A 72,089-nucleotide genomic window follows, 5' to 3' on the forward strand; every position below is an offset into this window, starting at 1 on the left:
TTACTCCTGAATCCACACAAACATGGAGATACAGCAGCTCCCATCCTACTACGCAAGCCTACCTTCCAAGAAGAATTTAGCTTCTGTCAAGGGAGGGAGTTAGATTACTGGGCAAATGTGCCCAGTAAAACTAGTTCAAAGAGCACTAGACTAGGAGTGAGGGTATCTGGGTTTTCACTATAACTCTGCTCCTAACAATCTATATCATTTAGGATAATTCAATTTATCTTCTCTGGCCTTCATGTTTTCCAAACTGTAAAAGGAAGGATTCAATTACATGGGGTCTAAAATCCTGGGACTTAAAGCCTGAAGGGCCTTAGAGAACAGCTAATCCAACTTCTCATTAAAAAGATGAGCAAATGAGAGACCTGAGTTACCCAGGTATTAAGTGTCAGAACAGGAATTCAATCCCTCACCTGCTACACTGAATCCAGTGATTTCCTAGGACACCTTAAAAGAGCTTACAAAGTACCTGACAAACTGATGTTCTCTTTCTCATAGGAGAAAGCTCTGTCTTTCCTAAGGACCTGAGACCCTTTTATATGCACAGATAAAGGAAGGACCTTGAAAGAGAGAGATCCAGGAGCTCACTACTTCTCCTTGGAGGTGGACCTCTGATGGATTATATGTTCCTTTTTGTTTCCTTCCATGTCACTGTCATTCCATAAGAGGTCACCTTTATGGATCAACCCACAAATATTTAATGAGCACCTACTATGGGCCAAGCACTGTGGTAGACACTGAAAATATAAGTATGAAGAGTGAAACAACCCCTAATTGCAATAAGCTTACATTCTAAGGAGAAAATAACATGCATATATAAAAATATATACAGTGTAAATATAAAGTTAATTAATACAAACATAGACAAAGGAGTTAAATATAAGGTAGTTTGAGGGGGAGTGTATTAGTGCTTGGGGGATCTGGAAAAGCTTCATGCAGAAGATGGTGCCTGAGCTAAGGCTTAAATCAGAATTTCTCAAAATGTAGTCTGAGGAGCCCTGGAGATACCTAAGACACTCCTGGGGGTCTACAAAGTCAAAACAATTTTCATTATAATACTAAGTCATTTTTTGCCAATAAAATATTTCCTCCCTTTTTCAATTACATATCTGTGTGAGGTCAAATTTTCTTCATATCCTTCAACCAAAACAACATATTGCAAAATATTGAATGAAAAAGCAGATGTGGCAACCCAGCTGCCTTCTATTAAGCCAGATATTAAAGAGATTTGCAAAAAAAAAAAGTAAAACACTATTCTCACTTTTTGTATTAGAAAATATATCTATTTTTCATTTTTAAATGTTATATAATGGCTTGCATTGACTTATTATTTTAGAGAAATTAATACATATTTCAAATTTCAGTTATGATTTCCAATATTAAATATTTAATTTTTAAATACCAGTAGGTAACCCACATAAAGAAAAGCTCTTTGGAGTCCTCAATAATATTTGCCAATAAAAGGGTCCTGAGACTCCAAAATTTGAGATCCACTGTCTTAAAAGAAGAGGTGGACATTCTGGCACAGAGGTAAGGAGAAATTCTGTTTCTCTGCATTCCAGACATGTAGGATAGCCAATGCAAAGGTACAGGAATGGGATATGGGCTGTCACGTGGCAGGAATAAATGGAAGGATGGTTTGGGGAAGAGTAATGTCCAATGACTCCAGAGGGACAGATTGGGGTCAGGTTTTGTAGGACTTTAAAAGCTAAATAGAGGCATTTATATTTGGTCCTAGAGGTGATAGGAAGCCATATGGTTGAGTAGGGGAGTCATATGGTCAGATTTTCACTTAAGGAGAATGACTTCAGGAGCAGTGATTACAATGGACCTCAGTAGTGATAAAGTCGAAGCAGGGAAACCAAAGCTGGAATATTTCAAAGGAGTGGAATGGCTTTTACATTGAGCCCCTTCTCCTATATAGGCAGAGTACCCCCTCCCTCAGACTGATGCAGTCTTGAAGTCCTTCCTTAGGCACCAAAGGGTACCACCATTCAGCTTCCTCTTCATCCAGATTCTGACCTGGGTCTTCCCCAAATAAGCCATCAACCTGGTGTCATTTTCCACCTGCTTGTGGGGTAGGATTCCTAGACTTTTTATGCTCCTATATTCTCCAACTTATTCCTCTATAGGAAACAGATGGTTGAAATTCACCATCTTTGCAGGACCCCTACTGTTCCCTGGGGCCATTTTGAAGACTGGTAGATTATCTAGTCTTTCCACCATTTTGCTAACCCAGCATAAAATTGAAAAAAACTCTTTACTTCCCTGAAAAAAGTAATAAAAGGGCTATTTCTTTATACATCGTCAGGTGGCAATTTTATTTCCACCACTCAACATAAGAAATGCAAAATCTCTTAATATGTACTTGTACAGCTCATATCTATGCCAGCCATGGCTCAGTCATTGTTTTTGTTGTTATTCAGTTATGTCTAACTCTTCATAAGCCCATTGGGGTTTTCTTGGCTAAACGATACTGGAGTGATTTACCACTTCCTTCTCTTGCTCATTTTACAGATGAGTAAACTGAGACAAACAGGGTTAAGTGACTTGTCCAGGGTCACACAGTTAGTAAGTGTCTAAGGCCAGATTTGAACTCAGGAAGATGAATCTTCCTCACTCCAGGCCCATCACTCTATCCACTGTACCACCTGGCTGCAAACTAGTATCATATGAATGACTCAATTATTCAGCCTTAAATGCCTTTATTCACTTATGAGGTGTCAATGGACCTACAAGTAAACAGGCAAAGGCACTCTTCATACCTAATCAAGATGATTTGATCTGAGTTCTAAATGTGGTGGCCACGGGAATGCTTACATATTTTCTTGTAGTTATCCTCAAGTCACAATGAAGGATTCATCCTTTAAATTTGTTAAATTAACTAAACTCCTTCTGAATGAGAATCATAGAATTTCGGCACTGGAAGGCATCTTGTTTAGTGCAAAGAGCAGTAGCCCTGGAGTCAGAGAAGAGAGGTTCAAGTTTTGTGCCTGATATTTACTATCTGTGTGACCTTGGATAAAACTGTTAACCTCCCTGGCCCTCAATTTTCTCATCTGTAAAATGAGGGAGGGCGTTAGATTGCAGCTAACCTCTGAGGTCCCTTCCTCCTCTAGATCTTTGATCTCAGATGCCATGTAATTGAACCTATACTTGAACAGGAATTCCTTCCATATTGTGCCTAATAAGTGCTCATATAGCCCTCACTAGAAGCAGAGAACCTCTGTGAGGCAGCCAACTCAACTTTTGAACAGCTCTACTATAATTGGGAGGTTGGGTGTTTTTCTTTCTTATGCTAAGTCTACATTTACATATATATATGTATGTATATATATATATATACATATGTATACAAATATATACATATACACACATAAATATATGTATATATAATATAAATATGTATGTATGCTATAGACAAGAGGATATAGATAGATATATATTACATATATATATATATTTATGTAATGGCTGTTGACTTTCATTCTCAAAGAGGAACAAAATGACATCACTATGCTAGAGTCAAGTTTCAGTATATCAACTGTGGCTGATCAGACCAATACAAGTTCGAAATGCTCTAACACAGGTTGGGCACAAATAGTTCATGTGAACATTTTGGGGGGGATTCTCTAAATTTGCACATCCTGCGTTTCCTTTGTGCTGTTTCAATTCTGCTTTGCTCGTAGAGCACTGCACCTTCACTGATGAGGACAGGCCATGCTGAATGGTCCTGTGCCAGTGTTTCCCATGTCACGCAATCAATTCCAAAGTTCTTAAGGGAGGTCTTAAGAGTGTCCTTATATCATTTCTTCTGACCACTACATGAACACTTGCCCTGTATGAGTTCTCCATAAAATAGTGTTTTTGGCAGATGTGCATTTTGCATTCGAACAACGTGGCCAGCCCATTGGAGTTGTGCTCTCTGAAGCAGAGTTTGAATGCTTGGCAGTTTAGTTCAAGAAAGTACCTCAGTGTCTGGTACCTTATCCTGCCAGATGATCTTCAGAAGTTTCCTAAGACAATTCAAATGGAAGTGATTCAGTTTCCTGGAATGGCACTGGTAGATTGTCCAAGTTTCACAGGCATACAACAATGAGGTCAGCACAATGGCTCTGTAGACCTTCAGTCTGGTACTCAGTACCTCCTCTCTCCCATACTTTCCTTCGGAGCCTCCCAAACATTGAGCTAGCTCTGGCAATGCATGCATCAACCTCATTATCAATGTGTACATCCCTGGAGAGTACACTACCAAGGTAAGCGAACTTATCCACAGCATTCACACCTTCTCTATTTGCTGTATATATACATAAATATGTTTGTGTGTGTGTATATGTATGTATATATGTACATATACATATATTATATATATATATATCATCAGTCACAAGAAACCTCAGGCTTTACCATAGTATGTGATTAATACATATTTGCTGAATTGAATAAACGGGAAAAAGAAATGTGGTTGCACTTGTATGACTTATATGATGTCATGCTGCTTCTTTGTAATGTCTGCTTCCTTTTCTAGATACTCATTATCCATCCCTTTAGTACTGCATCAAAAAAATTTGCCAGGAACCAAACTAGCCAATCCTGTTTACTTCCCTTTTGGAGGGGAAAATTGGACATCACCTCTCTTCAATCTTGTGATACTTCTGCCTTTTTCCATAGTTTGGAAATATCAATGACAATAGCTTAGGAATCATATTTATTAGTTCCTTTAGTATCCAAGGAGATAGCTCATGGATCCAGGTAATTTGAACTCATCAAAGACAGCTAGAAGCCTTCAGACTATCTCCTTAGTTATTGTGGGTATTGACTCACTATTAGCCATTTTATCCCTTGTCATTTTCTTTTTTTTCTTTTTCTTTTTTTGCTTTTTGGCAGGACAATTGGGGTTAAGTGACTTGCCCAAGGTCACACAGCTAATAAATGTGTCAAGGGTCTGAGGTCAGATTTGAACTCAGGTCCTCCTGACTCCAGGGCCTGTGCTCTACTTACTGCACCACCTAGCTGCCCCCATGTCATTTGCAATAGAAAAATCGTTCCTGTTAAAAAAAAAGCAAAAATAAAAATTGAGCATCTTTGTCTCTTCTCTGCCTCATTATTATTTTAGCAGCATTCTCATTCCCTCATCAATACTCCTCTTTTCCCAAAAATAACTTTTAAAATCCTTTTGGTTAGCCTTAAGTTTCCTCAAGTGAAAGGATTTCAACATACTCCATGACTTCTTCCTCCATAACTCCTCAGCTACTCACAGAGGGAGTCAGAACCTTGATCTTACTGTTACCAAGTGTTCCACTTTCTTATTTATAAACTCCTAAATATTTAATCTAACTACACTCTTTTATCGTTCTATCGCTCCCCTTCCTTACAAGCCATAACCCTGTTCTTGGTCCTCACGGTGACCTCCTCTCCACCCTCGGTGCCATTCCACACCATCACCCCTACAATGGCTCTACACTCTCTTGCCCTCCCCCATCCTGACCTTGTGGTGAATCAGTTCAACGCTAATCCGATTCTCACGGCCCTCTGTCTTATCACTGATTGTACCTCACTGAACCCAGCTCCTCAGCTTCCTTCACTCCTATTTACATGGTGCTCCATGGGATTGGAGAAAATCATAGAGCTGTACAGATTGAGACTGCTGCAGATTTATGCTGTGTATCTCAATGGGGTAGTCACTTCAGCAAGACAATCCTTTTACACTTTACTGATAAATTCACTAAACCACTCACTAGACCTGCTATTCCAAACCCTGTGATCCCTCCTCAAGCCTCCCACAGCATCCCCTCCCATCACCCTAAGATCTTCAGGCCTTTCTTCAAATTTTACAAAAAAAGTTTTAAAGGACATTCACTGAGCGCTCCCAATTCACACACACTTCTCAGATCGTTCAGACAATTCCCCCACTATCTCCTCCTTAACCCTTGTTTCACATGAAGAGGTGACTCTGCTTTTGCCAAGGCAAATCCTTCTAGATCCACTCTTGACCTTATCCCTTGCAACTTCTCCACTATATCGATTCTAATCTTTTTCTCATTCCCTAATCTTAAATCTCTGCCTCTCTACTGGGTCTATCCCTGCTGCCTAAAAACATACCCATGTTTTAAGGAAGGAAGGAAGGAAGGAAGGAAGGAAGGAAGGAAGGAAGGAAGGAAGGAAGGAAGGAAGGAAGGAAGACATACTCAGTTGTATATAGAAATCTATCTTACCTTATAAGGATGTAAAAAAGAGAAAGAGATAATAGAAGGGGGAGAAGGGACTGATAAAAAGAAAGGTCCATTGGGGAAGGTGGTGATCAGAAGGAAGGAAGGAAAAAAGGAAGGAAGGGAGGGAAGGAGGGATAAAGGAGGAGAGAAAGAGGGAGGGAAGGAGGACCATTAATTATTTTTAATTTATGAAGGAAAACAACCATTTCCATAACACAGTAGAATAACAAAAAGATGATTGCACACGAAACTGCAAACCTGTTATGTACAACTTGCTATTACTTTTAAATCGATAATATATTACATCAATTTCTTTTTTTTCTTTTTTTCTTCTCTCTTACCCTCCCACCCTAGAGATGGCCACCATTACACACAAATGTGTGTGTGCGTGCATGCGTGCGTGTGTGTGTGTGTGTATGTGTGTGTGTGTGTGTAAAATCACTCTCTATGGACTTCTATTTATCAGTTCTTTCTCTGGATGCAGATAGCATCTTACTTCATATGTCCGTTGTAATTAATTTGGGTATTTATAAAAATCAAGATGACTTAGTCGCTCGAAGTTGTTCTCCAAACAATATTCCTGGCACTGTATACAACGCTCTCTTGGTTCTGCTCATTTTGCTCTTCGTTATTTCATGCAAGCCTATCCGTGTTTCTTTAAGATCGTTGAGCTCATAATTTCTTACAATACAGTAGTCTTCTAATACATACCAAAACTTGTTCAGTCATTCCCCAATTGATGGGCATCCCAGTGATTTCCAGTTCTTCACTACCACAAAGAGAGCTGCTATAAATAAAAACCAAAAAAAATCTTTAGGAAGGGGAGGAATATGAGGTGAAGAAAGAACTCTCTTCTTAGAAGCTTTCTGAACTTGAGCTAAAAGTCTGGTGGATTTACTGAAGTGTCCTCTTCTTGATTTTCCCTTCTTGAATTTTGTACAGGGCATGTTTCTGCACAGGACCCCTCTACAGCTAACCCCAAGTCGGTTCTAATTATTTCACCAGAAACAAAGGACGCTATCGCTTCCCATAGAAAAAAGGACGAACCTGTTTCTGAAGCCACTTCTCCTTTGTCATCAAGAAAAGGTTTGACTCATATTACCATTATGTTACTTTCATCCATTGTTGACATGCAAACACAGTATTAAGTACCCATCTAACCATGACAAGGGGTTAGCTTTCTAGAGTTATTGAAAGATTTGTGGGAGAAACATAGAATGGGAGGAAAAAAGGAACAGAAAAACAAAACACCACTTAAAAGGGCAGCTTTAGCAATGCTTCTCTAACTAGTATATTTGTGTATACCTCTCATAGGATTGTTGTCCTTTAGTTGTTTAGATTTCTTTTTTTGGTTACGCAAGTCCTGGGTATGATCGCATTTTTGGATAAAAATCCATTTCCATGACAAAAGATGAAGAGGTTGATAAGCCTTGGATAGAATCCTCCTTCTGAACTTGGAGGAAGAAGCCATCTGGATGAGCAATGAACAACTCTGCTCATGTTCTAGGATCTTCAGGAAAGGAGCCGCACGTTGTTTCTCTTCTAGTCCCTCTAGTCTAAGTGATTTTTTTTCTTTCTCCTGCTCCCTTCCATTCTGCTTCTCTCCCAGCACAATGCTCACAATATTTCAATGAAAATCACATTTTCTAAAATATTTATAGCAGCTCTCTTTGTGGTGGCGAAGAACTGGAAATCGCTGGGATGCCCATCAATTGGGGAATGGCTGAACAAATTGTCGTATGTGATTATGATGGAAGACTACTGTCGAACTTTTGTTGGACCTCAGATGGGGTTTTCTTGGCAGAGACACTAGATAGTTTTGCCATTTCCTTCTTCAGCTCATTTTACAGATGAGGAAACTGAGACAAATGGGGTGAAGTGACTTGCTAAGTTATATAGCTGGTATGTGTCAGAAACAAGAGTTGAACTCAGGAAGATGAGTCTCCTGCTTCCAGGCCTGGCACTCTATCCACTGTACAACCCAGCTGCTCTCACACATGAAAGGTGCCTGACAAATGCTGACTGAATAGGTTAGTAATTAACAAAGCTAAGATTTCAACTCAGATCCTCTGAGTGGTCCAAGCTGGGGTTTTTTTGTTGCTATTATTTATTCTCAAATCTTGAATTCATTCAAGTTTGGTTCAAAAATGAATTCTTTTAAATCAAAAAAAAAATGCTGAACTCTTTGTCCAATAAAACAGCACCCTATAGGAAGGGAAAGAGTAAAAAGAGAAAAGAAGCCCAAGATTTTAAGAATTAACTTGCTCTTTTCAAAACACTGAAAAAATTAGATCAACAATTTTGTAAACTTGTTTTACCTCTGTCTTTGTTGTTTGCCGCTGTAGTTCAATTACTTTTCAGTCATATCTGACTCTTTGTGACCCTATTTTGCGTTTTCTAGGCAAACATATTCGAGTGGTTTGCCATTTCCTTCTCTCCGGCTCATTTTACAGATGAGGAAATTGAGGCAAACAGGGTTAAGTGACTTGCCCAGGGATGCACAGTAAGGGTCTGAGGCTGGATTTGAGTTCAAGAAGATGAGTATTCCTGACACCAGGCCCAGCACCCTATCCATTGTACCACTCTATCATTAACATTGTATTAAACGTTTTTGGACCTACAAAGGCTTTTGCATAGGCTGTGGAGAGTGAGCAAGAAAAACTACACTTGTGAATCTTCCAAGCCAACCAGGGAAACAGGTGCCACATAAAGAAGAAATATTCTAGAAGCAACTTTCTACAAACTACCTGGACAGAAGGAAGAATTAGATACTTGGATTGGCAACTAGATCCAAATCTGTAACATATACTTGGAGGTGGGCGAATTTCAGCTTTCTAAACCATTCTGGATCTTTCTTTGTCAAATGCAAAGCAGCTAGGAAGTTCTTGAAATCTCAATTGTAATTTCATTCTTTAAAATATGGAAGAAATAATAAAAGGAATTAAGAGTTGGCATAATAAGAACAAGTCATTGTGCATCTGTTCCTCATTTCAAGAAGGCACTATCAGCTGAAGTCAAAATGTTGGGAAGCAAGGGACTGGCCTGTCACAGAGTCTGTGATAGAGAAAGGAGAGAAATGCTGAGCAGAGATGAACACGCACCCCAGAATTAGGCAAAGTGGATCTCTAAGAGTTAGGAGAAAGAAACATTAAGTGGACTAAAATGTTATAGGGGGAGTTACCCTAGATGGGAAACTGAAGAATGAAATACGAAAGACAAATAGAAGTGATTCAAATGAGGATCTTCTCTTGTCACATGTTTTGTTTTGTTTTAGTTTTTAAATGAGTTATTAAACCTCAAAACTACCTACTACGATGGCATAAGCCTTCAATTTCTTCCACTGGATAGGCTGGAATCGGTGGATTATTTGACCTTGGAAGTTCTGAGCTGTGGAAGAGCTAAAGCCAATCAGATGTCCTCACCAAGTCTAACACCAACATGTCAAGCCCTCAGGAGCAGGGGGCCACCAGGTTGCCTAAGGAAAGACAATGTCACCTCGATCAAAAATGGAGCAGGCCAAATCTTCCATGCCAATCTGCAGTGGGGTCAGGCCACTGCCCTTCCAGCCTGGGTGAAATACGGAGTCCAATCTCCAACAAACAGAAAACTTTTAAAACTGTCATTTCCATCTGTTCATGATATAAATATACCACTAGAAGTCACTCTGAAACTCTAGGTAAGATGTATTCTATAGGCTAAGATGATGGCTTATGTAGATGAATATACCTGAGTTTTCATACCCGTTTCATTCAGCTCACTTGGGGGTAAGTATTGCGGCCTACTTGATACAGGAATCACATCCCTGACTCAAATTCAGTTTGTTTACATCTTGATAGATTAATAAAGATCTTGCTGATTGCTTCTGTGCATCACATAGCATGTATACGTAATAGAATTTTAAAGTAAGAAACAGCCTTGACTTTCTAGAATCATAGATTTTGAGCTTAGAGAGTCCTCCAGACCAGTAGTGTCAAACTCTGACAGAAAAAGGGGTCACTAAATCATACGTAAGGATCCCTACAGGCTGCATACTGACTTAGAAAACCAGATATAACATTATTGTCACTGTTCAACTGTTGCAGTAATATCTGACTCTTTGGGACCCCATTGGAGGTTTTCTTGGCAAAGATACTCCTGGTTTGCCATTTCCTTCTCCAGCTCATTTTACAGATGAGGAAACTGGATAAACAGGGTGAAGTGACTTGCCCAGAGTCCCACAGCCAGTGTCAGAAGACAAATTTGAACTCGCAAAGATGAGTCTTCCTGACTCCAGACCCAAGGCTCTATCCACTGCACCAGAATTATCTATATTCTGTTGCATTTTTATTTATTTTGTTAAATATTGCCGAATTACATTTTATTCGGTTCCTCAGCACTCCCATGTTTGACAGCTCTGCTCTATCCTACTCCAAGTACACAGAGGGTCAGAGAAATAAAGTCACTTTCTCAAAGTTATACAGCTAGGTAACAAGAGACCCAGGGCAGGAATCTGGGTCTTTTGGCTGTCTCAGTTCTACACTTCTTGCCCTATGATAATGATGGTGCTTTTGAGAATAAAGAAGTTGATTGATAAGATTTTCAGGAGAAGAAGAGAAGACAGCCCTCAGGTCTTCTATTTATCTTTCTCCAAGCCAATGTGTATAGATGGACTCAGGCAATGGACTGGTTTCTCCCTCTAGCCGCTGCCCTTCTCAGTGTTTGGTTGGAACAGAGAAGATGATCCAAAGCCAGGCAAAGAAAGCTGCTCCCCATTCTTTGTGGACTGTCTAATGGAAGATCCTTTCTTCCCAAACCATAGCATTATTTTAAGGGAGATAAGTATTCTGCCAACCTAGAGAAGGGTGATATTTAGGACATGTGCTCACTGGCATTGGCATTGATCACAGCCATGATGTTTTTTGATATCAGTGAGAGAGAGGAGATTCTCCATATGTGTAGGTACATCCGATCATGGCTTGGGCCCTCAGCCACAGAACTGGGACTGGAAAGAGTCCTACCAGAGCAGCTAGGTGGCACATTGAGTAGAGCATCGGCCTTGGAGTCAGGAGGACCTGAGTTCAAATGTGGCCTCAGACACTTGGCACACTTACTAGCTGTGTGACTTTGGACAAGTCATTTAACCACAATTGCCCTGCCTTCCCCCCTCAAAAAAAAAAAAGAAAGAGTCCTACCAAGGCCCATCCTAAATGCTGGGCCTGAATACTAGGTCATAGGATCAAAGAGCTAGATCAGAAAGGGATCTTAGAGGTTATCTACTCCAATCCCATCATTTTAGAGTCAAAGAAACTGAGACCTAGCAAGAGGAAGTGATTTGTCCAAGATCAAATAAGAAATAAAAGGCAAAGCCCTGATCTGAATTCAGAGTCTATAATTCCGTGTTCAATGCTCCAGTTTCAAGGCATGCAAGGCAGTTGTCGTCACTGGGAACACCAAGGCAAAATAGTCTTCAGTGATGCATGTGTGTGCATATACACTCACATATAATATGACACATAACTATATACCTATAACAAATGCAATACATATATGTTCATGTAAAGTGTGTTATACATTCAGTGTATGTAATATATACATGTAATATATAATACATGTACATATAATATACGTAAAATACAAATACTATATATGAATACACACATAACACAAGTAATATATACATATCCATGAAAAGTGTATATTATATGTTTAATGGGTGTAATATATGCATGCAATATATAATACAGACATATACACATAATATATGCAAAATACAAATGATATATAAAATAGTCACCTAATATATGTAACATATACATGTGTTATAACATGTAATATTACACTCTAACACATGCATATGTGGCATGCATACATGTAATATTTACAAGATATGTGTGTATGTATACTATAACATATGGAATATATGTACAGAATGTATAACGTATACCCATAATATATGTGCTATATACATACAATCAATAATAACACACATATAAATATATAATATATGTAATGGATACTTGAAGTATATGGGATACATGCATATATGCAAATGATATATGTAATGCATTCATATATACACATGTGTATTGTGTAACCAAACATTATTGCATTGGTATGCAAAGCTACTTTTTAAAAAAAATTATGTTTTGAGTTCTCAATTATATCCCTCTCTCCCCTCCCCCTGAGATGGTAAGCAATAAGATATGGGTTATACAGGTACAATTATATAAAACATTTTCATATTAGTCATTTTGCATAAGAAGGTTCAAATAAAAGAAAAAAAGAAAGAAAGTGAAAAATAACATGCTTCAGTCTGTAGTCAAACATATCATTTCTTTCTCTGGAGGTGGATAGTATGCTTCATCATTAGTTGTTTGGGATTATCTTGGATTATTGTACTGCTAAATCATTTGCAATTCTTCATTGAACAATATTGCTGCTACTGTATACAACTTTCTCCTGGTTCTGTTTGCTTCACTATGTATCTGTTCATCTAAGTCTTTCCAGGTTTTCCAGCACAATAATATTACATTACAATCATATACCACAACTTCTTTAGCCATTCCCCAACTGATGGGTATCTCTTCAATTTCCAATTCTTAGCCACCACAAAAAGAGCTGCTACAAATATTGTTGCATAAATAAGTTCTTTTCCCTTTTTTTAAGATGTCTTTGTGATATAGAACTAGCAGTGGTATTGCTGGATCAAGGGGTATGCATAGTTTTATAACCCTTTGGGCACAGTTCCAAATTGCTCTTCAGAATGGTTGGATCAGTTCACAACTCCACCAACAGTGTGTTAGTGTCCCAGTTTTCCCACATCCCCTCCAATATTCAACATTTTCATTTTTTTGTCATATTAGCCAATCTGATAGGCATGAGGTAGTACCTCAGAGTTGTTTTAATTTACATTTCTCTAGTCAATAGTGATTTAGAGCAGTTTTATGTAAGTATAGATAGTGTTGATTTCTTTGTCTGAAAACTGCCTGTTCATGTCCTTTGACCACTTATTAATTGGAGAATGACTTGTATTTTTATAAATTTGACTCAGTTCTCTTCATATTTGAGAAATGAGGACTTTATCAGAAAGACTTCGTACAAAATTTTTCCCCTGTTTTCTGCTTTGCTTACAATTTTTTGTTGCATTGGTTTTGTTTGGGCAAAAACTTTTTATTTTTATACAATCAAAATTATCGATTTTACATTTTGTAATGCTATCCATATCTTCTTTGGTCCTAAATTCTTCCCTTATCTACAAATCTGACAGATAAGCTTTTCTATGCACTCTTAATTTGTTTATGGTATCACCCTTTCGGTGTAAATTACATACCCATTTTGACCTTATCTTGGTATACAGTATGAAGTGGTCTATACCTAGATTCTGCCATACTGTTTTCCAGTTTTCCCAGCAGTTTTTATTCCAAAAGCTTGCATCTTTGGGCTTATCTTATACTAGATTACTACGGTAATTTACGGTAATGGAAATTGTACCTAATCTATTCCACTAATCCACCAACCTATTTCTTAGCCAGTACCACATTGTTCTTGTAATGATCAGTTTATTACACTGTTTGAGATCTGGTACAGCCAGACCGCCTTCTTTTGCATTTTTAATTGATTTCCTTGATATTCTTGAGCTTTTGTTCTTCCAGATGACTTTTGTTATTATTTTTTCTAGCTCTACAAAATTTTTTTTGAAAGTTTATTTTTATGGCATTGAATAAATAGATTAGTTTAGGTAGAACTGTCATTTTATTATATTGGCTAGGCCTACCCATGAGCAATTAATATTTTACCAGATCTAATTTTATTTGTGTGAAAAGTGTTTTATGTATCTGTGGAAACAAAACTCCTCCCATTGTTTCCCACATAAGGAAAGGAGAGAAGAGAAGAAAATTTTGAAAAACTGTTCCTACACATTTCATTTATTATATAAGAGAGTTAGAGAGTTAGAAACCACAAGCAGTCTGAGTGGGACGAATTTCCAAGACAGGAGAGTCTGAAAGGCCAAAAAGAACGAATCTGTAGGATTGGAGAGCGCTCGGTGTGCAGAGCTGCTCCAGACACCACCAAAGCGGAAGCAGTCAGCCAGGAAATCCACATGGGAGACAGGCTGGAAGAAAGCTGGGGGCCTGAAACCGGCGGAGATCACCAGGCCTCCCAATACAGCATAGAAGTCTGTGGAAGTGACGAGAGGCAGCGCAATGCCACTGGCCGTGAGACATCAACTCCTGACACTTGCAGCCCAAAGGTATGAAACTTGGGTTCTTGAACTTCCAGGAGACATAATGGTCAGATAAATGACTCCAATCCCTTCCCCCCTCACCCAGAGAATTCCTTGGGAAAAAAAAAAACGCTGGAACAGAAGAGATAGAAGTGGTGCTTCAGTGGCCAAATAGCAGAAATTCATTAGTCCCAGAGGGGCAGAGCCAGCAGAGATCAACACCAGGAGCCCAGATGTAATATTGCTCCCCCATGGGAAGTGCCAGACACCAGCTCAAACAACAAAGAGCTGAGACCATTGCTGAAGAGCAACAGTGCTGGAGAGCAACCCTAGGGAAAGAGACAACAGGGAGTCACACTCCTCCCCCACACCTCAGGAAACTGAAGGCTATAATTCACAAAACCAACAACCAGACTCACAATCCCCAGTATAAGAAAGCTGGGACAGAGAGTCCTGAGCCCCAAAAGCAGAAAGTTATTGTAAAGCCAGGAAAAGGCTAACCAACACGAAGAACACAAAAAAAAACCGAGGACCATTGATTCTTTTTATGGAGACAGGCATGATCAAAATACCAATTTGGAAGAGAATAGCAATGACACTATAGCCACATTTGATACTTCAAAAGGTAATGTGAACTCTCCAGCCCAAAAAGCATTAATGGAAGAGCTAAAGGAGGATTTTAAAAACCAAATTAGGGACGTAAAAGAAAAAATGGAAAAAAATCCACTGATGAAATCAAGTCCCTAAAGGATAAGGTTGGTGAAATGGCTACAGAGATTCAGAATCTAAATAGAGAAAATGACACCCTGAGATGTAAAATCAACCAACTGGAAAAGGAGACTCAAAAGCAAAATGAAGACACTAACTCATTAAAAATTAGAGTTGAGCAAGTGGAAGCTAATGACTCTATGAGGCATCAAGAAGTAGTAAAACAAAATGTAAATAACAAAAAAAGAAAAAAATGTGAAATATCTGATTGGGAGAACAACTGACCAGGAAAATAGATCCAGGAGTGACAATTTAAGAGTTATTGTTCTACCGGAAATCTACAATGAAAAAAAGAGCCTTGACAGTATCTTCGAAGAAATTATCAAAGACAACTGCCTGGAGGTCCTAGAACCACAGGGCAAAATAGTCATTGAAAGAATTCACCGATTACCCCCTGAAAGAGACCCCAAACTGAAAACACCAAGAAATATTATAGCCAAATTTCAGAATTACAAAGTCAAGGAGAAAATACTGCAAGCAGCCAAAAAGAAATAATTCAAATATTGTGGAACTACAGTCAGGATCACGTAGGATCCCTCAGCCTCTACCATTAAAGACAGGAGATATTGGAATATGACATTCCGAAGGGCAAAGGAGCTGGGACTACAACCAAGGATCAACTACCCAGCAAAATGAAGCATAATTTTTCAGGCAAGGAGATGGACATTCAATGAAATAAGTGAATTCCAGACCCTCCTGATGAAAAGGCCAGAACTCAATGGAAAATTTGATCTGCAAATACAAAACTCAAGAGAGACATATAAAGGTAAACAGGGGGAAAACCCCCACAAACCTTATTAATCAATAAGGGCAAATTATTTGCATCTTTATATAGGATTATATCTTCTTATGTATGTTTTATATATGTACATATATATATATATACATATATGTGTGTGTGTGTGTGTGTGTGTGTGTGTGTGAGTCTTGAGAATAGTACAGCTATTATGACAACTGAAAGGGATACACACAGATTGTGAATGCCTGTATAACATAACTGATATAAGGATAAAAAACATAATTAGGAGATGTAGAGGGAGGGCTATGAAAGAAGAGGTAAGGAGGTAGTAGAAAATGGTAAATTACACCAAATGAAGAGGTACAAAAACAAATTTCAGTAGAAGGAAAGAAGGGAGGGAGAAGAACAGTATTTGAGCTTTACTGTCATCTGATCTGGTTCAAGAAGGGAATAACATACCCTGATAAGTATAGAAATCTAACTTGTCCTACAGGAAGTAGGAGGAAAAAGGGGGAAAAAGGGAGGAGAGTGGTCAGAAGGGAGAGGAGAAGTAGCAAGTGGGAAATGGTAAGATAAGTGAAGGGAATAAAGAGGGAGGGTAAGCTGAGGAAAGCAGCAGTTTGTTGAGGAGGGGAAGGGGAAAGGGAGAAATAAAAGTATAAACAAGGGGAAATAGGATGGAGAAAAAGACACAGACAGAAATTATAACTGTGAATGTGAATGGGATGAACTCTCCCATAAAACAGAAGCAGATAGCAGAATGGATTAAAAACCATAATCCTACAATATGCTGTTCACAAGAAACACATTTGAAACAGAGGGATACACACAGAGTAAAGGCAAAAGGCTGGAATAAAATATATTGTGCCTCAGCTAAAGTAAAAAAAGCAGTTCTGGGAATACTAATCTCAGACACAGCAAAAGATAGATTTAATTAAAAGAGATAAGGAAGGACATTACATCCTTCTAAAAGGCACCATAAACAATGAAGCAATATCATTGCTTAACATATATGTGCCAAGTGGTATGGCATACATATTCTTAGAGGAGAAGTTAAGGGAGTTACAGGAAGTAATAGACAGCAAAACTATAAAATTGGGAGACCTCAACCTCCACCTTTCTGAACTTGATAAATCTAACCTCAAAATAAATAAGAAAGAAGTTAAGGAGGTAAACAGAATGTTAGAAAAGGCAGGTATGATAGACCTCTGGAGAAAACTGAATGGGGATAAAAAGGAATATACTTTCTTCTCAGCAGTACATGGCACATACTCAAAAACTGACCATATGCTAGGGCATAAAAACCTCACAATCCAGTGCAGAAAGGCAGAAGTAGTCAAAGCATACATTTCAGATCACGATGCAATAAGAATTATTTGTAACAAAGAACCATGGAAAAATGAGCTAGGAATTAATTGGAAACTAAGTGATCTAATTCTAAAGAATGAGTGGGCCAAAGAACAAATCAGAGAAACAATTAATAACTTTATTCAAGAGAATGACAATAATGAGACAACATACCAAAACTTATGGGATGCAGCAAAAGCAGTTCTTAGGGGAAGTTTTATATCTCTAAATGCTTACATGAATAAAATAGGGAAAAAGGAGATCAATGATCTGGGCATACAGCTGAAAAAGCTAGAAAAGGGCAAATTGAAAATCCTCAATTAAATACCAAATTGGAAATACTGAAAATTGAAGGAGAGATTAATAACCTTGAAACCAAGAAAACTATTGAATTAATAAATAAAACAAAGAGCTGGTTTTATGAAAAAACCAATAAAATTGGTAAACCTTTGGTCAATTTGACTAAAAAAAAGAAAGAAGAAAATCAAATTACCAGTATTGAAAATGAAAAGGGTGAATTCACCTTTAATGAAGAGGAAATGAAAACAATAATTAGGAATTATTTTGGCCAATTGTATGTCCATAAATTTGACAACCTCAGAGATATGGATGAATATCTACAAAAACATAAATTGCCCAGATTAACAGAAAAGGAAGTAAAATTTCTAAATAACCCCATCTCAGAAAAAGAAATTGAGCAAGCCATCAATGAAATCCCTAGGAAAAAATTTCCAGGGCCAGATGATTTCCATCAAATCTATCAAATCTATTCTATCAAACATTTAAAGAACAATTGATTCCTATACTTTGTAGACTATTTGGGAAAATAGGTGAAGAAGGAGTCCTACCAAATTCTTTTTATGACACAAACATGGCACTAAAACCCAAACCAGGTAGAGTCAAAACAGAGAAAGAAAATTATAGACCAATTTCCCTAATGAATATTGATGCAAAAATTTTAAATACAATATTAGCAAAAAGATTGCAGCAACTCGTTACGAGAATAATACACTATGACCAGGTAGGATTTATTCCAGGAATGCAAGGCTGGTTCAATATTAGGAAACTATTAGCATAATTGACCATATCAACAACAAAACTAGCAGAAAACATTTGATCATCTCAATAGATGCAGAAAAAGCCTTTGACAAAATACAACACCCATTCCTATTAAAAACACTAGAAAGCATAGGAATAAATGGAGCCTTCCCTAAAATTATAAATAGCCCCTACCTAAAACCATCAGCAAGCATTATTTGTTATAGGGATAAGCTAGATGCATTCCCAATAAGATCAGGGGTGAAACAAGGATGTCCATTATCACCCCTACTATTCAATTTGGTGCTAGAAACATTAGCTGTAGCAATAAGAGAAGAAAAAGAAATTGAAGGAGTTAGAATAGGCAAAGAAGAAGCTAAATTACCACTTTTTGTAGATGATATGATGATTTACTTAGAGAATCCTAGAGAATCAAGTAAAAAACTACTTGAAATAATAAACAACTTTAACAAAGTTGCAAGATATAAAATAAACCCACATAAATCCTCAGCATTCCTATACATTACTAACAAAGCCCAACAGCAAGAGATAGAAAGAGAGATTCCATTCAAAGTTACTGTAGACACTATAAAATATTTGGGAGTCTATCTGTCAAGACAAACCCAGGGCCTATATGAACATAACTACGAAACACTTTTCGCATGAATAAAGTCAGATCTAAATAAATGGAAAAATATCAGTTGCTCATAGATAGGCCGAGTTAATATAATAAAATGACAACTTTACCTAAATTAATCTATCTATTCGGTGCCATACCAATTGAACTACCAAAATATTATTTTACAGAGCTGGATAAAATAATAACAAAATTCATCTGGAAGAACAAGAGGTCTAGAATATCTAGGGTATTAATGAAAAGAAATGCTAGAGAAGTTGGCCTAGCCATACCACATATTCAACTGTACTATAGAGCAGCAGTCATCAAAACTACCTGGTACTGGCTAAGAAACAGAGTTGTGGATCAGTGGAATAGGTTAGGAACACAAGATGGAGAAGTTAATGACTATAGCAATCTACTCTTTGATAAACCCAAAGAGGCCAGTTTCTGGACTAATAATTCACTATTTCACAGAAACTGTTGGGAAAATTGGAAAATGGTAGGGCAGAAACTGGGCATAAACCAATATCTTACACCATATACCAAAATAAAGTCAAAATGGGTTCATGATTTAGGAATAAAGGCTGATACTATAAGTAATTTGGGAGAGCAAGAAATAGTTTGCCTATCAGATTTATGGAAAGGAAAAGAATTTATGACCCAACAAGAGATAGAGAGCATTACAAAATGCAAAATGTATAATTTTCATTATGTTAAATAATTGAAATGTTTTCGTACAAAAAAGCCAATGCAACAAAAATTAGGAGGGAAGCAGAAAATTGGAAGAAAATCTTTACAACTAGTGTCACTGATAAAGGCCTCATTTCTAAAATATACAGGGAACTGAGCCAAATATATAGGAATACAAGTCACTCCCCAATTGGGAAATGGTCAAAGGATATGACCAGGCAGTTTTCAGAGGAAGAAATTAAAGATATCTATAGGCATATGAAAAAATGCTCTAAATCACTACTGATTAGAGAAATGCAAATCAAGACATCTCTTAGATACCACATCTCTCCTGTCAGATTGGCTAAAATAACAAAACAGGAAAATGATAAATGCTAGAGAGGATGTGGGAAAATTGGAACATTTTACATTGATGGTAGAGTTGTGAACTGATCCAGCCATTTTGGAGAGCAATTTGGAACTATGCCCAAAGGGCTATAAAAATGTTCATACCCTTTGACCCAGCAATACCACTTCTAGAGTTGTATCCCAAAGAGATCACACAAGTGGGAAAGGGATCCGTATATACAAAAATATTTATAATGGCTCTTTTTGTAGTAGCAAAGAATTGGAAATCAAGGGGATGCCCATCCATTGGGGAGTGACTGAACAAGCTGTGGTATATGAAGGTAATGGAATACTATTGTGCGATAAAAAATGGGGATAATACAGACTTCATAATAACATGGAAAAAACTACACGATATAATGCTGAGTGAGCAGAGCAGAACTAGGAGAACATTATACACAACCACAGATACATGGATTCTGTGAGGACCAACCCTGAAAGACTTTGCTCATCTCAGCAACACAAGGTACAAAGACAGCTCCAAAGGACTCACAATGGAGAATGCTATCTACATCCAGAGAAATAACTATGAAGTATGAATGCAGATTGAGGCACACTTCATGCTAGCCTTCCCCCCCCTCCCTTTTTTTCTTTTTCTCTCTTTTGTTTTTGTTTGTGGGTTGTGTTTTTTTTTTGTTCTGTTTCTTCTTTCTCATGATTCATTTCATTGGTCATAATTCTTCTCCATAACTTGACTAGTGCGTAAATTAATTCAATGTGAAGTTATAAGTGGAAGTTATATGGGATTCCATGCCATCTGGGGGAGGGAGGGAAGAAAATCTGGAACTCAAAATTATGTAGAACGAAGTGTTGTAAACTAAAAATAAAAAAAAAATTTAAAAAAAGAAAAGTGTTTTATATTTGCGTTCATACGGTTCCCGGGTTTGGCTTGGCAGGCAGACTCCCAAGTATTGGCTACAGTTATTTTAAATGGAATTTCTTTTTCTATCTCTTGCTGCTGGACTTTGTTTGTAGGAAGACTACTTTTGAGAAACTTCTCTTCATTCATATAGACAGTGATTCTAGGTAAATCACAGCCTCTCCCTGCCCAAGGAAAGATCATAAAATGCAAAGTATACCACAAAGTATACCAAATGACACTCTTAACTGAGCTTACTTTGCTATGTAAGGACCACAGGATGTAGAGCTGAAAAACATTTTAGAAATTATCTGCTCTAACCTCCTCACTTTAGAGATGTGGAACTCTAAAGCAAGGGACTTGCCCAGGGTCACACAGTTGTAAGTAGCAGAGCTAGAATTTTAACCTCAATTTCTTGGCTCTAAAAGTTTTTTCTATTGCATTTTACTACTTTCACTCCCAGAACAAACTTCCCAATTATCCAAATACTCAAAACCACTAATGTCTGGTTAGAATATGGAGAGATTGAAAGATATTCCCTGCAGGCTGTTTTCTTTTATATCTATTTTTGTTTTTATTCTGAACTTGAAAAATGCCATCAACTATGAGCATTTTCATATGCAAAAAAGAAACTCTATGTTTCATTGTTCATGAACCTGTGAGTATCTATACATTACACAGGATAGTGTCTCATTTATCTGCATTTTCCTCTGAATAAGGATCTTTTTCTAAAAAACGTTTCCACCAATATCAGAGTCCTACAAGCTTTCCAAAAACGCAGGTTCTAGGAAAGTAGATGTCCAGCTTCTATACATGAGAGATTCAGAACCTGAAATCTCTCATGCCAAGTTGAAAGAAGTACTTAATACTTCTAATAATGCTAATTGATAATTAATTACAATAAATTAATATTAATAATAAATAGATATTTCAGGACTTTCTGAAACAAAGTATTTGAAGATAGGTTTAAATGAAGCTGGTTTACTGGTTCTTCCTCAAAGTGAAGCCCAGACAAGTTATGTCTCCTCCCCAGGTTTGAAAACTACAAGGCTTCCTCCTCCTACATACATGCTCTGATCTCTGGATTTCAATTCCTTCACCTATAAAAGGAAGGAGTTGGACTGGGTGGCCTCTCTTACTGTCCAATGGAGGAAGCTACACATGATACTTACCACAAAATAAATCCCTATATACTACAGAAAGCCAAAGTACTTAAAAAATGCTTATTGGCTTGAATTTCAATAAAAGCACATCCACTTACTAAAAGTAATGTTTTTAAAACCATGTCTCATCCCTCTTAATCTTCTTCTCCACCCCCTCCCCTGCTCCTCCAGAGAGCCTCTGGTCCTAGCTCTGGGTCAAGGTGATAACTCATTTCTTGGAAAGTCTGTAAAAACAAGATAGAGTCAAGTGTGGTCTAGGTGTGGTCCTACTGGGAGGAAGAACTTTTAAATAGAGGTTTCAAGGTCCCCTCCAGTCTTGGCATTCTTTGAATACCAACTTACCAACAAGAAGCACATAAAAAACTCTATTACTCCCATGGAATTCTTGTAGCTCAACTGGAGGCATGATTCACAGAAGTGGAACTATTCTAAGACAACGGATCTTCTTGGCTAACATCTCGCTAACTAAGGCTGGAGAGAGAGCCAAGTAATGCAGAAAGCCTCAAAGTCAGGAGCCTCACAGACAATTACACAGACTGCTGTGAAAAATCTAGATGTTAATCCTGGTAGCTTCAGGCAAATTGGTTTCCTCTTTTTTTTTCTTTCAAAAGATGTACACCTGATTTTCATTTTAGGCTTCTAGAAAGACAAAAACAAGAAAACCCCAAGGTGTTTGTTGGTGGTTCGTTGTAGCAGGAACAACTATGTGAGGAAGGAGGAATTATGGCAGATTAAGAATAACCAGACTTGCATTCTGGTCCCGGCTTTTCACTAGCTAACGAGTTACCCTTCTCTTCCCTGGCCTTCAATTTTTCTCAACTGCAAAATAAACTGCCTGGATAAAGAAGATGGTCTGTTCTAATAATCAGATACTATTAGAAAAAAAAACAGACTATTTTAGGGAGAAAGGACAATGCAGTGGAAAGAACGCTGACTCTGTAGTCAGGGGAGCTGGGTTCAAATATCCCACTAACCCATTTCATCTTCTATAAAATGGGGGAGTTGAACTAACAGCCTCCCTTCCAGTTCTAATTCTATGAGCCTATCCTGGCGGTATCTCCTACTTCTTTCTGAAGAGAAATTAGTGGTCTCCAGCTAAGATCACGAAGTCACTTCTAGGAAAAATACTGATAGGCTGCATTGGTCAGGGGTAGATCATCCTGATAATGAGAAGACTGAAAACCAGAGGGTTAGGGCAGAAGGGCACAGTTCATTGCATTATTCAATCCACTGGGGGAGTTTATACGAATAAGGTTTGATGTTCAGGGCCAGCCCATGTGGGGAAGATACGCTTTCCCAGGTTACCGAATAGAAAGTGCCACTAGTCATTGGTGAAATTGAAAATCAAAATTTGGGTAGTCATCAGAGTTCCTCAGCGTTTTATGACAGATCATTATTGCTGATGCCTCATAGCTGATTAGAGCCTCTGAAACCTGGGCTGCACAGACAGGAGGGTACACTGTAGCTGGGGACCGACACCACCAGTTCTTCTCGGTGGCTGTTTGGAGCATTGGGGGCTTTGGGATTTCTTGCATTGCATTTTGAAGATCAAAATCATCAGACTAAGGTGTATAAAGAGATAGCAATTTTGTTATTATTTTTAGGTAAGTGAAGTCTAAAGGTATTTTTCTCAATGGGGTAGTCACTTCAGCAAGACAATCCTTTTACACTTTACTGATAAATTCACTAAACAACTCACTAGACCTGCTATTCCAAACCTTGTGATCCCTCCTCAAGCCTCCCACAGTATCCCCTCCCATCACCCTAAGAGCTTAAGTCTTTCCTTAAAATTTTACAAAAAAAAATTTTTAAAGGACAATCACTGAGTGCTCCCAATTCACGCACACTTCTCAGATCGTTCAGACAATTCCCCCACTATCTCCTCCTTAACCCTTGCTTCACATGAAGATGTGACTCTGCTTTTGCCAAGGCAAATCCTTCTAGATCCACTCTTGACCTTATTCCTTGCAGCTTCTCCAACATATGGATTCCCATGTTTTTCTCATTCCTTAATCTTAGATCTCTGCCTCTGTACTGGGTCTATCCCTGCTGCCTAAAAACATATCCACGTTTTAAGGAAGGAAGGAAGGAAGGAAGGAAGGAAGGAAGGAAGGAAGGAAGGAAGGAAGGAAGGAAGACATACTCAGTTGTATATAGAAATCTATCTTACCTTATAAGGATGTGAAAAAAGGGACAGAGAAAATAGAAGGGGAAGAAGGGACTGATAAAAAGAAAGGTCCATTGGGGAAGGTGGTGAGCAGAAGGAAGGAAGGAAGGAAGGAAGGAAGGAAGGAAGGAAGGAAGGGAGGGAGGGAGGGAGGGATGAGGGAGAGAGAGAAGGAGGGAGGGAGGACCATTAATTATTTTTAATTTATGAAATAAAACAAACATTTCCATAACACAGTAGAATAATAAAAAGATGATTGCACATGAAACTGCAAACCTGTTATGTACAACTTGCTATTACTTTTAAATCGATAATATATTTATTATGTCAATTTCTTTTTTTTCATTTTTTCTTCTCTCCTCCCCCTTCCACCCTATAGACGGCTGCCATTACACACAAAGCTGTGTGTGTGTGTGTGTGTGCGTGTGTGTGTATGCGTGTGTGTGTGTGTGTGTAAAATCACTCTCTATGGACTTCTATTTATCAGTTCTTTCTCTGGATGCAGATAGCAACTTACTTCATATGTCCTTTCTAATTAATTTGGGTATTTAAAAAAGTCAAAATAACTTAGTCGCTCAAAGTTGTTCTCCAAACAATATTCCTGGCACTGTATACAATGCTCCCTTGGTTCTGCTCATTTTGCTCTTCGTTATTTCATGCAAGCCTATCCGTGTTTCTTTAAGATCGTTGAGCTCATCATTTCTTACAATACAGCAGTCTTCCATTGTAATGCATACCACAACTTGTTCAGCCATTCCCCAATTGATGGGCATCCCAGTAATTTCCAGTTCTTCACTACCACAAAGAGAGCTGCTATGAATAAAAACCAAAAAAAAAAATCTTTAGGAAGGGGAGGAATATGAGGTGAAGAAAAAACTCTCTTCTTCAAAGCATTCTGAACTTGAGCTAAAAGTCTGGTGGATTTACTGAAGTGTCCCCTTCTTGGTTTTCCCTTCTTGCATTTTGTACAGGGCATGTTTCTGCACAGGATCCCTCTACAGTTAACCCCAAGTCGGTTCTAATTACTTCACCAGAAACAAAAGATGCTATCCCTTCCCCTAGAATAAAGGAAGAACCTGTTTCTGAAGCCACTTCTCCTTTGTCATCAACAAAAGGTTTGACTCATATTACCATTATATTACTTTCATCCATTGTTGACATGCAAACACAGTATTAAGTACCCATCTGTCCATGACAAGGGGTTAGCTTTCTAGAGTTATTGAAAGATTTGTGGGAGAAACACAGAATGGGAGGAAAAAAGGAACAGAAAAACAAAACACCACTTAAAAGGGCAGCCTTAGCAATGCTTCTCTAACTAGTATATTCGTGTATACCTCTCATAGGATTGTTGTTGTTTAGATGTTTAGATATCTTTTTTGGTTAAACAAGACCTGGGTATGATAGCATTTTTGGATAAAAGTCCATTTCCATGACAAAGATGAAGAGGTTAATGAGTCTTGGATAGAATCCTCCTTCTGAACTTGGAGGAAGAAGCCATCTAGAGGAGCAATGAACAACTCTGATCATGTTCTAGAATCTTCTGGAAAGGAGCCGCATGTTGTTTCTCTTCTAGTCCCTCTAGTCTAAGTGACTTTTTTTCTTTCTCCTGCTCCCTTCCATTCTGCTTCTCTCCCAGCACAATGCTCACAATATTTCAATGAAAATCACATTTTCTAAAATATTTATAGGAGTGTTTTGTTGTAGCAGCAACAGCCATGTGAGGAAGGAGCAAGTATGGCAGATTAAGAATAACCAGACTGGGATTCTGGTCCCTGCTTTTCCACTAGCTAATGATCTACCCTTCTCTTCCCTGGCCCTCACTTTTTCTCATCTGCACAATGAACTGACTGGATAAAGAAGATGGTCTGTTCTAATAATCAGATACAATTAGAAAAAAAACAGACTATTTTTGGGAGAGAGGACAGTGCAGTAGAAGGAACATTGACTCTGTAGTCAGGGGAGCTGGGTTCAAATATCCCACTAACCCATTTCATCTTCTATAAAATGGGGGAGTTGAACTAACAGCCTCCCTTCCAGTTCTAATTCTATGAGCCTATCCTGGCAGTATCTCCTAGTTCTTTCTGAAGAGAAATTAGTGGTCTCGAGCTAAGATCATGAAGTCTCTTCTAGGAAAAATACTGATAGGCTGCATTGGTCAGGGGTAGATCATCCTGATAATGAGAAGACTGAAAACCAGAGGGTTAGGGCAGAAGGGCACAGTTCATTGCATTATTCAACCCCCTGGGGGAATTTATACAAATAAGGTTTGATGTTCAGGGCCAGTCCATGTGGGGAAGATGCCCTTTCCCAGTTTGCTGAACAGAAAGTGCCACTTGTCATTGGTGAAACTGAAACTCACAATTTGGGTAGTCATCAGAGTTCCTCAGCCTCTTATGACAGATCATTCTTGCTGATGCCTCATAGCTGATTAGAGCCTCTGAAACCTGGACAGCACAGATAGGAGGGTACACTGTAGCTGGGGACCGACACCACCAGTCCTTCTCGGTGGCTGTTTGGAGCACACATTGGGGGCTTTGGGATTTCTTGCATTGGATTTTGAAGATCAAAATCATCAGACAAAGATGTATAAAGAGACAGCACTTTTGTTACTATTTTTAGGTAAGTGAAGTCTAAATGTTTTTTATTCCCAACTTGATCCAGAGAATTTGATGTGACGTTACTACTAGGATATTAAACTTTGCCCTATAGTTTTATTGAAGGCCAATTACTACTTTAATGGAATGAGATGACATAAAAGGTAAATTTATGTTAATTGAACTGTCTTTTCTTTCCCTAAATCTTTGTCTTTAAGACTTTTATAATCAAGAGGCAATCCATACTGAATCAATTAGATTTAAATAGGCATAAGATATTTATGAATATCAGTCACAGCTGAATGGTGGGTACAGAGTTAAATGGACTTCTGTTGTAAAAAATTTAATTTAATCATTTCTATTACAATAAAAGCTCTGTGTCAACAAAGAGGGAAATATAGTATGGTAGAAAGACCCTTGGATATGGAATCGGCATATTTGGTTTCAAATCCTTCCTTTTCAACTTATTACTAAGACAACCTCAGAAAGTCAATTTCCCTCTCTAAATCACAATTAATTCATCTATAAAATGAAGGGATGAGACTAGTAACTTCTAAGCTCCTATGCTTCCAGCTCTTGTTCCTATGAAGAAAAAACTTGCATTACCTAAAAGGGGTGGAAGGAGAAGGGTTTGTTAGTGTGTGGTTTGTTTAGGTTTCCCCACAAACTCAAGGATTTTTGAAAGATGTTTGAAACCTTTCATAGCCAATGACACTTAGAAACGTCTGTCATGATGGCAATGGAAAAAAAGACCAAATTGACTGAACTGGTTTTTCTTTCATGGTATAAAGTTAGTGACTGCTTCTCATCCTCAGTTGTCTACACGAGGTCATCCATACTTGGTGTTCCCATTCTAAAGTGGAAGCTGAGGCTGAAATATGTCATAAGACTTACATGACCTCTGAGGTTTCTTTCAGCTCAAAATCTTTGATCCTATCATCATATGAAAAGCTGACAGCAAATTCATTGTCTGTCTGGCCCTCTTAATGTGCAATTAAGTTCGTTAAGCCTCTGTTTACTTTCTAAGATGGGGAATTCTCACTGGTGAGGCCCTCATATTAAATATGACTCGTTTTGGAAAGAAGATTTCCACAAAATTATTATTTGGTTATTATTGCTGTTACTGCTTATTAATATTTGCTATTATAATTATTAATCCATGCTAGCTTTAAGACACTGGATAGTCATTTAATCTCTCTAGGCCTCAGACAATTCTCTAAAACGTATTTACTAATTTAAATGTGTCTTTTGAGCTGCATTGGTAGATTTCATGCCAATGAAATTACAAATCCTTATCATAGCTAATCATAACCATATATTATGTTACCACAAATACTCAGTGTTTCTTTAATACTTCAGACTCTATTGTCCCAGTACAGATGACAACCCCTTCATGCTTTAGCAGGCAAACAGATGGTTTGGTCAAAATATCTTTATCACCTGACAAGCAGGCCTGTGGGAATAAATGTCTCATTCCAGACTTGTTGCTGAGTCATCTCAGTCATGTCCTCCTGACCCCATTTGGGACTTTCTTGACAAAGATACTAGAATGGTTTGCCTTTTCCTTTTCCAGTTCATTTTGCTGGTAAGAAACTGAGGCAAACCGGGTTAACTAATTTGCCCAGGTAGTAAGTGTCTGAGGCCGTATTTGAACTCATGAAGATGTGTTTCTTGGTTCCAAGCCCAGTGCTCTATCCTCTGTGCCACTAACTGCCCCCCACCCAAAGTTAGGGAGGCTGAGCTTCAGAGGACAAACAGTCTTTTACGAGGCTCAAACTCCAACTTTGGCAAGAACTACCAGATTTGGCTCCTAGGGGCACAACCTTTAAAGGACAGAGTGTTGCCTACAGGCCATGATGGGACTTTTGAGTAGAATATTAATGAGGAAAAATAATAACCCAGATTTATATAGTGCTTGGAACTTTACAAAATATTTTCCTCACTGTGACCCCACAAGGTAGATAGGGCAAGCATTATCTCTATTTTACGGATGAGGAAATTGACTCAGGGAGCTAAATTGATTTGGACATGGTTGTGACTTGTAACTATAAGAACTGGGAATTTACTACAGAAAAGGTGAGTGATTTCCAGAATACATAAATATTTTATAAATGAAGAAAATGAAGCCCATAAAGGAACAGTAATTTCCACAAGACCACAGGGACAGAGAAGATAAAGAGCTAGGTCTAGAATCTAGAACCTAGAAGACTTTTTATATCCCTCCTCACACCCAGATCTAAAAATAAGTCTCAAGAACCTGAGTCTTGTCCTCTTTCCACTAAGTCATGATACTCTTCTCTAGGTTAATTGAAGCTAGAGTTTGTCAAATAAAGCACTCTGGAGATGACATGGAATAAATACTGTTTCTAGGATTAAGGGACATGAATTCAAATCCTGTCTCTGACGCTTATGCCCAATGTAACCCTAGGCAAGTCACCTAATTTCTCTGGCACTTACTTTCCTCATCTGTAAAATGAGAGCATTGGTCTAGAGGGCCTCCGAGGTCCTTTGAAGCTCTTGACCTATGATCCTTGAGCGACAGCCTGTGAAGACAAGTCCCAATAAGACCACTGCATGGAAGAGTTGAAAGATAAGATAAAGAGGATTGAGAAAGGGGATGGAAAAAGGGGGGAAAGAGCACTTTGAGGTGGCTGTCCATCAGGTAGGAAAGGGCTAAAAATATATTGGAATGTAAAGATGAATTATTGACTAAGTAAGAGTTTATCAAAGAAGAATTCAAAGAAACATGGGAAGACTTACATGAACTGATTCAGAGTAAAATAAGTAGAACCGAAAAAGCAATACTGAAATGAATATAAGGAAGACACATACATCACTAAAAAAGGAATCTAATGGGGAGAAGGGGAAAGTCATTTCCAGAAATGATTGTGATGAAAAAACAAAACAAAATGTTACTAACTAAACTTTCTTAAAATCAGTTAAGAGTTGCCTACCTTTAAGTCTCTGGAAACTCTACTATTATCAAAGGCTTCTCAAACATCAACAGTGAAAAGCAGCATGCTACAGTAGGTAGAGACCTCGATTTAAAATCAAAGGAACAAGGTTCAAATCTTGCCTTTGCTACTTAATGCCTGTGTGAACATGCGCAAGTCACTTAAAACACTCTGGGTCTCATCTTTGTAAAATGACGAGGTAACTAAATATTGCAAATATCCCATCCAGCTCTATATCCTGTGGTTCTATAATTATATCTAGACTTCCTTTCAATACTCTAAGGAATCATTTATCTTAAAAAGGGAGTTCAGCCTAATAGACAGAGTTCTCAACCTGGGATGAGAAAATATTAGTTTTGAGTTCTCTTTCAGAATCACCTATTAGCTATCTGACTCTGGGAAAGTCACTCTGACTATATGTGAATGTTTCTCTTTGAGACTCAGTTTTCATATCTATAAAGTGGGAATAGATAATAAGATAGAATAATAACTACCTCAGAGTTGCTATGAAGGTCAAATGAAATAATGTGGGCAAAGTATTTTGTAAAACCTTAAATGCCTCCCTCCTTTTTAAAATCAGTTAGGGAGTCTAAGCGAAAAGAAACAACTTTTCTTCCTTCTCCAATTATCTGTGGTCCAATGGTCCAATCCTCATTGTTTCTTCTTCGAAGTTCAGTGAGCCACGCTATTTTCTGATTCCTGACTCCACAAAATCCTGCAAACTTGTTGTGAAATTAGATTTTTACCAGAAAATAAATGCTGATCTGAACTCAGGATGCTTCTTAGCAGAACCCCTTGGGAAGGAGACAAGCACTAAAGGAGGACACGGAAGGGAGTCCCAGAACTGACTTAGAAGCATGATGAGAGCTTGTGGACCCACTCCAGAGGCACTTGTGGGTGATCTTCCTAACCTCTGTTTCGTATAGGTTATGTTTCAACCCAAGATGTAAGTCACGCCTACCACAACGAGCATCCAGTAACATCTCCGAAAATGACTAACGGAACCAAAGACGAACATTTGGCAGCCCGAAGTTATTCTGAGACCCCAACACAGGCACCAGATAAATACGGTTTGGCATCTCCTTTATTATTGTTGCTCTTGAGCCCTTGTGACCAGGGAGATGTATTCACTGAATGCATGACTCTCTGCTGAGAATGTACACAGTAAGGAAGGCAAAAACAGCCTCTGCCTTTTCTAAGCTGACACTCATAGGGAGTGATAACCATCGGAAAGGTATCATTATTGAAAAAGAATTCTCCTGCTCAAAAACATTCTCCTTACTGCTTCTAGGATAAAATGCAAATTCTTTAGGCTGGCCCTCCACTAATGGTGCCAATGTACCATTCCAAGGTTATTTCAGATTCTCGTCTTCATGTATTCTATGATCTGGCCAAATGAAAAAGCCGTATTATGTAATAAAATGAGAAGTAGAATTGGAGCCAGAGAAAGTCTATGTTTGAGTAAGGATTCCTAACAAGTCAGTGAGTCTCAATTTCCTCATCTTGGAATTAAAATGGAATAATCATAGGTGCATTACTTATCTCACAGGAATTTTGTGAGGAAAGAGACTTGTTAATCTTGGTGATATATAGATGGGTTAATATAATAATATATATATTATATTATATATTACATATATAATATATATAGCAACAAAATAATAATAAATATGTAAATTATTACTGAACTTAACCACTAGCTGTTCCCAGTCTTGTCCTGGACTCCGTCTTCTGCTTCCACACATTTGTACCGGCCATTCTCCCATAACTCTCTTTGTCTTGGCTTGTTTAAATCTTTCTCTTCCCAAAAGGCTCAGCTAGAATGCCGTCATAAACATGAAGCTGTTCCTAATTCCCCACCCAGCCCTCCCAGACAATGGTATCCTTTCCCTCCTCAAATTTTCTTAAAACACTTCATTTAGATCTTTCCTTTGCCCTTGTTAGACTCTACCTCAGATCCTACTTTTCCATGGATGTGGCAATCTCCTCCTCAGTAACTATAATTTCCTCAAGGATAGGAATTCTGCCATGTTTTATCCCAATGTCCTCAGCTCTGACTACCTGGTCCTGCCATGTGTAGTGGCTTTATTGAATTAAATCCCATCTTGCTCTTAGTTAATAAGATTATTGCCCAATAATATTCAATTCCATATATTCTCATGGATATTTAAGAGAAAACATTGAGTCTGTATATGCTGTTACTTACATCTCATCTCTGCTACTTACAACTTGTATGACCTCAGGCAAGCCACTTAAACTCTCTGGGCCTCAGTTTCCTTCTCAAGAAAATGCTGGGCTTACTGGAGGAGGTTTACATATCTTCTAAGGTCTCTTCCAACTGTAAATCTATAATGCTTTGGCCTTCTCTCCTGGAAACTCGATTAACTTGTAAGACTTGTTCAATCCATATTCACCAAGAAATTGAGCAAGGAAACACAATGACAAAAATTGGAGGGACCGAATGGCCCTATAACAGATAGAGCAAGGAGACCTGGGTTTAATTCTCATCTTTGGCATTTAATGGATGTGTGACTTTGGACAAATGCTTAACTTCTAAGTACCTTAAGTGACACCTTAGGAATTATCTATAAAGTCATAGATGGAGTATAATCTGCCTTGGTATTGGGAGTTCCCCCACACTGATAAAATTACAAATGATTGAAAGGAAAAAAATATAAATCTAATACTAAAATAGTTGCCACAGTTGGTAACATCTTTATAACTTTAAATATTAACTTAGACTTCTCTGTGTTTTATTTCTGGTGGAAACAAATGATGATCACATAATCCCAGGACCAGGTAAAGGTCGCATAATCCACGCTCTCCCCGGACCAGGTACGTTGAAAACATTCATGGACAAAAATTGCATGTAACTCTCCTAATTTGCCAAAAGAGGTCCCCATATTTCTTCTTATGAGGGGGTTGCTTTAAATGGACACAGGGTTTACAACATGGTTCTTCCCTTCTTAAAAATGGTGCCTCTTTTCTGAGACATTAGAAAACGTCTATAGGTTACATGATAAATAAACATTCTTACCCTGATTCTTTAGCAAGTTTTGTGTGTTCAAATATTCTAAAATGTAGGCAAATCCTGGGAACATAAGTTACTGATCTGTATTAGTAGAACATGACTGCTTAGCTGGCATTCTCATTGATCACATCACAAGTCCCAACCCCACCCAACCCCAAATGGCTCAACTGTCATCATCTTTGGAACTGATAATTACTAACTGTGGTAAATTCTGACTTTGGCTTTAAAAAACTGTAGGGTCATTCTTAGAGCACTGGAAGGGAGAGTTCTAGCATTCCACCATTTGTTCTTCTATTCATTCCACTTTTTTGACCTCAAGACACTTAACACCTATGAAATGGCCTCATTTATAAAAGTGATAATATCTGTGTTGCTGTAAATGAGCGACTAAGTCATTTTGAATATTATAAATACCCAAATCAGCTACAAAATACCTATGAAGGAAGATGATATTTGCATCCAGAGAAAAAAAAATATTAAATGGAAGTATATATAGAATCATTTCACACACACGCACACAAATGTACATATACATATTTGCGTCTAATAGTAGCCATCCCGGGAGGAGGGGAAGAAAGATATATAACTTTATTATATATTTAGAAAGAATAGCAAGTTGTACACAATAAATTTTCAGTGTCACATACAATTATCTTCTTCTTTTCCTATTCTGCTGTTACGGAAATGCTTATTTTACATTTTAAGTTTAGAATCAAATAAATTTTGAAAAATCTAAAACTCAACCAAGAATAGAAAAAGCAGCATGGTGTAGTGATAAAAGCCTGGACTTGAACTTAGGAGGACCTCTGATACATATTCATTGGGTGACCATGAATGTCACTTAACTACCCAATGCCCTAAGGCAACTTTAAGGATATAGGCATAGAGGAGTGGCCCACCAGCATGTATGGAAGAAGTCTTCACATCCCTATTTCCTTACAATACGGAAATCACAGGTCCAGGTCCATACAAAATAAATGTGAGTTATTATAAGGGAAATTTGGGGTGGGGGGAGTCTGGGTATGAGTCACATCTATGGAAATAACTGATGTTGGTCATTAAGTCTCTCAGGCAGTAGTTTTTACTGATTTCATGTGTTTCTCATTGTGTGAATGGGTAAACTTTGGGCATTTATTTAAAATGCTGCATTTACTTGTAGTTTTACAAAGAAAAATTGCTGAAATGGACCCCAGATTAAAAAGAAAAGGAAGTGAGAAGTTATTAAAATCTAATCTATGTAGAGGAAAGTTATAGAGGAATTAATCATTCAATAGAAATTCACATATCTATCCCTGATGACATGGAACTCATACCCCAAAATCCAGACTTAAAGTGTTACTGCTTCCCCTTGGGAATCTCTGTCTTACTCATCTCTCAAGGAATCTGAAGACCAAAGACAACATCTTTTTGTGAAGGTCTGTTTTGCATTCCTGGGGTGGGCCTGATGAGTAGGACTATTTTTAGTGCCACCTGACATTTTGGAGAAGACTCTATGAACTTATGAAACAAGTGAGATCTTCCAGGTGGCTAGGTCTAAGCAATGTAAAACAGAGTCCTGCCGAAAATGTCCTATTCAGATAATGGATATCACTTTTGGAAGGCCCATTGCCAATTTACTTTACTGCATGGTCCAATTCCATTGTCTTAACAATCTGCTTTTACTGGATAATTGCCAATTATTCATCTCTTTTGAGGTTATACCTGTATGTGTGTTTTCATAGGGTTGCCTCATGCCTCATATGGATGTAGCATGAGTCTCTACTAAGAAAGTGAAGGCTTCACCTAAAAGATCTGCTTATGTGAATCTACAATCAGGAGAATAATACAAGTTTGATTGTAAAATGCTGCTTTGTTTCAATTGTTCATTTAGTTAGACGATTGCTCACCAAAGAGACTGAGCACCGATGGCCACTGTTTCTTTTTTGTTTCATTGGAAGTACCGCACATCTTACTCTCAGACATCCAGCGATGCTGGCCTCCATGCTGTTTCTCAAACACAATATTCCATCTCCCAAATGAGCATTTTCGATGGCCATCTCCCATGCCTGGAATGCTCCCCATCATCTCAAACACATTTCATCTCCCAAATGAGCATTTTTGATGGCTATCTCCCGTGCCTGGAATGCTTCCCATTATCAACTGTCACATCTAGCTTCTCTGACTTCCTCAACACAATTCCACCTTCTACAAGAAGCTTTTGCCAGTCCTTGGTCTCAGTGCCCTCCCTCTGAGATTGTCCCCATCCAGCTTCTCCTGTATTTTTCTTCTTGTCATACACACATGTACACACACACACACACACACACACGCCTTATTTGTACATAGTTATAAATAGTTGTTCACCTGCTGTCTCCCCCTTTAGATAGTGAGCTCCTTAAGAACAGGGCCTCGGGTAATTTTTGGTTTATTGTTTTTTGGGGCAGTTTGTTTCTCTTGGTTTCTACAGTGCTTAGCACAGAGTAGGTACTTAATAAATGCCAGCTGATTGACTGACTGACATTTACCTTCATGATTTTCAGCTTTCTGTGTCATTCACAGAAAATTAATATTTTTCCACATTCTTTTCCCATATAGCTTGTATACTCTTTTAATTGAGAGGCAGAGCAGAACAGAATAAAGAATGCTGAGCTAGATTTCAAGCCGTAGGTTTGCCACTTAGTAGCTATGTGACTTCAGGGATTGACTTGGGAACTAAGTTTCCTCATGGATAAAGTGAGACGGTATCTAACGTCTCTTCCTTCTCTGATATTTGAAGATGAGGCAGTATAGTATACTAACTGGATTACTGGAACTGAGAAATCTGTGTTCAAATCCCAATCCTGTCACTTAGCCCTGTGAACTTAAGCAAACATCTTTAACATCTCTGAATCTCCCTTTCCACATGTATAAAATGGGAGAGGACTGATAATCTCTCTCACATATGATCATTAATTATAATAATAATAATAATAAATTACATGTGCCCGATGCTTTAAAATTTAGGAAGGCAGCAAGGAATAATGGTTAAAGTGTTGGGCTTGGGATCAGAAGGATCTGGGTTTGAATCCTGTCTGTCCATTTACTATCTGCATGACCATAACCAGGTCACTGAACCTTTGAGATCCCTCTATGAAACCATGGATAATAATGGAATGAGGTTTCTACATGAAAAATCCCCCAAACCAATGGAATCAGAGATCATTTGCCTATTTGAATTCAGGTTTACAAAGCAATTTACCTAAATCATTACATGTATTAAACCCATTTTCTAGATGGCTGCTACACAGCTGTTTATTTCACTCTTTTGCCACTAATTGATCTCTCCTTTCCTCTAAGTGGTCGCCGTGATAGTTTTTGGTGTAATAGCTGGTATCGTTGGAGTCATCCTCTTCGTATCATTCTTGATTCGCCTGCTGACAAGGGTAAAACTGGAACTTTTAAACTTAGAGAAAATGATAGTTGGAACAAAATTGACATAAAATGTGTTTTTCTCCCCTATTTACATCGTTAGGTAAGCTGAAGTAGCTGGTAGAGATATTCTAATATGCTGCAGTAGATTTGGACTTATGAGCACCCACATTCAGATCCTACCTACGACACTTACTAGCTATGACACCCTGGAAAAGTCACTCGCCCTTCAGTTTTCTCATCTGGAAAAATCAGGCAATCAGAATTGAAGGTGTCAAAAGTCCCTTCTGGACCTCAATCTATGACTCCATGAAAAGAAAATACACTTCTTCCCCAATGCACTCCTTCCCAAATTTTCTTTCTTTTCAATTATGTTGGTATTCTAAATTTCAGAAACTAAATTAAGATTTTGACAGATAGTGGTAGAATCTCAGATTTAGAACTAGAAGGCTCTCTACTGGCAGTTAGCCCAACACTTTTTTTATAGATAAGAAAACTGAGACCTACAAAGAGAAAATGACTTTACTCAAGGTCACACAAGGAAGACTGGTACTCAAACCTAGGTCTTCTACATCCTAATCCAGTGCTTACCCCTCATGCTGCCATATCTATCAACAGGGAACCGTTCTTCAATCCCTAGTGTCTAGGCCAGGGCTTCACTTGCAGGGAATCTGTCAACTCTGGTAGCTCAGAATCCTTTCAGAATGAGTGTAAAATTAATAGGCTAGCTTAATAGCAATTATTCCCCCTTCTAAAGAGCTTTGAGATCTAAAAAGCACTTTCCTCATAACAACACTACGTAAATATTCTTTTCCCCCAGAATATGGGCCCTTTTAAGATGAACCTAATCAGTATTCAATAGTCTTTAGTATAAATGGGTCATCTCCCACATGTGGTCCTGAGCACCCAATTCAGTAGATATTTATTGTGCTGGATACTAAGAATTTTTCCAGAATCTCACAATTCCCAGTAAAGGAGTAGGTCAACAGAATTGAGAGCAGAGTTACTATGTATTTGGGAGTTCTGTTATTTAAAAAAAAATAAATTACCTCTCACTCTGAGAGGTAATTATTGTACTTCCCTTTCCATTTCAGAAAAACAGAAAGCTGTCAAGAGGTCATTGGGTGCGAGTTGAGGGCGAAAAGAGGGGCAGCATTTCATCTATTCCAGCACTAAATGCCAACAAAATTTATATGGCACCAATTTTCTAGCAAAGGCAACCCAGCAGTCATCACTAAGGACATTTGTTGAGTAAGGAAGAACTTCATTAAAAGGAATCTACAAATTTAATGGCAACTGATTGAGGGGGTAGGGGTGTGCGGAATCTACAATCCAAGCCTCATTTCCTTTTTTTTTTCCATTTTCTTCCTTGGAGCTTGAATTCAATTCACTTGCTTGTCATGGCATCGCCTCCATGATGTCAGGGTCCTCTTTCAAGAAGAAAGGATAGACAACAACAAACAACCACAACAACATTGTGTATTACACATTAGAAGTTTAAGAAAACATTAGTGTCTCCATCTAAGAAGTACACATGCCCCGTCTCCCTCCAGACACAGATTGCTATGAAAATCAGACCCAAAGAAATGAAGGAAGGGAAGAATGTCTAAAGCTGCTAAATGTATTGTTTTCATTAATCTCACAGCTCGATTCTTAGTTGTGGTGGTTATAGTTTAGTCATGTTCCACTCTTCACGACCCCATTTGGGGTTTTCTTGGCAAAGACACTAGAGTGGTTTACCATTTTCTTCTCCAGCTCATTTTACAGATGAGGAAATTGAGGCAAGTGGGGTTAAGTGACTTGTCCAGGGCCACACAGCTAATAAGTGTCTGAGACTAAATTTGAACTCAGGAAGATGAGTCTGCCTGTCTCCAGGCCCCACACTCTATCCACTGTGTCACCTAACTGCCTTTTTTATTCTTATTAGTTCTTTGTGGATTTGTCTGGGTTTTCTGTACTGGTGCTTATCTCAATGGACACAATAACAAGTGTATGGATTCTATTCTACATCTAAATGACTAGTACTCCCTTAGTCTTAGTTTCCCCATCAATTAATCAAGTACCAGGTGTCTAGTTCCAAATGACTTATAGTTTACTAAAACATTAATGAAAATGCAGTCTTTTGGGGGACATATCCACAAAGCAGGGCTGAGCGATTACATTAAACACCTAGGAATCCGATGCTTGGGTACTGTTCTGTAGGAGAAGAGGTGGCCCAGGGTTTGTTATTCTTCTGACAATTACAACAGCCTCTTTCAAACCAACCATGTCTAATTCTGTTGTTTTTATCTCCCCTCCCCAATTCTGCTACAGAAAAGCCACGTGTAAAAACATCCTCCCTAAACCACTTAACAGGATCAGGAAAAGAAGACCATGTGAATGATCCTGTGGAAATTGATCCTGTGGAAGCATTGCTTTGCCATGATAATAGAAGGTATCTCCCTGAATTGGAGACAATATCAGGAGACACATTTCATCCGGAGGTTCCTGTTCGAGGGACTCAGTGATGGATAGATAAATGGCCCTGCTGAGCCAACTTATTGGATATTGTGAAAAGTTCAGTTTTATTCCTATTCCTGCTTTGGTTTTGTGTTTGCTTAATTGTAGGAGTTAATAGTTTAGGAAATGACTTGTAATCCCACATCCCTGCTCCCTAGTAGGGGCCTTCTTTGGGTCCGATGACCACTTTAGACCACATTTCATAAAATAAGGAAGAGGTCTCTAGGGAATTCCAGCAACAGCATCCTGAGATCTGTTTAAACCTTCAACTGCCCTATTTCTATTTACCTTTTCACCCAAAGGAACAAAGGTACTAGCAGGGTTACACATGGAGATGCTTAACACGCCAATGTAAATTCTGCTCACAAAGACAATTAGCCCAGAATGTGTGGCATCATGGTACCTGTATCCACCACCCACTGCAGCAGAAGGGAGAGGCCATGTGGTATAAAAGGACAGAAAAACAAATCAGGAGTCAGAGGACCTCAGTTCTCATCCCAGTTCTATTATTTAAATCTGTTTGACCTTGAACCAGCTATTTACAACACATGGAACTGTTTCTCATCTATAAAATTCAAATTATTTTACTAAATAACTTTTAACCCAGACCTATAATTTCACTTGATGTAGGAAACTTCCATTGAAGAGCTTCTTCTTCTAGTTCAGCTCTGCTCTGGAATTTAGTCTTTGAGGAGTGCCTAGGGCTTAGCCTGGTCACGGTTGCATAGCCAGTCTATGTTCACAGTGGGACATAAACTCGGAACACAGTGTTCTATCCACTACCCCAAGCTGCCTCACCACATCTATTAAGTATCCGTTATAGGCCAGGTTCTATGCTAAGAATACACAGACAAAATCAAAACCACACCCCACCACTCAAGGAGCTTGCATTTTAGTGAGAAATGGGGAACAGGGAGCTGAAGTAAATGGTCTAAGACCTCTCCTGGTTCTAAATCTTCTGAAATCCATATGAAGCCATTATAAATAAATGACCATTGTAAAGAAATTGTACATTGGAAATGACTAGCTCTTAAGATATACAGGCAATGGGGTATAGAAATCTATCTTGCCCTACAAGGAAATAAAGGGAAAGGAGATGGGGGGTGCAGTGGAGTGACAGAAGGGAGGGCAGACTGGGGAAAGGGGCAATCAGAATATATGCCATCTTGGGGTGGGGGAGGGTACAAATGGGGAGAAAATTTGTAACTCAAAATCTTGTGGAAATCAATGTTGGAAATGACCAGCTCACATTCAGCCAGGCATGAAGTCTTCCAGGACACTAATAGCCTGTGGTATGAAATCATTTCTATGAATAGTGCAACAGAATCCCCCCCCCAAAAACAGGTAATTGTCCTAACTCTCACAAAAACATTTGCTCCTCATGCCCACATAAGGCAGATCAGACTCATCAATGTTCCAGTGAGATGTGCCAGACACAAATGCTGAGAATTATTTTATGTCACTGCGTGACCCTGCGTTAAGTCATTTTCCTGGTTTTGTTCTTCAGTAATTTCAGTCGTGTTCAACTCCTCATGGCCCCATTCGGGGTTTTCCTGGCACAGATACTGGAGTGCTTTGACATTTCCTTCTGAAACTTATTTTATAGATGAGGAAACTGAGGCAAAGAGGGTCAAGTGACTTGCCCAGGGTCACACAGCTAGTAAATGTCTGAGGTCACATTTGAACTCAAGAAGATGAATCTTCCTGAATCCAGGCCAGGCACTCTATCCACTGCGCCCCCTAGCTGCCCCATTTTCCCTGCAGGAGCCTCAATGTGTTCACGTCTCAATAAAGAGGAGATTGGTTTATATGATCTTATAAGGGTAGAGGCTATACAGCTAGAAGAAATTTTAGCAATTATCTAGTCCATCCCTCTCATTTTACAGATGAGGAAACTGAGGCACAGCACCCTGCCCATAGCAACCAACTGATAAATGTTTCTTGAATGAATTCATGTATGGCTTAGCCAAGGTCATAACTGAGAGAGCAGGGATTTGAATTGAGGCCTGTGGGGCCCAATTACCAACACAATTATATAGTAATGTTGGAAAAGGAATGAGAGGAAAAGAGTGGTACTATTTTGTATTTTGCATCTTGTTAGCAACTTTCTGAAAACTTGATAGTCCTGTTGCTAATTGAAAATCAGATGAAAAATCCCATATACAAATTAGGGGATATAAGGTCAATTTAAAATCTCTGCCTACCCCTTGGTGGTCGTTAATAAGGGTTTTTTTTTCTTTCCTATCTACTTTTTAAGATGAAATAAAACATAGCAGAAAAGAAGTTCATTTCTGTAGGAATATACTACAAAAACAGACCTATATTGTGAGATTCAATTAGTCCCATGAATAGTCCAATGGTCACATTCATTTTCTTTTAACTTCGGGGTACTAAAAAAAAGTAACAAGTTTTTTTTAAATGGCACCCCCATATAAGGAAATACAAGATAAGCATAGTTACTGCTGCTCATATAGCACTTTAAGGTTTACATAGTGTTTCCCACACATTTCAGGCTTCCAGCAATGCTGTGAAGTTGGTACTGTAGGTACTGTGATCTCCAATCTACTTGAGGAAATGGAAGAATGGTGAGGCTGTGACTTTCCTATAGTCACAGTCACACAAGCTCCAGAGACAGAATTCCAACATAGCTCCTCTGACTCCAGGTCCAGCCTTCTTTCCACTACACCATGATGGACAGATCCCGACAAAAGGAATTTTTGAGGAGGGAGAAATCACATTAGCTAGGGGGCAGAAGAAAAAAAGAGGAAAGGGAAAGTCACCTGATCTTGGACTTGAAAGAAAAAAAGGATTTCAAAAGTAAGAGATATGTTTTAAGCATGGAAGGATGATGGCCTCCAAAAACCCATAGAATCAAGAGAGAGCATAAGGAGACTATGGATTGTCCCAATTTCTACTTCCTCACTTTCTCATGTTTAAGGACTCAACCTTTTACGTATGTATGGCTTGTCAATATTTACAGATAAATCTCTGGCAATTATTGTTTCTAAGTCACCAAAGTATGAATTTAACCTTGTAAATACTAAAGTAGCCTCATGCTTTTTCAATTGATGATCACACGCTAATCTTTGACAAATAAGGACCATCTTGTTAGATACGTTCTGGCTTGTTTCCTATGTTGTGCATAGTTATTTTTAAGATAATAAAATCTTTTTTAAGAATGGATCCCAAGTTGGAAAACTGTGTTTTCTTTTATCTCTTTATCATGGTACACGTCTCCCTGTCCATCTATCTCATCTATCCCTCACTCAGATTCAATTTCATCACATTAACCTGTTCCTAAACTCCCAATGCACATCTGTGTCTGACAAAAGGAAGGAGGAGAAGACTCTACAGCTGTGTAGGGGCAATTTAAAACTTGTCAACCATTCAGTATTGCTTTCTGATCATGAATGTGGATGCTAATGTGAATAAGCAGAGAAATAATTATAAGGAAAACCAGAGAAGAACCTGGTTCTTTATAAACTGCATAGTTGGTTCTTGTAAACAAAAGAGGTTTATGCCATGCATTTTTACAACAATGAAAATGAAGATATTTAGCTCCCATAGTAACTCATTCCTAAGTCTGTCCTCAATCTGAAATTGCAATTATTACATGCTAAACCCATGCTCTAGTTCAGGGGTTCTTAACCTTTTTTTTGGTCCCCTGGACCCATTCGGAAAACCGGTGAAGCCTATGGACCTCTTCCCAGAATAAGGTTTTTAAATGCATAATATTAAATGTATTTAGATTTTATGCAAATACAAATGCAAAAATTAAATGATGAGGAAATGGAGGACAGAAGAAAAGGGTTGCATCATGGGATGAGATCACAAAAGAAATGAATTCTGTTGAAATGCCATTATCAAAGTATCTTTAAAAAGAAGTTCACAGATCCCAGATTAAGAATTCTTGTTTCATACCATGACTGCGCAGCTATGGACAATGGGGAGATAGGGGGCAGGCAAAAAGGTTAGCAAGGGAAGGTTCAGAGGTAGACCAGATCCCTCTACATGGCATGAGGGGTGGGGAATTGCTGCAATGCCACGTCTGCCCCCACCCATTTGCCTAAGAGTCATCCCTACCTCATAATTAGCCTGAAATCATTTCTAAAACCCTGATGCCTTAGTTGGACAACACAAAGCTGGGACCCGAGTCTAAAAATGCACCTCTCTTGGGTTAGGAGAGTAACCCTACAGCAGGGGTTCTTTCTTACAAGAATCAATTACAACAACACTTGGCTGAAGTAGTGCTGACTGATGGCTCAGCTAACCAATGGCATTGGTAGAGAGAGAGGGTATGGTTTCTCCCCCTACATTAAATTATGGTTTCCCTGTGCATTTCTGTGTGCACCTTAACCATTTCTGGAGACCCATTAACAAATATTCTTGAATATAGTCCTGGAAGGAAAACTAGAAAAATATGGGTAATAGTAATGGAACTTAATAAGTCCCCAGGACAGTACCATTGTTAGAGGCCAGATCCAAGAAGACATGATCACATCCTGAAGAAACAAGGATTCACTTCTGACTACCCAGGACAGATTTATGTCAAGGGCATCAGTGAACAAGAAGGAAAAGTCAAAACATATTTTCTTCTGCGCAGAGTATAACCTTCCACTCCTTTCTTGGAAGAAAACTCTGTGGACAGTACCCCTTAGCAGCTGTTGGGCTACCATCTCTAAACTGGCAAAAGCAGAGATCAATACTCAGTGAGAACAAAGCTGGCATTAGAAATGGACATTTTAACCCGAACTTTGTCAATTGTCAGGACAACTGAACCAACAGCCCAAGTAGAAGGCATAGGCAAATTTGATTTGCCATAATAAGCATTTTCTTTGTGTTCCTTTTTGGTATAATTTATGTGTATGTGTATGTATTTGTATATATGTATGTGTGTATAAATTGGAAACTGTAGACAGATATGTGTAGATATAGATCTATAGGGTGTCCCAAAAGTCTTAGTATAGTTTTATACCTTAAGAGATTAAAATGCATGTACAAATACTAATAAAAGGTATAGTTTATATTTATTTTCTAAAAATTAATTTTAATTAATAAAATTTATTAATGTATTAATATTACATAATAAAATATTAACATGCATATATAATTACTAATAAAAAGTATATTTTATGATTATTTTCCAAAAATTATTCTAATTCATTAATATTATTATTTTTAAAAAATAAAATTAATTTTAATTAATGAATGATTGATCCTATAAACACCATTCCATATTGCACCTCTCATCTTCTTCCCCAGCATCTCTATTCCTTTCACTCTCTCTTTAGGTTTTACCATCTACTTTCTCTAGTTACCTTTCTAAAACATTTCCGCTTACTCTCATCCTCCTAGGTGTGTATGAGGAGAAGGTCAGGAGAGGAAGAGAGAGGGAAGAGAGGAGGGCCAAGATGACAGATTGGGAGGTTAAGGAGGTGGGTGGTAGCATAGTCATTGGGTCATGAACTCCCCAGGGCCCTACATCTTCACTCCCACCATTTTCTACCCAACTGACACTGATCGACTTTTGAACCAGGTATCCAGAAACTTTGTGCAGGATGAACTAAGGCATTCAGTTCTAAAGTCCCTGGGATCATACTTGTTCACCCTGGTCGTTCTTTGCCCTGTTGAGCCACTCCTATTCACTCCTTCCCCTTTTCATCTCTAGTTTTGACAATTGTAATCAAATGAACATTATCACTGCTTGTAGAAAGAACAACTGACATCTCTGTGACTTCCAAAGCCACAAAGTCCTTCCTTGGAGACCACTGCTACAGTCATTGTCTCTCTTTATTTAAACAGAAGATAAACTCATTAAGGGAAGGAGGTTCTCAATTTTGCATTTAAAGCTCAATGTTTAGTACAATGTTTGGCACATGGTAAGTACTTAATAAGTGCTTTTTCATTCTTTTTTGTATTCATGCCCCAAAAAGGTCAAAAACAGAGGGAAGGACCCCATATGTTAACCACTAACCTATGTAATATAATATTTTCTTTTAAAAACCACTTCTAGATACAAGTGGCATAAAGTAGTTAGTTATCTCCATGTTGCACATGGTTCAGTGTTTCTAACACATCATCCCATTGAAACGAAGCCAGTTTGCCTTCTGGGCCTTCAATCCAAATTCTCACTTCATTTCAAACACTATAAGTCATTCTTTGTCTATTTTCAATTTCAGAAATTATTTCTCCTTCTGTACTTTGAATCCCTTCTCATCCACTCCACCACTCACTATCTTTTCTCCCTTTTCACCCCTAGGGGAAAGTCACTCACAGAAACTAAGGGTTAGCTACAAATGTTTATTTTATTGTATAGGAATCCTTCTTTCTATATCTTCCATCATCCGACCCTAGAGTTAACCAAAACTTCTGCAGTGACTAGTAACAGATGGAAATAAATGAAATAAGATGAAACAAAACCATTCTCAGTTCTCCCACAATTGACTGGGGGATTTCCTCAAAAACGGAATGGGAGTCTTTTTAGTATTCATGGACCTGGAGGTATCATTCACTCATGATGACTTCTTGAGGAACAGTGTAGTACAGCAGAATGGAGGCAGGGAACCCTGGTTAGAATTATAGATCTACCAATTAACTATCTGTGATCACTGACAAGTTATTAAACCTGTCTTGTTCTTCAGCATTCTCATCTTTAAAATGGAGCAGTTAGACTAATGATCTCTGACAACCTTTCTACCTTCTACAATTATTATAATTCCAAACTTTATGACCCTGACTTCTGATTACTCTGTAATCCATAAGGCATTGGAGCCTATGCTTGTCTCTAATATAGTCTCCTTTAGTGTGCAATATGCCAGCAGCCAGGTGGGGCAGCAGACAGAGTGCTGGGCTTGGAACCAGAAATATTCATCCTCGCAAATTCAGATCTGGCCTCAGATATTACCGGCTGTGTGATCCTGGACAAGTTGCTCAACCCTCTTTGCCTCAGTTTCCTCATCTGCAAAATGATCTGGAGAAAGAAAGGGCAAACCACTCTAGTATCTCTACCAAGAAAAGACCCCAAATGGGGTCATGGAGAGGTGGACGCAACTGAGAAATGACTGAACAACCAAAGCACCAGAACTAGAGCCAGAAGATATGGGTATAAATCCCAACCCCGCTGTTGATTTCCATGTAACCTTAGACATGTGAGCTTCGTCTAGCTGGCCTTCAATTTGATCATCTGCAAAATAATAATGATAGCTAATGTTTACATGGCACTTACCATGCGCCAGACCCTGTGCTAATTGCTTTACAGTTATTATCTCATTTGAGCCTCAAAATAGGTGCTATTAATATTCCCATTTTACAGTTGAGAAAAGTAAGGTAGAGGCTAAATGACTTGCCCAGGGTCACATAGTTAGTAAATGTCTGAGGCCAGAGATGAACTCAGGTCTTCCTGACTCCCAGGGCTCTGTGCACTGGACCATCTGGCTGCCCCGATAAGAGGCCTGGACTAGATAAGACTTGAGGAAAGGAGGGGAACGAAGGAGAACATTATAGTTGTCCTCAAGTGTTTGAAGAGCTGTCATATGGAAGACCTGTTTGGCCCCAGGAGGAAGAAGTAGGAACAAAGGATAGAAGCTGCAAAGACAGCAACTTAGGCTAGATATAAGGGAAGATTTCCTAATACTTGTTGGTCAGTCATGTCTGACTCTTTGTGAAGTCATTTAGGGTTTTCTTGGGAAGACCTGAAGTGATTTGCTGTTTCTTTCTCCAGCTCATTTTGCAGACAAAAAACTGAGGCAAACATGGTTAAGTAACTAGTCCAGGGTGACATAGCTAGAAAATGTCTGTCTCAGACTGTATTTGAACTCAGGAAGACGAGTCTCTCTGACTCCAGGCCCAGCACTCTGTCCACTATGGCACCATCTAGCTGTCCTAATACTTAAAGCTGTCCAGTATGTAATGGGTTGGCTCAGGAAGCTCTCTCTCATTGAAGAACTTCAGACCTCAAACCTAATGACCTCTTTGGAATATTGTGGCAGAGGGCTGCACGTTTAAGTATGAGTAAGACTCGATATCCACTTAAATCACTTCCAGATCCATGACATGATGTTCCCAATGGTCTTTTCTAGTTCTAAAGGTGATGATGTTCTGTGGTGTGACCTGAGCACAAAGGTACAGCAAGATTGTCATATCCTTCAGCCAGGGAAGACCCTGGGCCTCACTTAGTACAGTATTCTTTTTTACTTTGATCAGACATTGGATACCATGCCAATGGACAAGAAAATGTCTGATGCTCCTGGGGCTTGTTGGCCTTTTAAGAGACCAACTTGGAAAAATTGTCAAGTTAATAAAAAGCTAAAGCCATGCTTATGCCTCTACCCTTTCCCCACCCCTAGCTCTTTTCTGCCTTTCAACCCCTCCCTGCAACCCTTACCCAGATCATTAAAACAAAGGTTTGCTAGTGCTCTGTCAGAGCAAAAATTCATTATTCCTGAAAATTTAGCTTTAAAAACCTAAAACTGGCCTTATGAGACTCATTCCTCATAAATATTTTCTTTATTAAGCAGCTTTTTCCTTTAAAAATTAAACTTCAATTTCATTGTAAAGAAACTTCTGTGCTGAGAAGCTCTATCTGTAAGTAGTTTAGAAATATTAACCTGGTTTTCTATGTTAACAAGAGGCAACATGATTTGATGGGTAGAGAGATACACTCCAACTCCAGAAAATAGGAATTCCAAGTCCTGCTTCTGATATATACCAGCTGCATCATCTTAGGCAAGCTATCCCTGACTCCAGGTCTGCCCCCAAGTAAGACAACAAATTTCAGAAAAGGGGGTGATCTGTACTGGGAGAAGGAGTTCAATCACTGAAAGTTCCTTAGTTGTCCAGCACTTAGCACAGTGCTTGGCACATACTAGGTGCTTAATATTACTCAAGCATTAATTAATTAACAAGCATTAGCTTGTCAATTTGCTAACTGGCATAGCAGATAGATCACTGGCTATAGAATCAGAGGGTATGGGTTCAAATAGCATGTCAGATGCTTACTGCCAGTAAGATATTGGGCAAATCATTTAACCTATCTAAGAATCAGTTTCCTCACTAATGCATGGTTTGTAGAGTTGTGAACTGATCCAACCATTCTAGAGAGCAATTTGGAACTATGCACAAAGGGCTATGAAATTGTGCATACTTTTTAACCCATTAGTACCATTTCTAAGTCTGTATCCCAAGGAGATCATAAAAATGGGGAAAGAGCCTGCCTGTACAAAAATATTTATAGCAGCTCTTTTTGTAGCAGCCAAGAATTGGAATTTGGGGGGATGCCCGTCAATTGGGGTATGACTGAACAAGCTGTGGGTACATGAATGTGATGGAATACTATTATTCCATAAGAAATGATTAGTAGCAACAATGCAAGGATCTAAGACAACTCCAACAGACTAGTGAGAGAAAATGGTGTCCGCATCCAGAGAAAGAACTTTGGAATCTGAATGCTGATGGAAGCATACTATTTGCTCTCCTTTTGTTGTTTGGTTTTTTTTTCTTGTGGTTCCTCCTATTAGTTCTGATTCTTCTTTACATCATGACTGATGTGAAAATATGTTTAATATGAATACATAGGTAGAGCCTATATCTGATTGCAGACCGTCTTGGAGAAGGGGACAGAGAAGAAGGAGGAGAAAAAAATTTTTTTTAAATAATTTATTTATTTAACATATTTGGTTTTCAGCATTGATTTTCACAACAGTTTGAATTACAAATTTTCTCCCCATTTCTACCCTCCCCCCCACTCCAAGATGGCATATATTCTGGTTGCCCTGTTCCCCAGTCAGCCCTCCCCTCTATCACCCCCCTCCCCTCTCATCCCCTTTTCCCTTCCTTTCTTGTAGGGCAAGATAAATTTCTACGCCCCATTGCCTGTGTATCTTATTTTTTAGTTGCATGCAAAAACTATTTTTTTGTTTTTGAACATCTGTTTTTAAAACTTTGAGTTCCAAATTCTCTCCCCTCTTCCCTTCCCACCCACCCTCCCTAAGAAGTCGAGCACTTCAACCTAGGCCACACATGTATCATTATGTATAACCCTTCCACAATACTCATGTTGTGAAAGGCTAACTACATTTGCTCCTTCCCAACCCATCCCACTTTATTGAATTTTCTCCCTTGACCCTGTCCCCTTTCCAAAGTGTTTGTTTTGATTACCTCCACCCCCATCTGCCCTCCCCTCCATCATTCTCCCCTTTTTTTTATCTTCTTCCCTCTTCTTTCCTGTGGGGCAAGATACCCAATTGAGTATGTATGATATTCCCTCCTCAGGCCGAATCTGATGAGAGCAAGGTTCACTCATTCCCCCCTCACCTGCCCTCTCCCCTCCTCCCACAGAACTGCTTCCTCTTGCCACCTTTATGCGAGATAATCCACCCCATTCTATCTCTCCCTATCTCCCTCTCTCAGTATGTTGCTCTCTCATCCCTTAATTTCATTTTATTTCTTTTACATATCTTCCCTTCATCTTCAACTCACCCTGTGTCTGTTCTCTCTCTTTTACATATATATATATATATATGTATATACACATATAAAAGCACGCATATATATATATACCTACATACACATGCATACATATACACATAGATACATACATACATACACATTCACCTACATATATACATAAACATATATATATATATGCATATTCCCTTCAACTACTCTAATACTGAGGTCTCATGAATCATACACATCATCTTTCCATGTAGGAATGTAAACAAAACAGTTCAACTTTAGTAAGTCCCTTGCCATTTCTGTTTCTTGATTACCTGTTGGGATTTGGGTGGGGGTGGGACGCCGCTTAGGGCTGGGTGGAGGGTGGGGCAGGGACTACAGCTTTCCGGGTATAACGCTTTTCCGGGTATATCGCTGGGCGGTGCCGGCTTAGGATGAAGCCCGTCCATATAAGGCAATGTTATAGCTCTCGCCACTGGATTGGCTGCAATAGGTTATATAATGTACGGGGATAGGGGAAGTGAGTCAGAGTCGAGCAGTCGCCGTGGAAGATGTACCAATAAAGACCGTGAGCAAGATCCTCTGGCGTTCTGTCTGGTGAATTCCGGTCTGGGTGGAGGCCAGGCCGGCCGGTGACGACCGAAGGCTCGGTGTAGGAGCAGAAGAGGTCCCCAGGGGAGGACTGCCCGCGACCCCCGGCCCAGGAAGAGGCCTAGGGGGAACGCGGCAGGTTGGCGCCCGAACAGGGACCGGCCTAGGACGGCTGGACCGTTGCAGAGTTCCGGAAGAGCCCCGGTGATAGGGGGGACTAGCCCGACTAGGGCGGACCAGACAGCTTCTCCGTGCAGGTAACGGGGGAAAGGCCCGGAGATGGGGCAAGCGCGCAGCCTCCCTTTGCTGCGGCCAGAGGATCGGGACTTATTAACTTTACAGGTCAGAACTGCTTTGTCTAAACGGGGGTTGTCCGCCTCCACGGAGCAGCTAAAGCGGCTCGTGGAAAAGTTGCTGGTGGTGGCTCCGTGGCTCATACACTCGGGGTTTCAGCCGGACCGTTTTCCGGTCTTACAGCAGCAAATGCTGTCTTATCAAAAACAGTGCCCGGGTTTTCTTCTTCCGGAGGACTTTGGCTTGATGGCCGCCATTAAGGGGTTGCTCGACCCCAGGCCTCCTCCGGACACCAGCACGGCAGAGACTCAGACGGAGACCCGGCCGCTCGGTGGGGGCCCGGGAGGGGAGACTGATCTGACTGAGGTGGTGGTAACTGGGCCAAGGCCCGCGGCCTCTGCTCCCCCGTTGTACCCTTGGGAGGATATGCAGGAGGCGGGAAATGAGCGGCCTCAGGCGGAACATACAGGACAATGGCCCCTTTTAGAGACGAAAAGACTAGTCTCGGAGAACTGCTACCACGCTTCAGGCGCAGTTCGACTTTTTGGAGCGGTGGGCGCACCCAGCAAAGATGGCGCCGGTTTCCGGCCGAGGGAGGAGTCGCGGGCGATTCCCTCCTGCGGGGAAGGGGAGGCGCGAGGGAGGGGTGGTGTGCCAGAGGGCCGCCCACTGCCCCGCCCTCCAGAACAGGAACGCAGATCTACTTCCTCTTTTCCCCACTCTGACGGCGAAAGCGAAAGCCGCTATGAGCGGCTCAGCCCGGGGGATAGATCAGGCGGGTACCTTCCTCTGATACCTCGCGCGATCCGCGAAGCTATGCGGTCCAGAGAGGTGGTGGACTCAGAAATCTCTGAGGCATTTCCATTATTTCTGGATAATGGTACCCGAGTTTTTCAGCCCCTGCCGCTGAAGACCATTAGGGAATTTAAGCAGGCGGTGCAGGAGAATGGCCCCGCTTCCCCGTTGGCACAGCGCCTTCTTTCTAATATGACTGTCTCCACAGTCTGGACCCCGCGTGATTTCGATGACCTCGCGTTGGGGGTCCTGAGCCCTGTGGACTACACGGCGTTCCAGGCTATCAAAGAATCGGAGGCTAGAGCGCTCCAAGCGCGCACCGGGGGGCCCCCGGGGCGGGTAGACCTGTTGTTGGGCCGGGGACAATACAGTGATCCCCGGGTACAGGCCACTTTTAGTAACCAGGAGCTGGAGGATGTGCGGGTAGTGCATCAACAGGCATGGCAAAGGCTGGGGCGTACCTCTGCAGGAACCCCAGCTGGCCTGGCCGATATGCGCCAGAAGCCAGGGGAGAGCGCACTTGAGTTTGCCACGCGAGTGCGGAGATACGTGGACAGCACGTTTGCAGGGCCGGGCCGGGAACTCATCATTAAGCAGATCCTCCGAGAGGGGTTCCGGGGGGAGGCGAAGACAGCTCTGGCGGCCTTGCCCCCCGACGCCACCCCGGACCAAATGATAGAAAAGGTGATGTCCCTCGCTCCTCCCTGTCCCATGGAAGTCTTGGCGACGGCCATAGAACGGGACCGGAGGGATCGCTTGAAAGAGGAGGCCGCGAGAAATGACGCCCTGGTAGAGGCTTTGAACCGCCTCGCGGTCTCCCGGGACTCCGGATCCGACCGTCGGTGCTTTAAATGTGGTCAGCTGGGTCACTTTCGGGCCCAGTGTCCACAAAGCTGCGGGTCGGGACGAGGCACCCCAAATTGCTTCCGCTGCGGAAAGCCTGGCCATATGGCGAAATTTTGCCGCTCCGACCAAAGGAACCCCACCCAGGAGTCGGGAAACGAGCACGGGGGGCCGAGAAAGCGGGCAACTCGCCCCCCCCGGGTCCAGTCCTTACGGCCCGAGACTCAACCACCCTTCCCTCGTGGGGGGCAATAGAAATCCCGGTCCAAGGGCCAGCAGGAGTGCTCCTGGCCACGGGGAACCCTTTTCAGTCCCGCTATACCGTTCCCACCCAGGTGCTGGCCCCCGGTGACCCGTTACTGGTAGTTAACCCACACCCTATTCTAGTTGATATTTTTCCAGGTGAGGTCCTCGCTCAGGCAGTGCCGTTCCAGGACACAGAGGCTGATTCTTGCCTTTGGATGGAGAAGATCACAATGGACCGCCCCATGATGATCCTCCTGGTGGAGGGACAGCCAGTGCGGGGTCTCGTAGACACGGGAGCCGATCGCTCCGCACTGCCCCGCAACCAGTGGCCTCCTCAAATTCCACGCCGACGAGCTGGCAAGCCAGTAAAGGGAGTGGGAGGAGTAGTGGAGGCATGGGAGGCCGCCAGGCCTATGACTTGGAGACGGGACGCGCTTGAAGGCCAGTTTAGCCCTTTGTGCGTTCCCGGTCTCACCTATGCACTATGGGGTCGTGACATCCTTGCACAGCTCGAGGTTACCTTGTCCGGCCCGGATACTTTAAACTCTTGAGGGCCACTGATCGTGACACGGGCACCCCCACACCCCGAATCACTTGGACATCTACCACGCCAGTGTGGGTAGACCAGTGGCCCCTCCCGTTGCAAAAGCTCGTCGTAATGGAGGAGATTGTCCAGGGTCTGCTCCTTCAGGGCCAAATTAGGCCCTCCACTAGCCCTTACAATTCTCCTGCCTTTGTCATTAAAAAACGCGGTGGAAAAGGCCGCTGGAGACTCCTGGTGGACTTGCGGGCCATCAACCGTATTATGTTACCAATGGGGAAGCTCCAGCCCGGGCTTCCTTCTCCCACGGCCATTCCGGCTGGATGGCCTTTGGCCGTGGTGGACATAAAGGACTGCTTTTTCTCCATTCCCCTCCACCCGAAAGACACCCCCAAGTTTGCGTTCTCTCTGCCATCTACTAATGTTTCTCGTCCCCACAGGCGGTTCGAGTTCAAGGTTCTCCCGCAGGGAATGGCCAACAGCCCTACGCTGTGCCAGAGACATGTGGACGGGGTGCTGGAACCGGTCCGTCGGGACCACCCTTCAGCTCTCCTTCTTCATTATATGGATGATATCCTGGTGGCGGCGCCTACTCAGCAATTGTTGGACCCTTGCTTGAGAGATGTTCGGAGGACGCTACACCGTGCGGGCCTGTTCCTGGATCCTGAGAAGGTCCAACTTACGGTCCCGGCTAAGTATCTTGGCTCGGTGGTGGGGGAGACCTCCGTGCGGCGCCCCTTTCCTGTGCTACAGGAGGCGCGCTGCAAGACTCTTAATGATTTTCAAAAACTTGTGGGCTCGGTGCAGTGGGTCCGCTCTTATCTTCCTATTCCCCCCGGGGATATGCAACCCCTTTATGACCTTCTCAGAGGACCCACGGACCTTAAATCTCCTCGAGCTTGGACCCCTGCAGCCCGCGATGCACTGCATCGCATCATTGCTCGAGCCACGTCCGCGCTGACACGATATGAGCCAAATAAGACAGTTTATTTTAGGCCCCTGCAAGACGGCCTATTACCATGGGGTGCCTTGTATCAGGCCCATGGAGTAATTGAGTGGATCTATGTTTCAGGCGCGGCCTCCTCGCTGGAGGGGCGCTTGGACGCTTTGGCTCGCCTTGTAATAGCAGCCCGGCGTCGCTGCCTAGCGTTGCTAGGCTGTGTGCCCACCCTGGACGCACCGTACCTTGTTCCCGTCCTTCCTGAACTGATGCAGGCGTCCTGGGCGTGGGCGGTGACACTGCTTGACGTCCCGGTGGGCGGCGGCCCTTTGCCCAAACTCTTGGAGACCATCCCCCTTTTCCCCATCTCCCTCGCCCCGTCCCCGGTGAGCCCGCAACCGGTACAGGGGCCCCAGATTTTTACCGATGCTTCTAAGGACCACAGAGTGGCGCTGTATATCCCCCATTTGCAACAGTGCCTGCGACTGCTCTCTCCATATCCCTCGGTGCAGCCCAGTGAGTTGTGGGCAATCCTTCAGGCGCTCCAGTTGTTCCCTGATACGCCTATTAATGTGATTTCAGATAGCAAATATGCCGTGGAGCTTGTTTCTGGCCTCCCAGACTCCTTTATTTCTCCCGGTGTACCGCTCCATCCACTCTTTTCACAGGTCCAACAGGCTCTGCAGACTCGTTCGGCCCGCGTTTACCTCCTCCATGTCCACTCTCACCGGACGACCGCGGGCCCCATCTATTCGGGGAATGCTGTTGTGGACGCCGCCCTCCGGTCGCCGCCTGAGACTTTCCTTGCTGTCGCGGATGAGGTTTCCGAAGATCCGGCCCAATTGGCCCATTCCCGTTGGCACCTCTCCGCCCGATCTCTCCGTCATCTGTACGGAATATCTCGACAGCAGGCCAGAGACATTGTCAAAGCTTGTGCCTCTTGCGCCCCCTTTCAGCCCCGCATCCCGGAAAGAGCTCGCAACCCCAGAGGGGACAGTTCTAACGCTCTCTGGCAGATGGACATGACGCACATTAGCTCCCGGGTTCTCCACGTCTCAGTGGACACGTTTTCGGGATTTGTCAGCGCCTCCTTTCAGCCTGGGGAGACGGCCCGCTGTGTTATTGCTCACCTCTACCAGGCGTTCGCACACATCGGCGTTCCTACGGAGATCAAGACGGACAATGGCCCTGCCTATGTCGCAAAGGCCTTCGAGGACTTCTGCCGTGAGTTCGGCCACGGGCATCGCTTATAATCCGCAGGGACAGGCGGTGGTCGAGCGCACCAACCGCAGCCTGAAGGATTGTTTTACTAAAATGTTCGGCAAACTCCCTCGTCGACCGTCGACCCCAGACCTCGCTCGCGTGCTCTTCGCCCTAAACTTTTTGTCTGTTCGCGCAGACGGAACGACACCGGCGGCCCGTTTTTACGCCGGTCTCGTCGGACACTCAGACCCCACCTCCATACTTCCGCCTCCGGTTCGCGCCCGGGAGGGGTCTTCAGTTCTTTGGAGAGACCCCCAAGGACAATGGCACGGCCCAAGTCGGGTTGTGGCCCGACGCCGCGGGTGCCTGGCTGTACAGGGCCCCCAGGCCGGGGACGGGCCCTTTTGGGTCCCTCTCCGTCAGGTTCGGGACGTCCTCGTCAGGACGGACCCTAGTGACTCTGAAGAGGTAGAGCAGCCCTGACTAATTCCTTTTCTTTCCTTTTTCAGCCATGTGCCCGACACCTGGACTTCGCCTGCTCGGGGGGTTCCTCATCGTTCACCGGGAGCGGCGGTTCTCTCTTGGGAGAAAGAGGGAAAAAATTGGACCTTGACTCCTCAGACTGTTCCCCCCCAGGACGTTTGCGTCCAACCCCCTTTTCTTCTGGCTCCTCATCAACGCATCTCTCTCCGACCCCCTTCTCAACTGTTCAAAGGTTGAATGTTACCTCTCCCCTTGCTGGAATGGCTCCTTTGCGCCGACTGCGGTGGTGGCCCTACCTGGCTGCTGCGGCGGCCTTCCTCGCCCTGCTTATTGCGGTCCGCGTTCTTTGCGCCCGCATCTCCCTGCTTTCTCGCCGCCAGCGGGTTGGTTACCGCGCCCTGCGGGCCGTAGGTGTGGGGGAGGATCCCTCAGGTTGGTTGGATCTTGATTCCGCTTTGTGAGCACTGCCCTATGTTTCCCCTTCTTCCTTTTAATTTTAGTTTAAGGGGTGAATTGTTGGGATTTGGGTGGGGGTGGGACGCCGCTTAGGGCTGGGTGGAGGGTGGGGCAGGGACTACAGCTTTCCGGGTATAACGCTTTTCCGGGTATATCGCTGGGCGGTGCCGGCTTAGGATGAAGCCCGTCCATATAAGGCAATGTTATAGCTCTCGCCACTGGATTGGCTGCAATAGGTTATATAATGTACGGGGATAGGGGAAGTGAGTCAGAGTCGAGCAGTCGCCGTGGAAGATGTACCAATAAAGACCGTGAGCGAGATCCTCTGGCGTTCTGTCTGGTGAATTCCGGTCTGGGTGGAGGCCAGGCCGGCCGGTGACGACCGAAGGCTCGGTGTAGGAGCAGAAGAGGTCCCCAGGGGAGGACTGCCCGCGACCCCCGGCCCAGGAAGAGGCCTAGGGGGAACGCGGCAATTACCTTTTCATGCTTCTCTTGATTCTTGTGTTTGAAAGTCAAATTTTCTATTCAGTTCTGGTCTTTTCACTGAGAAAGCTTGAAAGTCCTCTATTTTATTGAAAGTCCATATTTTGCCTTGGAACATGATACTCAGTTTTGCTGGGTAGGTGATTCTAGGTTTTAATCCTAGCTCCATTGACCTCCGGAATATCGCATTCCAAGCCCTTCGATCTCTTAATGTAGAAGCTGCCAGATCTTGGGTTATTCTGATTGGGTTTCCACAATACTCAAATTGTTTCTTTCTGGCTGCTTGCAGTATTTTCTCCTTGATCTGGGAGCTCTGGAATTTGGTGACAATATTCCTAGGAGATTTCTTTTTGGGATCTATTTGAGGAGGTGATCGATGGATTCTTTCAATTTCTATTTTGCCCTGTGGCTCTAGAATATCAGGGCAGTTCTCCTTGATAATTTCTTGAAAAATGGTATCTAGGCTCTTTTTTTGATCATGGCTTTCAGGTAGTCCAATAATTTTTAAATTATCTCTCCTGGATCTATTTTCCAGGTCAGTGGTTTTTCCAAGGAGATATTTCACATTGTCTTCCATTTTTTCATTCCTTTGGTTCTGTTTTATAATATCTTGATTTCTCATAAAGTCACTAGCTTCCACTTGCTCCAATCTAATTTTTAAAGTAGTATTTTCTTCAGTGGTCTTTTGGACCTCCCTTTCCATTTGGCTAATTCTGCCTTTCAAGGCATTCTTCTCCTCATTGGCTTTTTGGAGCTCTTTTGCCATTTGAGTTAGTCTGTTTTTTAAGGTGTTGTTTTCTTCAGCATATTTTTCAGTATTTTTTTGGGTCTCCTTTAGCAAGTCATTGACTTGTTTTTCATGGTTTTCTCGCATCCTTCTCATTTCTCTTCCCAATTTTTCCTCTACTTCTCTAACTTGCTTTTCCAACTCCTTTTTGAGCTCTTCCATGGCCTGGGACCAGTTCCTGTTTTTCTTGGAGGTTTCTGTTGTAGGCTCTTTGACTTTATTATTTTCTTCTGTCTGTATATTTTGGTCTTCTTTGTCAGCAAAGAAAGAATGCAAAGTCTGAGACTGAATCTCGGTGCATTTTCGCTGCCTGGCCATATTCCCAGCCAACTAACTTGACCCTTGAGTTTTTTAGTGGGGTACAACTGTTTGTAGATTACAGAGTTCTATGTTCCACGTTTGGGGGGGAGGTGCCAGTTCTGCCACCCCAGCACTGCTCCTTCCCCAGCCCCCAACCCGAACTGGGCTTAGATCTTCGGCAGGCTGTACACCCCTGCTCTGATCTGCCACTTAATTCCTCCCACCAGGTGGGCCTGGAGCCGGAAGTAACAACAGCTTTAGCTGCCCCACCTCCGCTGCCCCCGGGGCTGGAAGCCGAACCTCCAACTCCTTCTACTCCCGCAGCTTTTCCCACTAACCTTCTCCGCAGTCTTTGGTGTTTGTGGGTTGAGAAGTCTCGTAACTGCCACAGCTCACTGAATCAGGGCGCTAGGGCCCCCTCTGCCCAGCTTCTAGTCTGGATGGTCCACGCCGCTCAGGCTGGGCTCTGCTCCACTCCGTTCCCAGCTCCCAGCTCCCAGCTCCGAGCTCCATGTGGAATAGATCTCACCCAGAGACCATCCAGGCTGTCCTGGGCTGGAGCCCTGCTTCCCTCTGCTGTTTTCTGGGTTCAGCCATTCTATAATTGGTTCAGAGCCATTTTTTATAAGTTTTTGGAGGGTCTCCGTAGGGAGCTCACATTATTCCCTGCTTACCAGCCGCCATCTTGGCTCCGCCCCCCCGGAGGAGAAAATTTAAAACTGAAAATCTTGTGGTAGTAAATGTTCAAAACTAAAAATTAATTATTTAAATAAAAAAGAAATGATGAGCTGGTGGACTTTAGAAAAACCTGGGAAGACTTACATGAACTGATGCGGAATGAAGTGATCAGAACCAGGAGAACATTCTATACAATAACAGCAACATTGTGTGATGACCAACTTTGATAGACTTAACTCTTCCCACCAATACAAGGATCTAAGACAATTTCAAAAGATTCACGATGGAAAATGCTATCCACATCCAGAGAAAGAACTATGGAGTCCGAATGAAGATCGAAGCATATTATTCTCTCTCTCTCTTTCTCCCTCTCTCTCACTCTCTCTCTCTCTCTCTCTCTCTCTCAATTTCTTCTTTCTCATGGTTTTTTCCCTTTGGTTCTAATTCTTCTTTACAACATGACTAATGTGGAAATATGTTTAAAAAAGAGAATCAATTTCCTTATCTGAAAAATAAGGGGATTCGGTTAGATGGTCTTTAATATTTCTTTCATAGATGTGATCCCATACTAACAAAATCAAAGGCCAGTTCTCAAAAAATTAAATGTGTACGTGTGTGTGTATCTGTGTGTGCGTTTCTGTGTCTGTGTGTGTGTGCATGTGCAAAGGGTAATTGCTCATAAGAAACCTCAGAGAATAAAAGACTATTGGAAATATTTGGAAAATATTCAGATCCAAAGTTAAAAATTGTATCGCATCATGAAGATGCTGGGTACCATGCTGACAGAGCCACTGTGTTCTTATGCCCTTCAATTTTACTTGGGCTCAGTATCTGAATTAATACTTTTATTATTCTATGTTTAAGTGAAGCTTCTTTTGTCATTAACTGTATCATCAGCATCCAAGAAGGATTATTCTTGGCTAACTATTTAAGAAGACAGAAGTTTTCCAGCTAATCCACCTTTTTATGTCTAATAAACTGAGAAAACGTCCCCTAAAGGAAAGTTGCTTGGTTTCCTCTTTGCTTTCCCATTCTAATCCTTACCTTCCTTATCTCTTATCATTATCTGAGTCATTATCTTGTCATATCTGTGGCTGTGTCAGTCACAGGAGATGCACCCAGATTTAATACAGAGGAATTATTTATGCATTTAGACCAGTGCTTCTTAAAACTGTGGGTCGCAAAATATTTGGCAACAGTAAAAGGCTTCTAATCATGAAACATTAATTAAAAATCCAATGCGTAGTGAATAGAAGGTGTTTCGGGCAGCGCTTGCCCATGTTGCATTCTGCAATTTCACTGCAGCCTTGGTTATGAACACAAAGCCTTCGCACTTTGCACTGTGCATATCCTCAGGCCACACAACACCAACACACACTGCCAAAACACGAAAAGGGATCAGGAAAAAAAAGTTTAAGAAGCCTTGATTTAGACATGTTATCATGAGTAGCTTAAAAACCACAGATTGCTGTGCTATGCTTTGCCATGGATGACAAGAAGCTGAGAAAAGTTTGATCTCTGACGAGAGAGAAAGAATATTAAGGTGACAATTTTATGAAAGACAGAGAGTTCCCTGTAGAATTCTGCCTCTGCTTTCTATACTGCGACAAATACAACAAGCCCTTACACAGCAATCAAAATGTATCACATGGTGTGCATTTATAGGGAAGAAACATTTTCTTTAATAGAATAAGCTTTTATTTCCAGGCTGCTTATAGAAATAAGAGAAACAAATTCTTGTTCATTTGGTAAGCAGGTCCTTAATTAATAAAATAATCTGAGAAGCCCGGAATTTTTAATTGACACTTAAACGAATTATAGGCATGTCAGTATACAAGCTACATGAATTAACTATGGCTCTCTTACTCACAGCGCAAGACCTTCATCGGCTGTACTTCTTACCAAATTTCAGTCTCTGCATACAGGGTGGAGCTGGAAAATGACATGTTAATATAATGACATATTGGACTACATTGAAAGAGCAGGCCTAGAAGTCAGGAAGACAAGTCAAGCCCAGCCCTTGTCATATATTGTGTGACCCTATAACAAATCATTTAACCTCAGTGCTCTAACCAACTCTTTGAGACAATTAAGTAGCAGAGAAGGTGTCTGCATGGGTAGAGGGAGTTTCCTCACTAGAGAGCTCCCTACACTAATGAAATCATGGGTCCAGTCCCTATCTCTATCTGTATCCCTGCTAACAGGCAGCTATGGTGATGCAGTGGATAGAGCACTGGGCCTGGAGGCCAACACGGTTAAGTGACTTGCCCAGGGTCACACAGCTAGCAAATGTCTGAAGCTAGATTTCAACTCAGGAAGAGGCGTCTTCCTGACTCCAGGTCTGGCATTTTATCCACAGTACCACAGCTGCCCCTCCACACTGGGATTTCCCTATAGACAGTCATGTCTAAAACTCAAAGGTGAATGAGATGACTTTCCACATTTATTTCTGATCAAGAAACCACCTTGTCTTTGATCAACATTCAATGTGCCATGTGTGTAGACACACCTCAATCCTTGGATGCATCCAACATTCCATCAACAAGGGCACTTCCTCCATCAGTACAGATCATATCTCATCCTCACCGTCTCATTCTGGGAGGTTCTTGTCCATGTCCTCCCATGTGGTAGAAGACATTTTTTATCAGGTACTGGTTGAAATACATAGCCCCTAAGATGTCTTCTAACTTGGAGATTCTGGAATTGAATTGACTGCCCACTATTTAGAAGAAAGGAACCTCAGAAGCCTCAGAAAACTTCTTTTTCCCCTGCCCTTTTCCCAGAATCCTGATTCTACAACCCAAAGCCTCATGTCGAAAAAGCGTCCATTGGGGTACTGTTTGCTCTCCTGAGTCAAAGGCTTTATTTTCTAATCTTGAAGCCCTTCCAGCTTAGAACAACCTACCTTAGCTTAAACTCTAGAACCCAGGGTCATCAACACACTGCAGTGAGGAACTTTGTAGAAGATGTGTAGACATATGTCAAAGATATTTACTATGTTCATCATTTCTGAGATATCGATTAGACGATTTATTGAGTTAGTAACACATACTCAAACATACTCACAAATACTTCACCGTTGGTCACTAATTACCTTCACACTGATACTGATTGCTCCCTGCCAAGTGTTCTCTTTCCCACGGTGGAGACTACTGGCTATGATAATCAGATATTTCATATGAGCCAGGGTTCAAAGATTCAGAGATTCGAAACCACATCCTCTGACTCCAAATGTAATGTTCTTTCTTTTTTGTTCAATGCTTACTATGTCAATGTACATGGTGGTTAGGCATTGAGTAGATGTTGGGAGTGATAACAGCAACGCTTTATCTGTTTCTTGATTTTAAATATAATCTTAAGGGAAATATTAGTAACTCTCAGTTGATGGAAAGAGCCCAGGTTCTGAAGAGTTCAGATGCCACTTTTGGTGCTTACTCCCTGTATGAATTTGGACAAGTCATTCAAATGTTATGAGCTTCATTTTCTTCATCTATAAAATGAGAGAATCAGCTAGGGGGTGCAGTGGATAGAGCACCAGGCCTGGAGTCAGGAAGACTCATCTTCACGAATTTAAATCTGGCCTCAGACATTTATTAGCTCTGTGACCTTGGGCAAGTCATTTAACCCTCTTTGCCTCCATTTCCTCATCTGTAAAATGAGCTTGAGAAAGAAATGGCAAAACCATTCCAGTCAGCATCTTTGCTAAGAAAATTCCCAAAGGGGTCAGGAAGAGAAAGCCATAACTGAAAAACAACAAAACCACAACAACATAAAATGAGAGAATTTGACTAGATAGTCTGCAATGCCCCTTCAAGGTCTAAATATATGATCCTGAACACAGGAGTACATTGACTCACCAAATACACTGAAAATCTACATTCAAGAAGTGGAATAAGAAATATCAAAGAAAGGTTCTGACCCAAAAGGGAAGTATAACGCTCATGTGTTAAGAGCAAATGATGGAACGACAACTCATGTTTATGCAGTGCTTCAAGGTTTGAAAAACACTTCACAAACATTAGGCCATTTGGCAAAAAATGGGAAGCCCAAGTGTTTCCCACAAAATATCAAGACCTTGATCAAGGCTTCTAGTATTTCAGATAAGTCCTCTACAAAGATCCATGGAAGGACACATACAAGAATCACCCAGATAGGGTGGAGGTGAATGGACTGGTATCCACACCAAAGGAGGGAAAACCCACATTGGTGAGATCAGAAATCTACTGAAAGTTAAATTGCCTAACCCGGAAACCCAGAGTCACAATTAATAATTATCTAGAAAGGAATTATCCCTAATGTGTACTCACTACAGATTTATCTGACTGCCAAAGCAGACCAGTTACTGAGCCTGCCTTTCCTAAGCTGATGAAGAGTCTATTTTTCTGAAAGAAAAAAATCCATGTACCTGTCACACCTTGGTCTGTCATGATGGAAGATCTCACTGAAGCTCTGGGATGAATGCACTTGATAAAAGTACCTAAATATTGATATAAATCTCTTAAAAGTTGAAGTTAACTACATGACAAATGGGGACATCCAAAAGGCTTGTTCATTCCTTCTTTAAGGAAAGAAATAGAACTGAGTACCCATAATCTATTGCATTCCAGACATACCTTATTTAAAATGTTCAACCCTCCCACCCCAGAAAAACATTCAGTCCAGCAGACAAGAGGATTGGCTTTTTTGTCTAGTTGTTAAATGTCATCGCCATGACAGAGAGTGCTGATTGAAAGATAGAATGGGCAGAACTTAAAGGCCAGACAAAGGTACCGAGGAGTGGCATTTTTCTAAAATTGGTTTTAAGCTAGGAAACAGAGCAGTGGAAGGCAGCAGCGTTGGAGGTGGTCTACTTTGACTCAGATTTATTAGAACCCACCTTAGCTTTTTGGTTAGGTCAAGCTTATAACCTAGGATTTCTAAATAAAGTCTACAAGTGTGGCAGAATTAAAATAAAATCCACTGTGGGCATGTAAAAAGGCATAAATCAAGGATATTTTTAAGGTAAAACATAATGGCTTCATATTATTTTAGCCTGTTTTGGTTTTTTTCTTTCTCATGGTTTTGCCCTTTTGTTCTGTTTCCTCTTTCATAGTATGACTAATGTGGAAATATGACTAATATGATTGCATATGTATAACCTATATTAGATTTCCCTGTCTTGGGAATGGGCGAGTGGAGAGAGGGAGAAAGAAAAATTTGGAACTCAAAATCTTATAAAAGTGAATGTTGAAAACTATCTTTACATGTAATTGGAAAAAATAAAATACTATTAAGTGGGGAAAAATTTTAATAGAGAAACAGAAAAAAAACATAATGGCTTCAAACAGAGTTGTAGTTTAATTTGTTATCATTAACACTTTGATGCCAGCTTTTATTTGTGACAGCACTTAGCACAGTGTCTGGCACATAGGAGGCACTTAATAACATTTATTGACTGAATATAGGCAGATGTGGATTACATTGAACCAGAGAAAATTGAGCTAAATTATAAGCTCCTTTAGGACAGGAAATATATTTTATTGCCTTGTAATGCACGTGGTTGGCACATTATTGTTTCAGTCTTCATGAACCCATTTGGAGTTTTCTTGACATAGATACTGGAGGGGTTTGCCATTACCTTCTCCACATCATTTTACAAATGAGACTAAGGCAAACAGAGTTAAGTGACTTGCCCAGGGTCATACAAGTACTAAGTATCTTTGATTGGATTTGAATTCAGGTCTTCCTGACTCCAGGCACAGCACTCTGTCCACTATTCCCCCAGTTGGTACGTAATAGGCACTTAATAAATGCTTGTTGAATGAATGAATGACCTTGCTAAAAATTATTCAGTCTTTCTGAGTCTGGGTTTCTTTATTAATAAAGTAGGGACAATAACATAAACATTACCTATTTTACTGTCTACCCCACACAGTTGGATGAACCAAATAATATAGAGAGGCTGACTTTCTATCACAATTCACTATTAAATGTCAGATTCTGGCATCACCCTCATGTCACACATATTACACCATTTCTTATCTCTGTTTCCCCTGGCACCTGCTCATATTTATATCTATGCAGCAGCTGCAACTAGAATTCAGCATCCAGTTTTGGCAAGCTGAGAACTCCCTATTTGCTCCTAGATAACCATCAAGAGACGTTAGAATTGAAAGAGAGAGCTCTAGCTCTCTAGCAATCCCCTAATTAGATAGAGGAGAAAACTACCAGAGTCATCTCCACTGGATGTCCGGATGCCCACAGCCACAAATGGAGTGATGGCCTCTCATCCTGTTGAGGGCTGTAGTAATTGAGAAAAGACATAGTATAGAGGAGAGCAAGAGGGTCCCTATTTAAAGAGCTACTGGCACCCTTTATTGAGAATTGCAACTCAGAGATCTTGTTCTCTGTTGTTTAAAATTGGAATGGAATTGGAATTCCATTGGAAACAGAATTAGACAGGGAAACGAATAAAGTAGTGATTGTCTTCCAAATTCACACTGTCCTTCCCTGGGTGAAAGAAAAAGGTATTTTCATCTCAGGTTTGCAACTAAATGGTACCCAAAGGCCAATAGCTTACAAGTAATATCAACCTGCCAGAAACAGGCTGAGTCTGTGTTCCAACTTCTTTCTACCAAGTCACCCTTTCCTAAGAACAGAGTACTGGATTTAGAGTCAGAAAGACTCAACTTCAAATCCAGCTTCAATTACTTCCTAGCTGTGTGATCTTGGACAGGTCATTTAACCTCTCTGGGCCTCAGTTTCCTCATCCGTAAAATAAGGAAGTTATACTCAATGGCCTCCAAGTTCCCTTACTAAATCTATGACCCTAAGTTTAATTTAGAAGCCAGCAGGTACAAACTTGGCCTAATGTTAGGGGCAGAGTTAAATACGGTCTTTCACCAGTATTACTAATTCTGGTCCGCAATTTCAATACCTACAAAGAGTCAGCCGGATTCTCCCCTTGGGATGAGACAGAGCTGCGAAAGGCTTTGGAGGTCTAACAGTCATTTTACAAAAGTAGGAAACTGAGGACTTTCATCCTGGAATTTCACTAGTGTCTGGGGCCTTCTCATATTGGAATATCTGCCCCTCCACCATGCTGACTGGCTCCTTTCTCCTATCAGTGAACTTCTTCTTTGGCCTCCAGTTTGAGGACAGGCCCAGGCTGACCATGCTTCATTCCCCTCCTGGCCATGCTTTGGCCTTCACCACTGTGCCCCCAAGGGGGTACCTTACTCCCGCTCCCAGATATTTCTCTCCCTTTTATCAGCTGTCTTCCCCCATTAGAATATAAACTTTGGGTTGTTTTTGTATCCTTGGCACTTAGCACAGTGCCTAATAATAGGAAACGCTTAGCAAAGGTTGGTTGCCCACTTACTTTGTCCAAGATCATGTAGGTACCGTAGGAAGCAACAGAGTCAGAAAGCAAACCCGCATCCTCTGACTTCAAACCACAGCCCCTGAGAAGGCAAAAGGAGATGCCCTCCTAGCTGCAGAAGGAAGCAAGAAAATGCTTTCCCATCTTCCTCCCTGGGCTCACTGTGCTACAGGAAGGATGCCTTTTCCAAAGCCTTCAGGGCTCACTGTGTAGAGCCTTGAGCAAGGCTCTGACAAGTGACTATAAGAAGGTGAAGAGAGAACCCTAATGAAGCTGACTGAGGCTCGGCCTCCCATGTCTGCCATTATGCTGCTCATGGCAAAACAGAAGTAAGCGGGTTCAATTCCTTGTACTCAGAGTTTCTGTTGTAAAAACTTACCCAATTCCTTTGGGTGAGGGTCAAGGAGTGGGAGATGTTTTTTTGAGGGATGAGATATAAAAGGCCCCATTCCCTTTCTAGTCAGTCAGGTTTGTAACTTAAAAGTCTTCCCTGTGACACATTTAGGGTTTTATAGGCAGAGATACTGGAATTGTTTGCCACTTTATTCTGCAGCTCATTTTACAAATGAGGAACCTGAGGCAAACAGGGTGAAGTGACTTGCCCAGCGTCCGACAGCCAGTGTCACAAGACAGATTTGAACTCAGAAAGATAAGTCTTCCTGACCCAAGGCTCTATCCACTGCACCAGAATCATCTATGTTCTGTTTTACTTTTATTTATTTTGTTAAATATTTCCCAATTACATTTTATTCGGTTCCTCAGCACTCCCATGTTTGACAGCTCTGCTCTATTCCACTCCATGTACACAGAGGGTCAGAGAAATGAAGTCACTTGCTAAAACTTATACAGCTAGGTAACAAGAGACCCAGGGCTGGAATATGGGTCTTCTGGCTGACTCAGGTCTACACTTCTTGCCCTATGATAATGATGGTAGTTTTGAGAATAAAGAAGTTGATTGATGAGATTTTCAGGAGGAGAAAAAAAGACAGCCCTCAAGCCTTCTATTTATCTTTCTCCAAGCCAAGGTGTATAGATGGACTCAGGCAATGTACTGGTTTCTCCCTCTAGCCCCTGTCCTTCTCAATGTTCGGTTGGAACAGAGAAGATGATCCAAAGCCAGGCAAAGTAAGTTGCTCCCCATCCTCTGTGGACTGTCTAATGGAGGACACTTTCTTCCCAAAACATAGCACTATTTCGAGGGAGATAAGTATTCTGCCAACCTAGAGAAGGGTGATATTCAGGACATGTGCTCACTGGCATTGGCATTGATCACAGCCATGATGTTTTCTGATATCAGTGAGAGAGAGCAGACTCTCCATATGTGTAGGTGCATCCGAACATGGCTTGGGCCCTCAGCCACAGAAAGTCCTACCGGAGCAGCTAGGTAGCACATTGAGTAGAGCATTGGTCTTGGAGTCGGAAGGACCTGAGTTCAAATGTGGCCTCAGACACTTGATACACTTACTAGCTGTGGGACTTTGGCCAAGTCACTTAACCACAATTGCCCTGCCTTCCCCCCTCCAAGAAAAAAAATAGGAAGAAAGAGTCCTACCAAGGCCCATCTTAAATGCTGGGCCTGAATACTAGGTCATAGGATCAAAGAGCTAGATCAGAAAGGGATCTTAGAGGTTATCCACTCCATTCCCATCATTTTAGAGTCAAAGAAACTGAGACCTAGCAAGAGGAAGTGATTTGTCCAAGATCAAATAATAAAGAAAAGGCAAAGCCGTGATCTGAATTCAGAGTCTATAATTCCATGTTCAATGCTCCAGGTTCAAGGCATGCAAGGCAGTTGTAGGCACAGAGAACACCAAGGCACAATAGTCTTCACTGATGAACGTGTGTGCATGTACACTCACAGATAATATGACACATAACTATATCCCTATAACATGTTCAATACATATATGTTCCTGTAAATTGTGTTACACATTCAGTGTATGTAATATATACATGCAATATAAAATACACATACACATAATATAAGTAAAATACAAATAATATATAAAATAGTCACCTAATATATGTAATATATAAATGTAATATAACACTGTAACACATGCATATGTGTCATGCATACATGTAATATTTGCAACATATGTGTGCATGTATACTATAGTATATGGAATATATGCGCATAATATGTAACTTATACACATAATAAATGTAAAATACAAATAATATATAGTCACCTAATATACGTAATATATACATGTAAAGCACGTAATACCATATAACACTGTAACAGATGCATATGTGTCATGCATACATGTAATATTTGCAACATATGTGTGCATGTATACTATAATATATGGAATATATGTATGTAATATATAATGTATACACATATTGTATGTGATATGTACATATAATCGATAATAATACGCATATGAATATATAATAAATGTAATATATGCTTGAAGTATATGTGATACATGCATGTATGCGAATGATATATGTAATACATTCATATATACATACATACACATGTGTATTGTGTAACCAAACATTATTGTATTGGTATGCAAAGGTACTTTTTAAAAAAAATTTTATGTTTCGAGTTCTCAATTACATCCCTCTCTCCCCTCCCCTGAGATGGTAAGCAATAAGATATGGGTTATACAGGTACAATTATGTAAAACATTTCCATATTAGTCATTTTGTATAAGAAGATTCAAATAAAAAGAAAAGAAAGAAAGTGAGAAATAACATGCTTCAGTCTGTAGTCAAACATATCATTTCTTTCTCTGGAGGTGGATAGCATGCTTCATCATTAATCATTTGGGATTATCTTGGATCATTGTATTGCTAAATCATTTACAATTCTTCATTGAACAATGCTGCTGCTACTGTGTACAACTTTCTCCTGGTTCTGTTTGCTTCATTATGCATCTGTTCATGTAAGTCTTTCCAGGTTTTCCAGCACAATAATATTACATTACAATCATATACCACAACTTATTTAGCCATTCCCTGATTAATGGGTATCTCTTCAACTTCCAATTCTTAGCCACCAACAAAAAGAGCTGCTACAAATTTTGTTGTATAAATAAGTTATTTCCCTTTTTTTAGATGTCTTTGTGATATAGAACTAGCAGTGGTACTGGTAGATCAAAGAGTATGCATAGTTTTACAGCCCTTTGGGCATAGTTCCAAATTGCTCTTCAGAATGGTTGGATCAGTTCACAACTCCACCAACAGTGCATTAGTGTCCCAGATTTCCCACATCCCCTCCAATATTCAACATTTACCTTTTAGGTCATATTAGCCTATCTGATAACCATGAGGTGGTAACTCAGAGTTGTTTTAATTTATATTTCTCTAGTCAATAGTGATTTAGAGCATTTTTATATAACTATAGATACTGTTGATTTCTTTGACTGAAAACTGCCTGTTCATGTCCTTTGACCATTTATTAATTGGGGAATAACTTGTATTTTTATAAATTTGACTCAGTTCTCTATATATTTGAGAAATGAGTACTTTATCACAAATATTTCTTGCAAAAATTTTCCCCAGTTTTCTGCTTTCCTTATAATTTTTGTTGCATTGGTTTTGTTTGGGCAAAAACTTTTTAATTTTATATAATCAAAATTATCTATTTTACATTTTGTAATGCTATCCATATCTTCTTTGATCCTAAATTCTTCCCTTATCTATAAATCTGACAGATAAGATTTTCTATGCACTCTTAATTTGTTTATGGTATCACCCTTTAGGTGTAAATCATACATTACACAGGATGGTGTTTCATTTATCTGCGTTTTCCTCTAATTAAGGATCTTTTTCTAAAAACTCTTTCCACCAATACGAGAGTCCTACAAGCTTTCCAAAAATGCATGTTCTAGGAAAGTAGATGTCAGCCTTCTATACTTGAGAGGTTCAGAACCTGAAATCTCTCATGCCAAATTGAGAAGTACTTAATATTTCCAATAATGTTAATTGATAATTAATGGCAATAAATTAACATTAACAATGTTAATAATAAATACTTTTTTCAGGACTTTCTGCAACAAAGTATTTGAAGATAGGTCTAAATGAAGCTGCTTTACTGGTTCTTCCTCAAAGCAAAGCCCAGACAAGTTATGTCTCCTCCCTAGGTTTGAAAATGGCAAGGCTTCCTCCTCCTACATACATGCTCTGCTCTCTGGATTTCAATTCCTTCACCTATAAAAGGAAGGGGTTGGATTGGGTGGCCTCTATTACTGTAGAATGGAGGAAGCTACACATGATACTTATCACAAAATAAATCCTTATATACTACAGAAACCCAAAGTACTTAATAAATGGTTATTGGCTTGAATTTCAATTAAAGCACATCGATGTATTAAAAGTAACGATTTTAAAACCATGTCTCATCCCTCTTAATCTTCTTCTCCACCCCCTCCCCTGCTCCTCCAGAGAGCCTCTGGTCCTATCTCTGGGTCAAGGTGATAACTCATTTCTTGGAAAGTCTGTAAAAACAAGATAGAGTCAAATGTGGTCTAGGTGCGGTCCTACTGGGAGGAAGTATTTTTAAATAGAAGTTTCAAGGTCCCCTCCAGTCTTAGGATTCTTTGAATACCAACTTACCAACAAGAAGCACATAAAAAACTCTATTACTCCCATGGAATTCTTGTAGCTCAACTGGAGGCATGATTCACAGAACTGGACTTATTCTTTAAGACAATGGATCTTCTTGGCAAACATCTAGATAACTAAGGCTGGAGAGAGAGGCCAAGTAACACAGGCAGCCTCAGAGTCAGGAGCCTCACAGAAAATTACACAGACTGCTGTGAAAAATACAGATGTTAATCCGGGTAGCTTTAGGCAAATTGGTTTCCTCTTTTTTTTTTCCTTTCAAAAGATGTACACCTGATTTTCATTTTAGGCTTCTAGAAAGACAGAAACAAGAAAACCCCAAGCTGCGTTGTTGGTGTTTCCTTGTAGCAGCAACAGCCATGTGAGGAAGGAGCAAGTATGGAAGATTAAGAATAACCAGACCTGGATTCTGGTCCCTGCTTTTCCACTAGCTAACAATCTACCCTTCTCTTCACTGGCCTTCAATTTTTCTCAACTGCAAAATAAACTGACTGGATAAAGAAGATGGTCTGTTCTAATAATCAGATATGATTAGAAAAAAACAGACTATTTTAGGGAGAGAGGACAGTGCAGTGGAAAGAACATTGACTCTGTAGTCAGGAGAGCTGGGTTCAAATCCCCCACTAACCCATTTCCTCTTTTATAAAATTGGGGAGTTGAATTAACAGCCTCCCTTCCAGTTCTAATTCTATGAGCCTATCCTGGCGCTGTCTACTTCTTCCTGAGGAGAAATTAGTGGTCTCCAGCTAAGATCATGAAGTCACTTCTAGGAAAAATACTCACAGACTGATTGTCCAGGGGTAGATCATCCTGATAATGAGAAGACTGAAAGCCAGAGGGTTAGGGCAGAAGGGCAGAGTTCATTGCATCATTCAATCCCCTGGGGGAATTTATACAAATAAGATTTGATGTTCAAGGCCAGCCCATGTGGGGAAGATGCCCTTTCCCAGTTTACTGAACAGAGAGTGCCACTTGTCATTGGTGAAATTTAAATTCAAAATTTGGGTAGTCATCAAAATTCCTCAGCCTCTTATGACAGATCATTCTTGCTGATGCCTCATAGCTGATTAGCGCCTCTGAAACCTGGACAACACAGATAGGAGGGTACACTGTAGCTGGGGACCGACACCACCAGTCCTTCTCGGTGGCTGTTTGGAGCACACATTGGGGGCTTTGGGATTTCTTGCATTGGATTTTGAAGATCAAAATCATCAGACAAAGATGTATAAAGAGATAGCACTTCTGTTACTATTTTTAGGTAAGTGAAGTGTAAAGGTATTTTTTTTCCAACTTGATCCGGAACATTTGATGTGATGTTACTACTAAGATATTAAACTTTGCCCTATAGTTTTATTGAAGGCAAATTACTCCTTTAATGGAATGAGATGATATAAAAGGTAAATTTATGTTAATCGAACTGTTTTTTCTTTCCCTACATCTTTGTCTTTAAGACTTTTATAATCAAGAGGCAGTCCATACTGAATTAATTAGATTTAAATAGGCATAAGATATTTATGAATATCAGTCACAGCTGAATGGTGGGTACAGAGTTAAATGGACTTCTGTTGTAAAAAATTTAATTTAATCATTTCTATTACAATAAAAGGCCTGTGTCAACAAAGAGGGAAATATAGTATAGTAGAAAGACCTTCGGATATGGAATCAGAATATCTGGTTTCAAATCCTTCCGTTTCCACTTATTACCAATACAACCTCAGGAAAGTCAATTTCCCTATCTAAATCGCAATTAATTCATCTGTAAAATGAAGGGATGAGACTAGTAACTTCTAAGCTCCTAATCTTCCAGCTCTTGGTCTTATGAAGACAAAACTTGTGTTACCTAAAAAGGGTTGAAGGGGAAGGGTTTGTTAGTGTGTGGTTTGTTTATGTTTCAAGGATTTTTGAAAGATGTTTAAAAAATTTAATGGCCAATGACACTTAGAAACGTCTGTCATGATGGCAATGGAAAAAAAGACCAAATTGACTGAACTTGTTTTTCTTTCATGGTATAAAGTTAGCGACTGCTTTTCAACCTCAGTTGTCTACACGAGGTCATCCAAATTTGGTGTCCCCATTCTAAAATGGAAGCTGAGGCTGAAATATGTCATAAGACTACATGACCTCTGATGTTTCTTTCAGCTCAAAATCTTTGATCCTATCATCATATGAAAAGCTTACAGCAAATTCATTGTCTGACTGGCCCTCTTAATGTGCAATTAAGTTCATTAAGCCTCTGTTTACTTTCTAAGATGGGGAATTCTCACTGGTGAGGCCCTCATATTAAATATGACTCGTTTTGGAAAGAAGATTTCCACAAAATTATAATTTGGTTATTATTGCTGTTGCTGCTTATTATTATTTGTTATTATAATTATTAATCCATGGTAGCTTTA

At 40.5% G+C, this 72,089-nt stretch overlaps 1 protein-coding gene across 1 annotated transcript; it reads left to right on the forward strand.

The window, feature by feature from the left end:
- The first annotated feature begins 26,668 nt into the window (after positions 1-26,668).
- GYPA (glycophorin A (MNS blood group)) lies at positions 26,669-38,973 on the forward strand. The gene is made up of 5 exons (XM_036762490.1): positions 26,669-26,814; positions 30,670-30,813; positions 32,537-32,578; positions 36,090-36,175; positions 38,475-38,973. The coding sequence occupies exons 1-5, from the start codon at positions 26,778-26,780 to the stop codon at positions 38,487-38,489; spliced, it is 324 nt and encodes a 107-aa protein (XP_036618385.1). The 5' UTR covers positions 26,669-26,777; the 3' UTR covers positions 38,490-38,973.
- The last annotated feature ends 33,116 nt before the right edge of the window (positions 38,974-72,089 follow it).

The sequence above is a fragment of the Trichosurus vulpecula genome, chromosome 6 (assembly GCF_011100635.1).
Source record: "Trichosurus vulpecula isolate mTriVul1 chromosome 6, mTriVul1.pri, whole genome shotgun sequence".
Taxonomy (NCBI): domain Eukaryota; kingdom Metazoa; phylum Chordata; class Mammalia; order Diprotodontia; family Phalangeridae; genus Trichosurus; species Trichosurus vulpecula.

What these genes read in the sequence shown, in the direction of transcription:
- GYPA (XM_036762490.1), top strand. Translation starts at nt 26,778, where the DNA reads ATGTATAAAGAGACAGCACTTTTGTTACTATTTTTAG. An exon ending in ACTTTTGTTACTATTTTTAG is followed by an intron (nt 26,815 to 30,669) that starts GTAAGTGAAGTC and finishes TGTTTCGTATAG; the next exon opens with GTTATGTTTCAACCCAAGAT. An exon ending in CCACGCTCTCCCCGGACCAG is followed by an intron (nt 32,579 to 36,089) that starts GTACGTTGAAAA and finishes CTTTCCTCTAAG; the next exon opens with TGGTCGCCGTGATAGTTTTT.